The sequence below is a fragment of the Polyergus mexicanus genome, unplaced genomic scaffold, assembly GCF_030449975.1.
Source record: "Polyergus mexicanus isolate NDT 795.1 unplaced genomic scaffold, iyPolMexi1.0 SCAF_14, whole genome shotgun sequence".
NCBI lineage: Eukaryota > Metazoa > Arthropoda > Insecta > Hymenoptera > Formicidae > Polyergus > Polyergus mexicanus.
Window position 1 is genome coordinate 361,433 of NW_027223334.1, and position 72,089 is coordinate 433,521.

Genomic DNA, 72,089 nt, shown 5'->3' on the forward strand with positions numbered 1-72,089 from the left:
TGAACGCGATTGATGTAAAGGAAAACTTAACAAAGAGCACGTAATACGATTGTCGGTTACTTTTGCTATCTGGGTCTTGTCTTGTGTTATATTACGATATCTGCGTTTGTTTCAATTATTGTTTTATTCTTTATGTCTTTTCCCATTTTTCTCTTTTTTTCTTAGGGTGCATTCCGCTGGACATTGTATTTGCTTCGAAGCTCAAATAGCAGAATAGTAAGCTTTTAAATGGACATCTTTTTCATTTTAAATGCAGAAGAATAGAAAAGGAACGTGCAGTAAACGAACGTAAGATCCATAATCATCGTCGTCGTTTTCTTGTCGGTTGTCGAAAGAGTAAAAAAATATGCACGGACATATCGACATTGTCGACATTGTGCAAAAAATTTCACGTGAGTATCTAATATTAACGCCTAGAGCGTGCGATATACGGTCCCGATTCCACGGATGCGCTCGCCGCTATTGCGCCAGCGTGAAATGAAATTTGTCTCGGTGTCGATGGACTTTCGATAACTCGATAAAAATCCGGCTAGCGGAAAAGCAATCGTTTCGTCGCGCGAAATTCTCTTTTCCCGCTTTCCCCATCTTCCCCCTCTCTCTCACTCACTCTCTCTCTCTCTCTCTCTCTCTCTCTCTCTCTCTCTCTCTCTCTCTCTCCCTCTCTCTCTTTTTTAGCTCTTTCGCCTCCAATCTCCCCTCCTAATCTTGACTGCGAGAGTCAGAGGTTAGTCAGAAGATAGCTGCAAGGTGGCGAATCGAGGTGGAGAAACGAGCCGAAACGAGCGTCCGGAGAGCGAGTGAGCGGGGATATTTCCCGGGCATGATCCCCCTTTGATCCGTTTTACTACAGTCGTTCCCTCGGATTAAGCCGGAATAAGAAAGAATCCACGAGTTTCGTCTTAACACGATCTATCCACATAGTCGCTGCTACTGCACACACATAGCACGCGATAATTGAGTCCGGCAGAGATTCTGCGGGGGAAAAAAAACTTGTACGATTTCCTCTGAATTTCTGCTTTAAAAATTTGATGAAAAAGATTGGATTTAATATTATAGGTCGATGCAATTTATTCTTTATTGTCTCCTGCTTTAATCTATGTAAAAAACGAATAATATGAGAAAAGAGAGATATTATTAGAAAATATATATTCTGATTTGTCAATTATAAGCTATCTTGAAAACTGTTTAATCTTCATGCATGCAATTTGCAATAATTTTAATAAATTGACATTAACTTTTCAACAATTTTTAAAAGTGATATTATACAATATATGTATATAAATTTTTTTTTCTACCATGACTTTTTATCTATAACAATTTGCAATTGCATTGAATTTTATAGATATTCGTGCATTTTCAATAATAAACATTCAAAAAAACTCAGTTTTCGTTCGTCCAGGCGTCGCCTATTGGAAACGAAGACAATTCACGTTGATTAAAACGAACGGAATACGAACGGGGTCGCGTCTCGTAATAAATCTACCGTCGAATTCATAAAGCATCGTTACGTCGTTTCCGTTAGACGAAGAGCGAACTACTCTTTTGCGCATACGCGACTAAAACACTTTATGTTTTTTCAGGAAAGATACCTTCTTTCGGGGCAGCGAGAAAAAAAAAAGGAACCAAACGCATGTCGCTCGATTGCCGAGAGGGATTACGCGACAACGAGGCTTGAAAACGATTAATCATCGACGATGGATGCTGTATTATGTGGGACAGTATAGGTACTACATCGTCTCATCGACGGTCCCCGATGTAGCACTGCTTATACCGGATTATGATCGAGGATTTGGAGTCTCTACTAGCATATGTTGCGCATTTTTTATGCTCGAAATGTAAGTGAAAAATATATATTTAAATGAATATTTACATATATTCGTGAGTAAACGATATATATGGATATAATAACAAATATATGACCGACATTATCGCACATTTCTCTGTTTGCGCGATAACATTTTATATAATTATTTTTCTTTATACATAATTGAAAAAATGTCTATTAAATAAGACTATGTACTAGAATGGGAGTGAAATTATGTTATTTAGTTGTGATGGGATATGAGATAACACACACATATATATATATCTTTGTGCTTTTTGAAAAAACAATTATATTAAAGATCTGATTTAACTTTTTTTTCGGATATCTTATTCTTTGAAAATTTTTGCATTGTTGAATATGTTATGAGCGAAACAAAACCTAATTCTTGTAATAACACGCACATACTATACATGTTTAGGATATATAATAGATCGCAGTTTTCAAAATGACAAATTTGCCCCGCTAGAGCGATAAATTGATCACTTGGTAACTGTTTGCAGGGATCACCGCGATTGTCAGACCGTGTGTCATCCGGTATCATACGCGGTGCGACGCGACGGCGTTTATTATTTTTCGGGGGCGCGTGATTCCCCACGGCACTGAATTACACTCGTCGACAGAAAGAAAGGGTAATCCCTACCTGCTGTCATCTAGTAGGTATCTCTAAATAAGAGAGCGAATCGATGAGGGGTCGAAAATCCTCGCGTCATTAAAGCGATATGATTAGTCAGTTTAATCGAACGGGGGGATCGCTTCTGATTTTAATTTTAGAGTCGAATTTTTCGTAAATAAGATGCGGAAACAACATAAGTTATAAATAACGCGAATAAATTTTACGTATCATATTTCAGGAACATATCGAAAAAAAAAATGACAAAAGATTTATATTTAAGGGAATCACATTTTATTAGAATTTTATCTCGAAATAGACGCGACAATTTTTTAAGATTTAATATTGAAACAATTTGAATTTAAAATAGATTTAACTCCACAAATTAATCAAATAATGTGTAATTGAAAAGTAAAAGATCCGCGTGAGTGCTCGAGTATTTATTTGCGCGAACAAACGGGGGGAATCATCATCGGGGAGATTGAGTAACACAGGCTCGACTGCTAAAACGCAGATCATAAAGTTGCCGAGTGGCCGAGATCCGTGTGTGGTGCGTAATAAAGCGAAAGAGTGCGAGGGAGAGAGAGAGAGAGAGAGAGAGAGAGAGAGAGAGAGAGAGAGAAACGGAGTGGCAGTTAGAACGAGGGGCGGCGAAAAAAGGCAAGTGGATCTACGAAGGGATTACCGTGCAAATATTTATGTAGCGGATCCCCACGGGACGGCGGATCATCAAATTCCAATGACAAAACGATCCATACAGAGATCCGGCTGAATCCGTGTCCGCGGGTGGTTGACATCAAGGGACATGCGCGGCGGGGAGAGGGGTTTACACTCCGCACATATGGTCTCTCTCCACGCTAAAGAATAGCGTAAAATCCGCTACAGTTTGACGCTGCATTAACGAATCGTGTCGCATATATATTTACGATTGCACGAAAATTTGCGTATGTATTGTATTTCTTCCTTTTTTGTCTTTTTTTTCCTTCTCTTTTAAATAAGACCAAAATTTTTCCCGTAGCTATGTTTTATTTACATCATCTTATTTTTTTATTGTTTTATTTTTATAATATATAGCTGGTCGGATTATTTCTTTATTCAATTGTGATTTGCACGTAGCGTTAATACATTGGAAACTTTATTCGCGGAGATGCCGCTAAATTAATTGACAGTAATCGTTTAGTGATGCGGTAATGATGGTTAATTGATTTCTTTTTTATTCACTTTATTGAAATAAATTTTAAAAAGACTCGATAAAATTCTTTCACTTCTATATATTTTTGTATAATAATTTACGATTGTTTTTCCGAACGTAAAGCATTTGTCTGCAATGTCAAAAGTTTCGTGCAAGAGCAAAACAAAAGCAAATAGGTCTGTTTTATTCGACAAAGATAAAAAGTCGGATGTTTTCTTATAAAACTGAAATATATATGGAGGTATTCAATTCTCTGTTGGGCGTTCAAAGATTATTGTTTAGTAACTAGACATTTGGTTGCCTAAGTTAAAGTTACGAGCTGGGGGGGAGTTTATGGTTTCAATTCAAGCAAAACGTTTTACGGTGAAAATAAAAGCGGTAAAAACGTATCTTCAGAATTTGTGAACCTGGATCATAAACCATTTTACAGATAATTATAGCGATGATCCATAATAAGTTTACTGCGAAGGTCGGATTTCTCTGCGCGCAAGGGTATATAATTGGTCGAGAACGACCTATACACACACTCTCTCTCTCTCTCTCTCTCTCTCTCTATATATATATATATATATATATATATATATATATATATATATCTCCCTCCATTTAAGAACCACCCGTGATTTTTGTCGGCAAACACTAAGTACCTGAAAAAATTACGGTAGCTAACGTCTTAACAAGAGGCTGCTTTTTTTGTCAACCGTTGACCTTCAACGATGCGTTAGAAACGCATTCCGTAACCACGGCGGGCCAGCTACCGTATAATTTCATACAATTCTTGAATACACTCCCTGCAGCGTGATTTTTCGAGAATATCTACAAGTCTCAGATCCGCTTGTTCGTGTAAGATAATTTGCCTACAAATAGCTGTTACTATACAGTGCATACAGAAATAGGTGAGATAAAACGACTACATTATATTCTTTTCATAAGAGTCGTAATGATAATGCGATGGAGGCTCTTAAATATTTAAAAATAATAATATTGTTTTTTTTTCTCGTAGGCGCTATGTTAAGAAATTTAATATCTTTTTAATTAAATAATCGCATCTCGATAAAATATTATTAATTATGAAATCGTTATCGCGTAAAGTGATATATATTCAAGTATAGTAATAATACAAGTAGTAAATGATTCTAATGATATTAATGTTTTCTCCGTGTATTATACTACAATATGATTATAATCATTTCTAAAGTTTAAGAATTTGATGTCACGTGTTAAATCGCAATAGAAAATTTTCATATCTTCTATAATAATAAAAGAAATATAAATATAATAAATCCAAGATTTCATATGTTTAAAACATATATGAAGATTGTGAATTCTTCTTCTTGATATAGAATGTTATCAGAATAGCTCTCGAGTTTGCATTTGGAAAATCTGCGATAACTTCGCCTGATTATCTCTATCAAGAAATTCTTTATCTTAAAATTATCTCTATTAAAGTAATTTAATCTACTTGAGAATAGATCATCAAGTATATATCTAAAATGGCAAAGGCGTTTTAAAGCAATCTCCGCGAATCGAATGATCCATTTCGTCTATCATCTCATCCTCGCCTCTCTCCTGCCATCACCGTTCGGCTTCGACTTCGGGACGCAGGTGGCGATGCTCAAAGCCAATTATGCGAACGCGCCCCGGCGTCTCGCAAATCCCTATTCCTCGCAAAACCCTCGAGCCCGAGAATTGGCGAGAGGAGAAGTTTAACTTGTCCGCGCTATAACGGATTAACGGCTGCGATTTATTCGCGAGTAATTGTTTCCTCCCTTTAATTAACTCGCATTTATTTCACGTAATGGGAACGGTGTGCGCGCCGGTTCTCGTCGGTGAATTTTCCAGGCTCGTACCATATACGTGCGCGAAGAAAGCATTTCTGTATTAAATAAATCTTCCCCTTTTCCATCTCTCATCCATTTTTTCCACATTTTGTCAATTCGCGTACAAATATATTCAAAAATATTCATACACTCGAGCTGAAGTCTGAGAAATGTTGCAGAAAAAGACTTTTAAATATTTAAAAATGCTAATATAGTAATATAATGTTTTAATTAACGATAATTGATAAAATCGTATAGCATTGATATAGCATTGCTTTTAGTGAAGTTTTCGCTTTTCTTTGTCATTTCACAATTGACTTAATGCAATAATATAATGCAATCTTGCTGTGTACAGGACAGTTCGCGTAAGCGGAGACTCTGGGTCGCCATTTTGCCGACGATAAAATATCCTGGATGCCCGGGGATTGCCTCTTATCTTTCCTATTATCGATAGCTGGCCGAGGACCAATATGGCAACGGCAGCGGTTACCATGGCTACGTTCGATATCTCGCTTCGGGACGGGGGCCCCATCATCCGTGCTATTATCGTGCTTCGCCGTAAATAAGGAGAAGGCACTCCCTCATCTACGGAGGAACGGCTCCGGGGTTTGCGAATTCTCTCTCGTTCTCGTGATTGCGCGAGGGAGGCGAAACGATTCTTATCTCCGCGCTATGGTTATTTCAACGAACGCTGATAGAGAGAAATTATATATCAAGCGAAAACTATTTCTATTTTGTACAATTGTTTTTATACATATTTTGATAGAATCAACACGCATATATTAATATAAGGGCATAAATGTTCTAAAATAAACGATAAAACATTTAATAAAAAAAAAAGACGTAACGTAACATTGTAAAGCGCTCGATACAATTTTTTGGGGATGGATGCGAAAAAGATTTTAATACAAATGTCACAAATAAATGAATATTCTTACGGACTGCGAATGGCAAAAGTTTATAACATAGAAAAGACCAAAGAACGATAATATCGCTGACGAGAGTCGCCGTATTGGCTGCCAAGCAATTCGGTCGATCGGTAAACGATAAGCCCGCCATTGCGTTCCTTTATCTCTTTTCCTCTCTTTCTCCCTGACAATCGCGTCCAAAGCTACGTATGCCCCCTTTCTAACCGGAAAATTCATTTGAAATACAAGGGGGAAGAAATAAGTAGCTGCAGCGCCCTAACAATCGTACATATAGTTTATCGCGCGTCAAATCGATCGTCTTGGGACGACACCAAAACTTGAACCATGTATCCTTGATGTAATATTTTGACAATGCCTGAGCGCGAAGCAAATTGTGGTGATGTCTCTGAAAAGATAGATCAATTTCCGAAACAAGAAGATTATTGTATTCCGATCATGTTCAGATTCTTTCGTTAGAAATTAGGGAAAGGAACCCATGGATCTTATTTTGTTTTGTCTATTTAATCTGTTTTTCGCTATACATATATCATTTATTTTCTTTTTTCTTTCTTGGTAGTTGATTGTTAAAAAGTTTTCATTTTTATAATATTTATAATATAATATTTATTAAAACAGCTCTCGCGCGTGTATAAAAATAATTGCAGATTTATTATTATTGTATTATATACGAATATTTTAAATTATAGATTAATTAATTATTAAACGATTGATGTAACACGAAGTTTTTCGTTTACATTAATTACTCGATTCGATTGTTTTACTAATGTTTTCAATCTGAATCATATTTAGATCGTCGAAAAATTGAACGATCAAGTATCGAAAATATAATTTAACTTTAAAAGTATTTTTAAAGAAATAATTATTGTTTATAAAGAGAGAGGGAAAAAGATAAAAAGAGAGAGAATTTACGACAAAGCAATAAATTTATAATTTATAAATTTATAATTTTGATTTCTGTCATTTAGAGATTTTTGATTTTGATATATTATTATAATTAAAGAAAAATAATTTATTAAAAATTGTTTCGTGTCGGTGAAATTTGCTCTTTTCTCAGTTTTTGTGAAAGTATTTTTTGCATTATTCCTTATTATTTGTTTGGTGTCAGTTCTTTTCTGATTTCTTTCCTTTTCGGAAAAAAACGTTTAGAGGAGAAAATTAAATTTTACTCGGGTAAAACATAAATCTTCATTATCTTGTTGCGTGATCTAAAGAACTTGTGTACAATATTTCCAAAATGTTTAATGAAAGGACTCTCCATGACGTCGACACGTCAATTTCTTTCCTTCACTTTTCTTCTTTTTTTTTGCCTACTTTTACCTTTGGTTTTTCCATTATATTCGTTGCTAACTGGTTTCTTTCAGTTTGCTAATTTTTTTAGTTCACGGCCTTGACCGAAAGATGAAGGAAGGAAAGTTTTATTAACACATAAATACATCAACGGATAGACCGACATTATTAACCCTTCCATAAGCATAACGCCTTTTGTTATCTTGATGCTTATTTCCTTCTTAATTACTTTGCTACTTTCATATTTATATATTATACGTATCTGATATTTTTTGCATATTAAAATATTTTTCGATATTTCTTGATAAAACGATGCATAGAATTTTGTACGAGACAGACAATTGAATAAAATCGATAGGACGAGAATAACCTTTTGAAAGAAAATCCTCAAAAGTGAGTAGGGTCAGCGTTGTCGCGTTCAGAACGATAACTTATTTGACTCACTGAGAATTTACGAGATCCGATATTGGATAATGAATCAGGTCTCCCTTGATGGAATTAACTCACCTATAGCCCGTATAGCGCCCCGGTGTAACCTTTATTAGGCTAAAGAAAGTACGGAGAAAACGCACGCGCAAAGCTTGTCGACTTGTTTTACGTGCTCGTGTTACATCTTTATGGGATCCGTAGTCACGGCTTTATTCTACGACTTCTAGTCTTTATGCGCGGATGATTTGTCAATGTCGTATAATTAATTATCCTAATACAGGCTAATCTTTGCATTAATCGTACGAACTTTTTTCATCTCGTTTACAGATTTCTTGTATTGATTTTAAGTCTATAAGTATATTATATAGTATATATATATATATATTATATATATTATGATATATTTTTGTTAAACCTTAAAGAAAATGTATAGCTTGGAAGCAAAATTTGGACTATCAACCATAAAGTTAGAGAGGAGAATTATGTGATGAAATCTACATGACGCGTATTACGCGCTTCGTAAACAAAACGCATAATATAAACGCATAAACCTATTCTGTTTTGTTAAGATTTTCTCAACAAATTTATAACCTTACAGGAGGAACATTCGAACGATCAGGAAGCGCTTTCCATCACTTTCCTCGTCAAAGCCGACAAACATCACGCTTCTACATGTATAAGGTTTCAAGAATGCAAGGGCGCAAGGACGAATCTGGTCGTATCGCAGATAGACCATCACATCTCAGGAAAACGTTTTCACTAGCTGACGATACAAAGGTACTATAGGGAAGATATTGATGTTGGATTCGTCGAAGAATCGTTTAACAATGATACGCTATTCGATACGTAACATCAAGCGCTTTCAATAATATGTACAATTACTAGCTTGGATTCATGCCATGTTCTATATCTATATTGATTCCACAGACTATATCTCTTTAAAAAAAAAAAATACGGTTGAAAGATTAACTTTCGCGATAGTTGCGTCCGCGAGATCTAATACGAGGGCGCGAGAATGGAACCTGCAGGATCAATTTTCACGCGATCAGAGCTTTCGATTTTAATCGGTCGTTTGATCCTCAATCGAGCAATATTTCCCTCATAAATGGCAAGCGTGGCGAATCCGGCTGCCGACTCCGGTAGGGTTCGTAATAAAGCGGGGAGGGGGGAGGAGGGGGGCCAATAAATAACGCGGTGGCGGCTGTAACGGGATGGCAAAAGCAGGGACCATGGCCAATCGCCACCACTCGCTCGCTCTGTCCCGAATGGATCGAGAGCGTATCGAGAGCGGCGAATACATCGCTGATCGGCATTGTGATCCGGCCGAGCCGATTATCGCGGACGCGCCGAACAACTGTGGGAATTAATTTGAAGCGAAATCGATGTCGCTGGGAAACCGACTCGCTCCGTTCATAATCGTTTCGGAATCGCTTCGACTCGAGCAGGTAGGGGGAATATGAGTCCGATGTATATCCGTCTAAGGATCTCTTGCAATTGAGTTAAAATTTTTCGAATAGTTCCTGCATTTTTTTTTCCTTACTAGAAAGTTTGTTTCCATCGGTACCTCTTTCTCTTCTTCCGGCTGGGACGCTCAAGCTTCGCCCCCCCCCCCCCTCCCACCCCCCCAAAAAAAACACCAAGAAGTTTACAAAACAACCGTAACGAATAATCACGTTTAAGAAAGTTTCTTCCAAACCGTCTTAAACCGACAAGATCGTTATAGTGTAAAAAAGCAAAAAGGGTTAAGTGATTGCCTGTTGAGACTGTTACTATTATAGTAAAAAAAAAAATATTACCGTTAAATTTACTGATATGATATGATGAAAGATACATAAACACATACTAAATTATTAAAGAAACAACGTGTATATCTTCTTTTAGCATCAAGATTATTGCAGCTAGACACAGAGAAAAAAAAAAGAGAGAGAGAGAGAGAGATTTGGCCTCATTAAAAATATCTCTTATTATATTTCGTCACAAATATCTTTCTTAGAGAGCATTTAGAGAAATTTCATTGAAAGGCAACATCGTTTTGCTAAACAAAACAATAAATTTGAATTGCTCGATGTTTCATTAAAAAAAAAAAAAAAAAAAAATGAAAATACATAATCGCATTTACTTCGTGTATATATTGTATATACATCTTATCGTATCTGGGATATAACGACAAATTTTCAGAATCAAAGGCAATAATTTTCTTTTTAATCGCTGAGAGAGATTCTGAGCTCTTCTTGCATTAATATTTTTTCGCTAAATATTATTTCTACGATTTTATTCCCTTTCTTTTTTTGTATAGCGACAATCTAAATTCTATCATTATCGCGATAACACCACGAGCCGTGTACGTTTATTAGCGGTAAGCTGAAGCAATATTGCAACGAGATTGTTAGAAAAGTGCTCCGTCAACCGGACGAGACTCAATGGATCCATGGATAAGATAAAACGTACTTGCGAACGCGACAGATTGTGATGCACGCTTAACAGAGATCGTTCTCGGGGATCGGAATTAAATCAAATTGAAATTTCGTTCGTAAATGAAAATGCCATTTGCTCGTTATAATTCTTACATAATTGGACATTTTCTCTAGAATTCTTTGATAAATTTAATTCTTTTGTTACTTTTTCTCAATTTTCCTTTCAATAATTTCTTCCTTAAAGTGTTATGTTTTTTTAAGCATCTAATACGTAACATAATATATATAACAATTTTTCTTATATATATCGCTTGCCTCGGATGCATTAATTATTGTTTGGAAATGGTCAACCGCAAGAAGTTTCGGAAGGGTATCACTTTGGGTAACGATGATCTAGTTTTCGAGCAAATGCGAATTGTAAAATGTGTGGGGAAAAATGATCGAAGCGGAGACTGGCGTTTGTTTGTTTTTTTTTTCTTTTTTTTTTCTTTCTACCCAGTGCAATAAACGCGAACGAAAGGGTAAAGTAATCGCGCGTTTTGTCAAACACGATCCTTAAAAAGATCGAATAACAGAATCTATACTGCGCTAATAGCTACCTGCTTCTGACTATTTGTCGTTTCGAAAGGGTTTTATGACGCTCAGACTTTTTAACCATACCAAAAAAAATACAACGCTTACTTATTCTTTATTTTTCTTAGACAAATCCTAGATCCGTACCTCAGTCGCCTAAATGCTCTTTGCCGTTTTTTCGGGGATCTTTTTTTATTTCTTTCCGACTTTTGCGACGATATAACTTCTCGTTATATTTTTATTAAGGTAAACTATGCGTGACGATTTTCCTCTCTCCCCTTTTTACCACGTCACCGATGGAAATCGAGTTTATGATGTATTCGTCGTATAACGGATAGTTTCCGTTATATAAATATAAGATTTATATATAATTATAAGTTTACAAGATTACGCTCTTTTACGACTATAATATTGCATTGTTATGTTCTTATTTAAATCACAAATATAATATTTGCGTAAATCCTCTATTTTAGATAATCTACATAATTGATAAGAGCAGTAAAATAAAATTTTATAATAATTTTAAAATAATATTTTTTAATTTCTCGTATACGTTACGACATAACTAACATTTTAATTTATCTTATGTTTGCCTTGGCCTAAGGATAAGATTCGTATATAGGTAGAGAGTTTGTGTTGCGCGTTCGTGTACGTCGGAATATGGGCGAATAGCATTTGTGTGGGCAAACGATTTCATTTCATCGCGCCTTGATGGGTCGTTAAGCCGGTGACGTTCATACGGAATTATCTCGTTCCATCGAGGCACAACCGGTAAACGAGTCGAGTTTCCCGGCTGAATCACTCGTAGAGTTAATTGTTTTCACCGCACCCTATCCGTCCCTGTTTGTGTATACACTATACATATGATCATTCTCACGTAACCCCGTCGACAGGGGATTCTCTGGAGAGAAAAAGAACTCCTTTCTACTTTTAAATACTTTGTGTAATTGTGCTCAAGGCATGCGTAGTAAGACTATAAAAAAATAGTCTCAAGTTAAATATTTCATTTAACTTTCCAAAAATAGCATTGTTGTGCAAATTGCCAATAATTAATAATTTTATATTTAAATAAAAAAATTATTCGTAAGAAATTTTTTTCGATAGATCATAGAGAAATGGAGAGAAGGAGGTGATAAGAGGATAAAGGATATAATTTATTATAATACATGTAGATATTGTAATATTTATATATATAATATTTTTATTCATCTCATTGTTTTATTTCTTCCTTATTTTTTTACTCTTTTCGCACTTTCCGCAGCTTACTAAGTTATAGTTTTATATACAAATATTACTATATGCTAAACCCCTGACAATATTGGGCAAAATGTACTCGCGGCAGATAGTGAATAACAACATTTACAGCCATATAACCTTCAGAAAACATAATTAATATAATATAATTAATATAAATATAAATGTAATTAATATAAATATAAATATAATTAATATGAATATTTATATTTATTAATATTTATATTTATTAATACAAATATTTATAAATATTATAAATATTATATTATAAATATAAATATTATTAATATAAATATAAATATTATATCACGATACTTTTCGAAGATCGACATAAAGATTTGACTGTACAGGCATGCAGATTCTGGAGATACATACGCAATCGATCTGACACACACGAGCTATTTGAAGCTTACAAATTTATATGATATACAGCACTTATTATATTTTCGCGTTAGCGATCAATGTTCGATTGTGTGTCACTCTAATGCTTCCTTATTAAACTATGTATATTACACAGCTATATTATATGCTATATACAAAATATAATACATTTATACATATACAAATATACATACCTATAATTATTATTTTTTATTCATCAATTACATTTTGCTCAATAGTATTTTCTAATAAGAATTTAACTTTCGGCGTGAAAACTACAATTATTTCTTATCACCTTTTCCTCCATCCTGCCTATATTACACGTTCTTCTACTTCACTGTTACTACACTAAATCTAACGTATCATATGCCTTGACATTCATTAAGTGCATTTTAAATATGAAAGATACGTACCATGTGTATTCGTATGTGGTGCCTTGATTATTTAATAAAGAAACATAACATTAGACTTATATAATATACGGATAATATTTGACCTTCGTCATACCTCAGATAATTCTTTGTTTTTATAAAATATGACGCTTATCTCAAATATGAATTATGTCAGTCATTGAATATCGTTACTTCATTTTTCTATAACGTGTAATCATGTGTGAACGTCTGCTACTCGATGGACATTGTGGCATCACGATTTCTCTGGCGATACGATTTAACAGATATTTTTTCAATTATTTCTTTGCAATAAAACAGTATACAAAAAGTTTTTAAGTGCGATAGCTTTTCATTGTCGAGTTCATTGTACGGGCATTATTATATACAATACTAGGTAAAAAATAAAAAAAATTGTTATGAAAAGAAATAAAAAATTATATAAAATATCATATAAAATAAGAAATTATAAAATATTTATAAAAAATATAATATGTGACACTTATCTAAATATTATAATCTAGTAAGCTGTATAAGTGTACAAAAAAAAAAAAAAAGAAATAATGGGAAAAAAAACATGATACGACTATATTATTTTATTTCTTCGTATATACTTTTATCAAGGATCAAATACTTATGTTAGTCCCAATTATAAATGTATTTCCGATCGAAAATAATTGCGCGAATAGAAAAAGAATCTTCCGGAATAGCGGAAAGTAAAATGAAAGAAAATCAAAATTATCTACATACAATAGTTTTTATGTATAATTTTTTTATTGCCTCATTTTTTTCTATTAATAATTATTAAATAATATTTTATATACATGTGACTCAAAATATACATATATAGTCGTCGCAATTTTTCGTTTCCACCATTGATTTTAGTCAGTGTTCAAATCGTGTCGCCAGTGTCAAAAATTATCGCCGAAATCTCTCCGAGAGAGAAACAATTTTAAGATAAATAATAATAGAGTAAAAACAGAATAAACGTGTGTTGATTTGAACGTTTAAATAATATTAACTAATAAGCTTAACTTAAATTTCTCTGTATACATCCATGTATACTCCATGTGTAATGAATCCTTCGATTCCAAAGGAACTCATTTAATAATTGTTAAGGCATTGAATTTACGACATCTATTAATCTATCCCAAAGAAATAGCCTTGATCTACGCGACTGGCAGTAAAGTTAGCACAAAGTAGGATTCGCGGTACTCAATAGCGAACACACAAATGCTAACAGGGAAGGCATTTCTTTTACGCAAGTTAAGATATTTGTTTACCGCTCAATGGGCGGTATTTATAGAAAGGAATCTATACGTAACAAACAAAGATCAAGGCTATTCTCTCATAAAAACACATAATACCATACAAGAAGTATCTCTATGGCAGAGGATAGTCGGAAAAATGTTAAGTATAAAGCCCCGCTCTTGCGTGTAATATATCACAAATGAAACAATTACTTCTTATACGGTTGGAATAGCTCGGTTTTATTAGTAGGCGCCGATGCCGCCGCCGCCGCCGCCGTCGTCGTCGTTGTCGGTGTCGGTGTCGACGTCGACAACGGCGAAGTCGTTGGCAAACTGTATAGATTTTCAGAAATAAACGATATCGATGTGATAGGTACATTCATACCGTTCGGTGGCAGTTTGACCGACTGTTCCGCTCCGATGATCCTATCCCGCTGTGCCTGCACCGAGATCGCATTCGTCACGTGGTGCCGCGAATGATGCGAGTGATGCGGATGAGGATGCATAACGTGCTGTGGCTGAGGCGGCTGATTACCGCACGATTCGCATTCGCTGGACGTATCCGAGTTCACCGGGCTCAATTCCGCTCGCAGCAACGATGGACCGTACGTGATGGTGGTAGGGGAAGGATTGCTGACAGGGGGAAAGGCGTTACCGCCAACGGTCGGCACGCCCAGACCGAAGTGCAAGGGCAGATGAGACGGATGAGGTTGCAGCATATGCGAGTGCGTAGGATAAGGGGCGGCCGCAGCAGCGCGCGGATGTGGTCGATGCAGCGCGCTTATCGAGGAATACGGCGAGTACCGCGTGGCGTAATACGTCGCAGCCGCGGATGCGTACGGCGTCGCCGATGGGGCCAGATGCGCCGTCGCCGGTATGCTCGGTATCGCGCTGTGATAGGGTGATATCGGTGAAAGGGCGCCGGAAGCCGCCGCGATCAATGTCGCGAACGTCGGATCCGAGCACACGGTCAACGGCCACGTAAACGCCATTCGTTGTCTCTTATCTTTCATACGTCGATTCTGAAACCACACCTGTAACGAACAAAATCAGATTATCAAATTATTTATTGTCATTCGTCTGTGCTGAGGAGCGAGCGAGAAAGATTGTATTATTGTATACATACATAAACATATATTTATTCAGTAGCTACGTGTATTATAATCGCATTATTTCTCGCGCTATTTATACGTTTCGCTATCGATTGAAACGATATATGAAACGAGAATCGGCAAAGCGATGTATAATAATATAATATATAATATTCTTGAATATATTACAATTGCAATTTGCGCGAGTATTTTTAATTTTTTGACGTATATTATCGTATATCGTTTATTTATGTCAAGACATGATAAAATCGCGCGGATCGACAATCGCTAAATGTAATTATGATCGCGAGATTATTCTCCTTATCGCGATCGCATTTCGCGAGATGCTAGATATACATATTATATTATACGACGACGCGTGAAGCCGGTATTAAAGTTCGTGCTTTTATTTCCCCCTCCCTTTGAGTCTCGCCGCGTGAAATGTAAACACAAACGACCGCGCATAAACAATAGCGTGCAAAAAAGCGAACGCCAAACACTGTGTTTATGTCACTATCGCGATGAATATTGTAACAAATTTTATAAAATCGAAATATTCTTTGTATAAGCGTTCTTTTTCATTCTCAAATTCGTTGTTAATATACGATACGTAATGTATTACATGCATATATCACACGGCTTATCGTTATTAAAATTATCCTTCCAATATAAATTATAATCTTAATATTGGGTGATTGCATAAGTTCGTGCTCGATTTAAATAATATAAACTTCAATAGATTATATTTTAGAGATAACACTTTTATTAATCAATTATATAGTCTCCATTCTTTTCTACAATGGTTTTCCAACGATCTATAAGCTTGTCGATTCCATTTTTGAAGAAAGAACTTGGTTTTTCTTGAAAAAAGTTTCTAAGGTGCTTTTCGACAGCTCCCTCGGAATTGAGATTCTTGCCATTTAAACTATTCTGCAAAGACCGGAACAGATAAAAATCTGAAGGCGCAATATCTGGAGAATGTGGCGGGTGCTGCAGAATTTCCCATTGCAACTCCTGCAGTTTTCCTGCAGCTTATTCCTTTCAGTCAGGAGATGCGGCACCCACGTATCAAGCTTGGAAATGTATCCAAGCTTTTTTAAATGACGAAAAGCGGTAGAATTATCGATGTTCAGCCTCTCAGCAATATCCTCAGTTGTAATCCTTGGGTTTCTTTCCACTAAGGCATGCACAATGTCATCATCGATGCCAGAAGGCTGTCCAGAGCGGGGTTGATCCTCCATGTTGAAATCACCATTTCGAAATCTGCCAAATCACTTTTTGACTGTTCGGGGAGCAGGAGCGCGGTCCAAATAAACGCTTTGAATATTTTTTTGTGCAATCCCAACACTCACGCCTTTCCGAAATTCATATAGCATTACATGCCGCAAATGCACCTTTCGTTCTCCATTTTTAATGATTTCTCTTATGCACAAATGGACTTATCTGAACAATGTCTGACGCTAAATTGACATAAGACGACGTCATCTATTCGGTGTAAGCAACAATTACCACACGAAAACAATAGAACTCCGCCATGCAGTAACTTAATGCCATCTATGAAAATCGGGCACGAACTTATGCAATCATCCAATATATATCTGCGATATCATAGACATAGACGTATATAATTTATCGCTATTTTATTCTCGCGAATTTCCAAACACCGTGTATTCTAAATAAATATTCGGATACATAATTTACGAATGAAGAATTCTCGGAGGCGGCGAACGATTATATCGATAATTCGTGCGGCACGTTTACCGTCGTTTAACACCTCGACCGACATTCGCTCCTCCATCGCCCGTGCGTTTTACGGCCACCGCGCCCGGCCGGACGACAAGTTATAGCGCGAGACGAGAAATTAAGAGAACCATTAATGTCCGAGGTGGGTCCGCGAGGCAGTCGCTAATTGAGCCGTTTAACACTTTTGCTCGACCGGATCGACTGGTCTCCCCCCTTTCCCCTCGCCCCTCGCCCCCCCCCCCCTGATACCGAGATCAGTGCCGTAACTAAAACAGCGACGGTCTCCTCCGACGCGTTAAACACGGCCCTTTCGTATACAGTGCATGTATGCGTTGCGTAAAAGCCCTATTTTAGTCTACTGCGTCGAGAGATCTTTCAGGGAATAACTTTAAGAACCACGACGGTGCTGAATCGCGCTTTCCAGGCTATAATCGCCGATCAAACATGGCCGCAGCTGGCCGCGGCAAGAAATAACCGGCAGCACTCTTGGCTTGCGAACAAAAACGCCACACTAATTGCTTCTATTAAGTGCTCGGTGTTAGGAGTCTCTATCTCTTAGTGGATGCAACAGCCGTGAGAAATTAAAAATCAGAATATACGGAATATATGTATATATTGTATAATGTATGTATAAATATATATGGATAAATTTATTCTCTATTTTTTTTATAAATAAATAAATTATATATATATATATATATATATATATATATATATCTTGTATATTTATAAAGAAAATAAATAATATTATGTCTGAAAAAGATAGAGAGATATCTATTATAGTATATTGGATTTATTGATCGTTAATTGTTTCAAGGATTTTCTTTAATGATCTCTCGCGAGGTTTCGATCAAACACGAAAGCGTTAATGAAAAATGTTATTGCGTCGACTATAGATGAGGTCATTGTCTGTTGAATTTTGTACGTAAACATTTACTCATCTCCAATCAGAGAACTCCTGGTATCGATCCTAATATTCGATCTAATATTATCTCGTATAATATAAAGAAATATTACTCAACCTTTAATCAGTTTACTATAATCTGAATTTTTCAATACCTAAGCAGAGTACATCAATGAAAATATGAAATAAATAATGATATACAATGAAATAATTTCGCGATCATAATCGCGAAAAAAAGATTCGTGTAGCTTGTAAATTTAAAAAAAAAAAAAAAAAAAAATTTCCCGAGAATATGTGTGTTCGAGAGAACTTTTCAGTAGAATATTTGCATTTTTAAAAAAATTTTCTCACCTTGATTGTGGATTCTGGTAAACTGAGCTGCGTGGCAAGCTCGCATCTCCTCGGACGACTCACGTAATTTTCTCTGTTAAATTCCTTTTCCAAACGAGATAATTGTTCCCTCGTAAAGGCGGTTCTGTATCTCCGGACTGTATCCACAGAGGAATTTTGCGTTTGTTGCTGTTGTGTTTGTTGTTGTTGTTGATGATGTTGATGATTAGATTGCAGGTGATGCTGTTGTTGATCTTTATGCAAAGTCGGCGAGTCTATATAAAATGCATATATAAACACGTTATAATTTTTTTATCTCGATACTGAATCTCGGTATTGAAGGAAATGGTTAATTAATTTGCTAGATTTAATAGATTAGATTCAATTAGAGCCAATGCAATTATGGCATAATGTACATATAAAAATTCCTACTGCAATTATTATTTTAACGATGATCATAAGAATGATCAGATTATTCGTGTCTCATTAATGACGATGCAGAAAATATTTTATGATTAAAGTATCAAATAATCAAAATGTAAATATACTCCACGATATTAATTTCTATTCTGATACGTAATTTCATACATTTTATATATAATAGAATTCTTTTTTTCAAGCCGATGAATTTCATTCTCTTGTAAATATATTCAGATTAAGTATATCTGTATTTAATGCAGAACAAAACACTTAAATTATCTAGCGTCAAAGAAATCTGGTTTTTCCCTCGTGTCTCATTTTGTTTATGTATAAGCGGAAATTCAGAGAGTCATCCGACAGTTGCGAAAAATTTTGGCTGAAGGAAGAATGAAACACCATTGTTCCTATTTCGGAAACATGGGTTTCCGAAACAATCGTGCATTTTTCTACAAACGAAATATCGTCGCAGAGACATTTAACAGCGGGTGATCACATTTAGAGTTACGTGAACTAGAGATCGCAGATCACAAAAGAGGTGGTACGTGGTCTATTCTGCTACTGTGGCAGTTTCCCTTTCGGCATGAGATCGACGACGACCTTTTCGCGCGGTTCTTTTCACTCTGCGGTTTACAAACGGTACAAACAAATCGTCATTTCGAGATAAATGATGATGCGATAATTAAAATGATATAATTTTGCCATCGAGGTTTTTGATGCCGCAAATATAAAGGAAAATTATTTTTGTTCGCGATACATGAAATCAGTTTGCTTTATAATGCTTAAAATATTGATAGAATTTACATTTTCATTCGGGTATAATTTACAAAAGGCTAGAGGAATTACAACTAGGTATACAATATGTTATTTCAATTGATCTCCGACAAAAGATCGTCATGAAATAATTATCGTCATAAAATATTGTACTTTCAGTCGTAAATAAACTTTTATTGTTGACTATTTATATAGAATTATTTTTCAAATTTAAGCTCTATTCAAAGACAATTAACATTTTTAGAAGAAAATCCAAAGAAAGTAAAAGTTAAGATATTAAGCGCATTTCGCTAAATTTTACGCTAAAAGTTTTATAATTAAATTTAATCTTACTGTACACGAGGGACGCGTTAACGATTAAATTTTCGATTTCGTTTATCTATAGTAATAATTAAAAGAATTTTGATGACGATTTTTAATTTTCAAGCGCGTTACTAATTTCAATAGAAACGAAGCCTTAATTTAATAAATTGTTCCTCGACTATGTCGCATGATTATCGCGCATCTTAATTACACATATAAACAGCCTAAACACACATATTTCCGCTCAACAATTTTCGTTTAAATAATAGACGCGTTACGATAACGAAACATCGACTCCGGCGCACGCGTTTAAAGTTCAATGCTTCGGAAATATGAACCGGGTAACGATGTAATGAAATTTACCATTCTCTGATGATGTCGATACTTTTGACGGCGGGCTGTATCCATACGGCGGCAAATCGACCACTATCGTATCGTCTTCGCCCGCATCTTCCTTTGGCTCATGTACGAATTCTTCGTTATTATAAGTGGAGTGCATTGTGTCCGTCACTTTATAACAGAGGGAGATGCACATTTTTATCACTTTATTAGCGTTACAAATTTTAGATTATATCTTGAATTCTCGAGATATTTATTTAATCAAAGCATGAACGTTTAATGTGAAAATTAATTAGCTACTTATCCCGACGATGCATGCCGTCGATATATTAGTTATATAGTCGATTTTTATTTTTTTTTTCTACTGTCGCGATGCATTACTTGACATAAATCTGATCATACTCGGAAAAGTAATAGAATACACACTCGCAAACTGGGTCTTTGTCGTTGTCCTCTGTCTAGCAAAATAAACTTTTGGAGTGGAGATGACAAATTGATACAGCACATTTGTATATAAACGATTGTACAACATTTGTGAAAACGAACAAAATTACACGGACAAACTTAGGAAGATATGTTATATGTATATTTAAAAAAAGTAGCGTAGTAAAAGGTAGCCGAGAAATAACGTCGACGGTGAAGATTGACACACGTGGGGTGCGGCACGTGAATGCCGGTATATGAAACGTGAATAGTATTTTATGCGTCGTATATTTTTAAACTGATATTCCGCGATAGATCAAGCTGCTCTCGAAGCTCGTATAAATACACAAATCGGTTTCTACACTGTATATTTTATACATGTACGGTTTGGAAAATATTATACGCGTGTGCTATATCTTTTCGTGTACGCGAGAATGTATGCGATACTACTTCGTTTTATCTCTACGCTAATTTGTCACTTTACGCTCTTCCTAAGAAATATTCTATATAACTGAGAAAGATGTGTGTACCTGATAAAAATATATCACCAATCACTCGTTCGTTTACATAATATAATATCTCTCTTTCTTTCTTTCTTCTAGATTTTCGTACAACACTCTCTAGTCACACAGTCACGCAAATGGCTTAAACTTGACTAACAGATCGCTAAAGCGTGTCCGGAAGATATATATAGATCCACTTCCCCTACCCAGGCTCCAGGTTCTCCGATTGGCGAGAGCTTTGGTCGTTGCGCTTACATCCCGTTGAACGAGGGGTGGAGCCTATCTGACACTGGTCTGGTGTGTGCACTATAGAAGACTAACAGTGCGGTCGGAAGCAGACAGGATCGGATTTAGATATTTCCGCCACCCTAGAACACGGAACATTTTTTACCCCTCTATTACACAGTACATTTTTAAAAATATTTTTATCAATGGCATTACATTAACATCTCTAACTTGACTCTGACTTTGTATAATATATTGTATGTAGAAGTGAGGATACTGATTAATATTCGCTTTTCTGCTTATATTAAACTGTCGATTAAAATGTAAGCAATGTAATTAGTACATTTACTTCTACATATGTCAAGGTAAAATTCATGGGAAGCGTGCTAATATAAATAACTATCTAATTTTTATTTTATTATTTTATTATTTAATTGTATTTTGTTTCTCTACTGCTGTTAATTTTACAATATTATTAATTGTATTATAATGAATTTAATTCTTTAATTAACTTTATTGCAAAATCGCAAATTTCACATTATTAAATTTGTTAAATCCCTACGTCACGTAACACAGCAGAGTTTTATTATATATGTATTTTAAAGAATGGCTTGTTTATTTTATTAATCTACGTGTATACTTAACATATGGCAATTATAAGATGTGAAGCTTCTTATTGTCGTTTTCCGTACTAATGGCATATTTAGGATGGGATTTAGCTGCGGGATCCTCAGTTAACGTCTAAAGGTAGACCTAGTAGAATCTCTCTATCCCCTAAACAATGTGAACTCCGTGAATACGTGTCATAAATCTTCGAAATTCTACCTTTAAACTGGTCGTAGGATGACAAAATGATTATATGACCATGTGCAAATTTGAAACTTTAGTCACCCTTTTCTATCTTATTTTCTTTTATTGTTTAATAAAAACATCTTTTAAAATTTTATCCTCGGCGTAAAACGGTTTAAGTAAATCCAGAGAAAAACTAATGTTAAATTACAAACATTCGAAAAAGATTGTTGATGCTGAATCGGATAGTAACATAAACAGCATCTGACAATGTCCATTTTTGTAGAAAATCAATTAAGAATTGAATTACCACTGTAGATCCTTTGAAGCAACTAAACAGAGATAGAGAGAGAGAGAGATATTGTAAAAATAAAAAATCCAAAAATCTCTTTCAAGGTCATAGAAATATTGCAGCAATGTATCATTATAAAAATTACAATGGAACAATCTATTATATATATTAAATTAATCGACTTTGTATGTGAGATTTTACATGCGAGATAATTATGATCATTGATACACATGACAAAAGTGATATTATATAATATTCATTAAATTGATAGAGATTAAATAGATTTAACTAACCGTATATGTACGTTCTGATCCAACTAAAATCTCACATTATATACGAACATTTAATTAAAAAAATTATATAATTATATGTCATTTACGCTTTTTTAAAACAAAAAGATTCGACTTTTTCATTTATTATTACGCGAAAAAAATGTTTCTTGACATGGAAGTTAACATAAATAAGTTGTAGTATGAATTTCCTCTCGCATGCGTTAATAATAAATTATTCTCCGAGGCAAATAGAATTTATACGCTAAAAAATTAAGAACAAAAATAGCTCGTAAAGAAATTACAAGGAAAAATGGATCAAAGCTACTAGGGTATGTCTAGTTATACCAATTTACTTCGTCATTGCCTACCATTATCTTCTTTGTCGAAAACGGGATACCTCGTAAAAAAACTATTCTGTTTGTAAATGTATCTATGGCTAGCGTAGTATATATACTGTACGATCTTTATGGTTTTTATTTGTATATAAAGTACCGCTTTTTTTTAGAAAATATTTTTCGAATCCCGTTTTTTTTTTTTTTTGTACCGTAAAGTACAACCGTTGGCCATTAGGGAAAATAGAACATGTTCTTAAAACGGGAACTAAGAACATTTTTTTTTTTTCCTTTTATATCGAGGAGGACCTTCCACGAGAATTATTAGGTAACTAACGGTATCTTTAAGATGGAACTGTATTGCATTTATATGTCGCACACGTCGCAAGCTTGATACAACGATGACTCACATATTGTCCAAAATGTTGCGAGGAAAATTTTTAAAAATAGTTAATAGATTATATATTACTAATTTTAATTTTCTATTACATATGTTTACATACGGAGGAGTTTTCTTTATAAATTTTTTAATAAAATTTATTTAAAAAATTTCGTTCAAACTCTTTTCAAATTCATTCGATCAGTGCGGTATTGATATATATTAATGTTGATAGATTTGATCAATTTTTTTTCGTTTCCAGAACTCGTATTCAAGATATTTCGCGCTTACTTTGATTCTTTAGCTACGTCAGTGTACACGGTTATGCGCGTAGGGGAGGTGGAAACGGGGAGGGACGAGAGATAATTGGCGCGAACAGCTCTGCCAGATGTGGTCGCGATCATGCCGCTGATTAAACGGTTTGATTAAGCGACTAATTTACTCACATGCGCGATGTAACATTACTTTATGCGAAATCTATACTGCTCTCTTCTACCCTGTCCCGATCTGTCATACGGACGCACAGCTCGCAAATCACATGGGCGGTATAACATGACGGGATATCAAACAGTAGCCACAAGTATTCTTCGGAATGCGAAGAGATGATTTGACGAAACAAGCTTCGATATTATCTAATAACGATTAGCCTGTCAATCCATTGTAATCCGACAAAAAAAAAAAAAAAGAGAAATTCTAATTTTTCTTTTTTTCGCTCGGACATTCGACAATTGACGGGTAATTTACATTAATCTAATTTGCATAGAAGAGCTCACAATCTCAAGATCTTTAAATTTTGCATGTAATTATTTTATTTCGAACGAAGCATTTGAGCCAAAAATTTCAGAATCTCATTTTAAAAACAACATTTGAAAACTGCATTAGAAATCGCATATTTATTTCTTTTTATTTATATTTTTTTAAAGTTTTGTTAAAATGTTAAAAATACGGTCTATTATTATCTATTATCGAAACAAATATATATTGCTATTGTCGAAAAGGTCATTGTTCAAAGTTCAAAGGTTAATCCTGTTACTCGAAAAAGACGTAAAAATGTTTTTTCTTCTTCTACTATTATGTTTTTGCTCCTTCTTTCTTTTTTTTCTAAAGCTGAATTGAAAATGACAAATGTTCATCTAATCCGATGAGCCAATGAAATTTTGACAAACTAACATCTGTCGTGTTCTATTGGTGCTATTGATATTATTATGATTAATAATGATTTATTATAATAATCACATTTTATTAAAGTGGTAAAAATGACGCGTCCCAATTTTATCTTGTTTTCTATGTTTAACGCATGCTCTTTTAAAGAATGTAGAATTAAAATCAAATTTTTGGCCTTTTGTTTTTGGCCATTTCCATGAGCAATAATAAAAAAATTTTACATCAAGATCTACGCGAAATACAAAAGAAATTTTATCTTATAAAGACCGAGAATCTTCAATCATAATTAATCATTAGAATATAATCATATATGTATATGATATGTAATTGATACGTTATTAAGTCATAAACGTTAACAGAGTCTTGGATGAGGCAGCATTTGATGCGATCGTCGTTCCAATTGGGAATCATTCGTAATCAAATTACTCTTACGAGCTCGCGAATTTACGATTCTGGGGACGAGAACGAATATAGCCATAGCACAGGATATTTCGTGCGATTAATTTAATACACGCGACATGGCGCACAATTAAGCCAATTATTGGCGAATATCTGGAAATTAGCGTATCGCGCGCGTGTAGTGGAAAACGGTTTATATCCTTTATATCGAGCCAACGAAATGTGGTTTTAATAGACATGTCGATGGCTCTGCCTACAATGGGAGGGGGGACAGTGTAAATAGTACGAACCGCCATCACCAATTATATATAGGGCCTTTTAACGATAAATTCTCGAATTAAAGGCATTATTGGCATTTACAGTAGCAGGACCGTATTAGCGTGATTATTTAACATCCTAAAGTCGATTGTCGCATTTTCAGGCTAAATTATATTAAAAATTTTCATCGCAGTCTCGAATAATATTAAAATAATATATACAAAATTTTTTCACGTTTAATTCGAAGCCTAAAGTCATGTAGGTTATCAAAGGGCCGATAAAAAAAAAAGCTGGTAAATATGGTCGTCATGTGGATATACTTGAAGAGAGTCTCGTTGAGAGGGGGACGCCTCGACGATTTTCTTATCTTCGTGTCATATACGACTCGCAGCTACTCGAGCTTGTTGCTCGCGTTCAACGATTTCACGGATCCGCGCGAGTATCATCTCGACACCGAAGAAAGGGGGCGGGTGTAAAATATATGTGTCGTAAAGATGTATCGCGTCGCCATTGTCGTGGTGTGGACATTTTTTTAGGGCCATATTAGCGTGCGTGCCACCGTGCGCGCATACGCATCAGCTCGTCGCTCATCGCGCTGATGTTAAGCGGCGAGATGAAAGGCTGCCGGTCTCTAGCGTCATCTTCCCGTCCCGGGAGATATGGGTTCGAGTCAGCTCGAATACTCGCGAATATTAATTTCGGTCTAGTGTCGCTTCGCCTGAAATGGGATAAATAAAGATTTACGATATAAATATTAATTTAAATTAAAACAAATTATGCAGTTACTTGGAATATATTTGCAAAAGCATAAAATATTATTGAAAATAGATAAGATTTTCTTCTCCGTATAATGATTTTATGATTTTATTTACACATTTTAAGTAATTTAAATTAAACCGTTCAAAGAAAATTTTCAACCCTCGCCTTCGATATCATAACGAAAACAATTTTTTCAAGCAGATATTGTTGCTGGTTACGAATCTATGATGCCATACGATTGCTTGCTTGTTACTACATGAAATTGCAAAGGATTTTATCCCATCTCTCTATTCCTACGCTACAGCTCATAGTCCATAACACGTGCATGGGGATTGCCATTTATATGTTTGAAATAAAATCACGCTATAATTGAGAGAATCAAACATCATCATTTTCCCCGATGAACGTCAGAGATATATCATAGGTTTTGTTCCATGTATCATAATAATTTAATCACCCTGGCTTTGGTCACAAGTACATGCATCTGGCTACCAACAATGGCAAGCACTCTCCCTGCACTGCACGAATGGTGTTTCTTCGGACAAGATGCTCACTCGCTCCTGTAAAACGAAGGAAGAGACTGTGATCGGTGCTTTTTTGCGTGCTATCGATAGAAAAGATAGATCAAAATTGCAGAACAAACAATTTCATATAAACATATTATTATTATTATCGTTATTAATTAAAATATTGAAAAATAAATGTCATTAGTAAAGGCGATATACAGGGTGTCCCATTTTAAAGGACCCATTCAAATATCTCAGAAACATTGCGTTAAATCGAAAAATGTTTCAAACAAAAGTTGTGTGGCTTCAAGGGGGCGATAAGATAGTGACAATGATTTGATCTTGGAAAATTATTTGAAAGTCATGTGAAGGTCACCTTTAAAATCTTAAACGAAAACCCCCATTTTTTATTTAGTATTCTTGTAGCTTATCTCGAGAGCTTTCCAAAACACTATAATAAAGTATTTTTTCATTAAGTACTTTTTGAGTTATTTTATATTTTATATATAATCTGACATATTTTGATATAAAAAATAAAATATTTCGTAAAATATTCAGTTCTCGATAATTTTACCGTAATACTTCTATGTACAGAATAATAAGACAAATTAATTAGTGCCAAAAAAAAACAAATAATTGTTTAAAAAAATACATTGTAAATAATTTTCTTAAAAACAATTTTTTTTAATACTAATTGATTTGTCTCATTATTCTGTACATAGAAGAATTACGGTAAGATTATCGAAAACTAAATATTTTACGAGATATTTAATTTTTTATATTAAAATATGTCAGATTAAAATATGAAATAACTCAAAAAGTACTTAATAAAAAAATACTTTATTATAGCGTTTTGGAAAGCTCTCGATGTCAGCTACAAGAATACTAAATAAAAAATGGGGGTTCCCCCATTTAAGATTTTAAAGTTGACCTTCACATGACCTTCAAATGATTTTCCAAGATCAAAACATTGTCACCATCTTATGGCCCCCTTGAAGCCACGCAACTTTTGTTTGAAACATTTTTCGATTTAACGCAGTGTTTCTGAGATATTTGAGTGGGTCCTTTAAAATGGGACACCCTGTATATTTGCAATTTTTAATCGCGTTAGATGCGTTGTGCAGAGTTTATTTCGTCAAGAGCGTATTAATTTTTTTTTTTTTTTTTTCGGAAGAGAATCTTAAAACTCTTATCGTTAGACAGACACAAGAGTAATCCGTTATTCCGTTTACGGGCATTCGAGACCTGAAAGAATCGATCGTAAGAAATGCAAAATTGTAAATTCCCTAAGCTGAGTCCTTTGCGCTCCCGCGCTCCTAATTGTAATATAATTTCCACGTTAATGGCGTACCTGCTCATAGCCGCCATCATAACCCGCCGGGTGTTCGCGAGGCAAAGGAGGAAAATGGAGAAGGATGGATCGGGGGCATGTATCCTCCGAGCGTAATACGGCGCCGAGTTTATAACCGAATTAGCGAAATCGCGGCTGCTCCGCGCTTATTCCACTTCCACAGGCGGGGGAATAACGATGCTAAACCGGCGGAACGAGGGGAGGGAGCGGGAAGGGGCGAGAGATTCGGGACGTTTTGATTAAATTAGGGGATGATCGCGCAAAATTAGAGACATTAAATTCCATTCCTCCGTTCGGTCCCGAGCGCGCGCGATTTTCCACGCCGGTGTTCTCGGAGATGAGATTCGAGACTGTTCGTGCAAAAGAAAATAAGAGATCTCTGAAATCTGATAATGACATTTCAAGTATCGAGATCGAGTTTCACGAAAATGGAAAAAGAATTTATAATCCTTGATATTACATGGACATCAAATGTCTAAAATTCGAATATTTAAATATAATGAAAATTTCTCTCTCTCTCTCTCTCTCTAATCATAAAGTATTAAATTTAATTCGAATTTAAAATATATATAATTAAAATATAATAAATCCGCCTCACCATCGTCTATCTTAAATTTAATTTTTCGAAAACGATGAATGGTTTTTATTAACGATGTTTGTGCGCGCTTTAATCGTGTCGTAAGTGAAATATCGTGTAAGTAAAACTCGGAGAGAGAGAGAGAGAGAGAGAGAGAGAGAGAGAGAGAGAGAGAGAGAGAAAGGAGCAACGTCTGCATCAGCTCGTCGCGATAAGCGTTGCGGGGAGAAATTTTTTTTACGGAAGCGTTCAAAACGCGACGAGACACGGTCGTTGGTTTTTTTTTTTTTTTCACAAGAGGCTAAAAAAAAGGTAAAAGAACAGGAAGCAGGAAGCGTCAGGATCCTGCCGGTTGAAGTGCTCCTCGATCGGCGAACGATTTTTTTAGACAAACTTTTCAAGTGCCACACCTAATTTCGTTCTAATTCCGGCACTTTTGTCACTCGTTTTAATTGCCGCTTAAGTTCGGGAAATCCAAAGTGTCGGTTTTTTTTTTCTTCCAATGAGCGTAAAAAAAAAACCTGCCGGAAGAGATATAGAAGAGGGTGGATGCATTAGCGATTACTAGTAGCGCTAAATGATCGATTTAGTTTATAATTATCTAGTAATTTACAAGACTTTATGATGATTATTTAGAAGAAAAAAATATTGTATATATTTTGTAACTCACGAAAAATTTTATTATTCATTAGAGTTTTGATTAATTTGCATCTTTTTCGAAAAAATAAGATAAAATAATTTGTAAAAACTAGATAACACGACGACAACAAATATAGACGGTTAATTAGATGAGTTGCGAGGATGAATATTTGAATTTGTTATATTCTTCCGCACAGACTTCTGGGAATACAGGGTAAGAGATCGTTAAGGCGTTAAGAGAAGATCGAGAAGCTCTGGCGGCGAAATTACATTTTTTAATTATGGCCGGAGTAAGTTCATAATTGGTGCTCACTACGCGGGGGATGAAACTTATTAGTCGGCAAGGCTTTACCGCTATGGGGAATGTAACATGGCCGCCTTATGGAAGGATATCGTAGAGATCTTTCGCCAGGGACGCAGCTCTTGATTACAAATATCGTGAATATCTTATCAATCTTATCGTTTATACAAATCGATTTTACAAATTATTCTCTTTCTCTCGTACGCAATTTTTTTTTTTTTATTTATGTTATCCGTCTTAAATTTATATGTATTTCTAATCTAATTATTCTTTTTTATAATTCATACTTGAAATCAAACCATCCTTAATTAATTTATCTATATATATTTAATTATCTTCAATTTATCGTTGCTTATTAAAATATTTTCAGAAAAAAAGAAATATCGTAAATATTTATTATACATAATTCTGGAATAAAAATATTTATATATAGAAAATAAATATTCTTCTCTTTCGCCCTCTTTCTACGTGATAAAGTTATTTATACAGATTATGTAAAGTAATCATATAGAGTTTTTCTATCTGTGTGTCACAATTCTACAATAACATTATTTCAAATCGAAGAGAAATCATTATTGAAGATTTTTATCGTTTCCGTTGCTCGGCAGAAAAGATTGTTTTACTTGCCATGCTCTAAACGCCGAGATTATTTGTACGGATCCAGAATGATTGATAAACCGGAGAAATTCGCGGGACTAGAGGGAGAATAGGAGCGTCCCTGACGCTAATCTCGAGTTAGATGGCAACATTTTCTTGTAGACACCGAATGTACGGATGAACTCGTACAGCGCTTCGCTGTTACGATGTTCTAAGTGAAGGTATATGCCTTTATATATAGGTGATTATATACATGTGCGCGTGTGCGCTCTACAGCAACGTCCAAGAAAAACCGAAGCTTCATGAGGAGTACCAAGTTTCAACTAAAATTATATTCACGTATTTATATTAATTATTAATTAAAAGAATCGACTTAAAAAAATGTAGTAGATAGTCATTTATATAAATCATTAATTTTGCTGCAGAAAATAATTCGGTAAAGTTTCCTTTCCGTGATTCTTCTGTGAATATATATAATGCATATACATATTTACGTGTGTGTGTGTGTATATATATATATATATATATATATATATATATATATATATATACTTTTGTAGTGGCGCGCGTGAATATGTATATACTCCTTACGCTCGTATGAGTCTCCTATCCAGCGACTGTACGGGGATATCGTTGGGGAAAGATTGGGAATTGGAGAGGGTGGACTTTGGGGTAAGGTGGCAATAAAGCGTTGGGCACCGCGCTGTTACGATCTCTGATCTGCGCGAATGCGCATATGTAGTGCGATCTCACCCACGCGAAACGCAATATGTATGTTGAATTGATCGTTGAACTCGCGCGAGCGTAGATACGCCCGATAATACGTCCTTATCGCGTAATGACGATAGGTAAAGGGGGGGGGGGGAGGGAAGGGAGGGAATTGCAATCTGCAAAGACGATTTTCTAGAAAGAGCTTTTTGCCGAACAGTTACAATAATTTTCCATCTTTTAAAGAACATTTTTGAAGACGATAAATAAAATAATTTATTAATAAAAAATAATGGATGGATGTTGAATTATTATAAAAATAGTCTAATCGCACAGTAGAGCGGAATAAAGCTTAATTAATAAGAACGAGTGGATTAATTTTGAATCGAATTATTGCACGGCGTTTCAAAAATCGTCGCAACAGCAGCGTTGGAAAAGTAAGGCGTGTGCTACATATTGTATATTACGTGTATATACGTCGAAACATCCAGCGGCCATGATGGCTCTGGTCTCTCTCGCTTATCAGCGCGGAGGGAGAGGAGAGATATCCGGTCGATACTCTTCGGAGTGAAGGAAGGAAATCCGTATAAGCGTGCGCTCTCTTCCCCCGGGCAACACAACGCGAATGGATAAAGAGGGGGTTGATTCACCACTCCTTGTTCGGTGCTCGCAGACGATTGGCCCTGGCAGCGCGGAGGGTCGTGGGCGGTGCGATGCATCGAAGAATGAAAGAGGATAAGAGAGGGTCGTCGGCAAAAGACTACGGACCTAAGGATATACCTGGACACGGTAGCATATATACTATTAAAATAAAGAAGAGAGGATGGCGAGATTAAGAGCAAGCGAGGACTATAAGCGGACAAATCAGATCCTTTCGCTTCGACTCGATATTATTTGGCTCACTGTACTATATACACTATATATTTGCGCCTTTCCTTACGCTAATAGATTTAGATAGATTGTTTGCGTCGTTCAACGTCATAGCACATCGTCAGACACAAAGATATAATCGCAATTATATCCTGTTTTGTAATAAGCTATTCTATACTGTTATACGAATTTAATTAAATTATATATATACGTATAATATACATACGCTACAACAGGCTATATCGGATAAATACAAGGAGTTGAAGAACTGGCAATTTTATCTTGTAATGCCCTTGGTTTTCCTTCCTCTTCTCTCTTTTTCTACGAATCGTGAAACACCATCATCAAGCATTCGTATATTGTTTTCCTTATTGCCAGAGAAACTCCTCCAATCGTCTCTTTCTCGAAGACATCAGCCCTGGAATTATCCAATTAAATTAAAATCTGTATTTGCGTCTTGAATTATAATCTTATTTTATAAATATTGTATTTTAAACAAAATAATTCAGCAAATGCGATGTTTTTTTTATCATTTATATTAAGTATCATCAATTGCTTGATAGCCAACTGTGCAGTCGTTATGCGAAATCATTTCTCCAATTTTTCCGTAGATACAATTAGAGAAAAGAATCTTTTCTCGTTAAACTTATAATTAAATTGAATTTTGTCTTTATAAAAAAAAAAAAAAAAATAGAAAGCGGGAAAATTATTTCGTCAGATTCTCCGTAAAGAATGAAACTCAGAAACTAAGAAAATAGAATTGACCGATTCGAAAGTTAATTTTCAGAGAATACACCATGGTGCGATGTAATAACCGAATTTATTGTCCTGCTGAACCATCTTTAGGAAACTCATCGATACGTACAGAAAAACCCAATGGGAGACAAAAGCAGAGAAAACGAAAGGTAAACGATCTTTTTTTTTTTTTCAAACTCCGGAAGACTTCTCCGAAAGCCATAAACTATCACTTCGGTCAAAATTGCTAAAATCTAGTTTATAGTTTATAGATCAGGTTATTCCCATAAAACATCAGTATATCATTTCGTGTTTTTTTTTTAATTGCCGCTTTTTATATCACCACATATGGCGCAAAATTCGCTCGAATCTTAAAAGAAGTAATCACTTGCTCCCTTCGTATTGATATCATCAACAATCTCATCTTAACACGGAAATTAAAATTTCATTCGCGAATAAAATTCAATAAATTATTATAAATTATTATTATTAGTAGCTATATATAATATATTGCAATACAATAAAAGTTCCATATTTGCGCATGTTTTATATTTTATATTCGCGGTTTGACAATTGCAATCATTTCTCAGATCTGCAAAATTAAAATTGTAGAGATATTTTTAAATATTTAATATAGAAAAAAAAATCGACATAAAAATTGAAAGATCTTAAAAGATTTATTAGCTATAAATATACTATATAAAACTGATCACTGCAAATCTCTCGTCATTACGATGTTAACATCAAGCAAAACTAACTGTAAATTGTTTATTTATGCGAATAATTTTCCGACTGGCATGTCAACGAAATTGACGAACCGATACGGTGGGGGGTCCGACTATCGACTTCGTATAGTGAAAGAGAACGATTCGCCACATCGTAGCAGCCTCCGTTCAGCGGCACGTGCTGACATATGGGTTTTTGGGGCTTTGCAATGTCTACGGAAGTCTTTGTGCGGGGGTGGTAAATGGGATGTCATCGTGTTAAATGGTCCTGATGCCCGGGGAAGCAATGCCGATCCATTGAAAACGCTTCTCGCTGGACCAATTCTTGCGACTAATTCCCGCCGTTTATACGTTTAATTGCCTTTGCCAACCACCTGGACCACCACCGGGACACGCGAGATGTTAGGAACGGATTTGAGTCCGTTTAACGGGCGCGTTTAACATCTCGAGCATGTGCCGTCGCGAGTGCGGGTCTCACCTCGTATCTCGGGGTTATTGATTTACGAGAACGTCTCTTTCCGTGCCGGTAGATATATACACGCCAACGCATTTAGACACGGTAATTCGGTTAGCCACCGAATGGACCACCCAGTAATTTATGTGAATCAAAGCGTTATTCTAACGCTTTAACCAGCATCACACTAAGTAAGTATCGGTTAACTATTGCGTGGGCCTCTGTTTAATTATAAGTAATCCGTGTGTTCGTACTTGGAAATTGTTTTTTGCTCAACCTTTTAATCGAAGCTGAAGTCGCAAAACCAATTGCATTTAAATGTTTAAATTTAATTTGCTGAAATATAGCTAATTACTTTGAATCGACTACTTAAAATGAATAAAAGAAAATTGCTAGTGATTTATTTAAACGTTTTTCATTCTATTTTAATCTATCTGGTTTGTTGAAAAGTATATTCTGCAACTCCATCAAATTATTATTTTAAAGATAATACACGAGAGAGAAGTAAAAAAAAAAAAAAAAAAAAAACGCGTGCACAAAGCTCCGAAATTAATCCCCGTTGCTAGTAGGAAGAAAAAAGGTGTCTCTCGTCAAAGTGTCGTCGTTATCAACGTACTATCCGTCCCTCACTTGACGGGTCGTAAATCGTGTATCGACAGTCTGCACAAAAGCGTGGAAAAAGGCGATAGCGAAATAAAGAAATTAATGAAGCGCCCAAAATTAATGGAACTCGAAATTTTCAACTGTTACAAAAAGAAATTTTAAACTCTCTCTCTCTCTCTCTCTCTAGAAATCTATAAGAAAAAATAAAAATTAAGATTAGAACCATTTGAAAAAGAAACAATCGAGACATATTAAAGGAAAAAAGTAACAATACATACAACATATCCATTGATTTTCTCCAATGATCCGGGTGTTTTTTCTCCAAATGATTTCATTTTTAATTTTCCTTTCTTTTGTGTGATTTTTATCTGAAATTAAAAAAAAAAAAGAATTCTTTTTCTTATAAAATATATGAATGAATATATGTAACATTGCACGAAAATATATATGCATTTTCTTATATAATCTCGATTTCTAAAATAATTTTAAAATGAGATCGTTTTTAATTATATATAACACATAATTATCTCTAAAAAAATCTTCTATTTTCCGTAAAGGATCTCTATAGTTATATAAGAAATAGTATAACAATCTGATGCGAAAGATTAGTTAGAGCAATAAAGATTATTGCTTATTCTGCGAAAAATATATTCCGTCAGAATATTATACGATGTATGGAAAAAAAATGACGATAGACTAATAACATAATTGTCTATTACAGACAGATATATATAAGAAAAGTATAATATACAATATAAATATCTTGAACCAACCATCGATGGTGATATAATTTTAATTAGGTAATTGGGAATATGTCCATTAATAACGGTAAAATCACAAGCGCAGAATAAGTAAGCAATTAGCGAAATGAGAAAGAGATGGAGAAAAAGAGAGGAGAAAAATGGCTGACGTCGGCGGGCGACGGATTGCGCCGCGATTTTCAGGAAAATGAATGCTATAAATAAAGCCGGCCGGCCAATAATTCCGTCGCGATCGAGCAACGAAGAGTTTTTCATCGGATCGCGAGAGAAAGAGAGCGGCAGAGGAGCGACGACGGAGGTGAAAGAGAACAGAAGAGTAACAGGAGGATGAGAATGAGGAGGGGGGATGGGACGAGGAAACGAGGAAACCCTCCCCGGCGAAGGAGAGGGAGGACGTGTGGCGCGCGTTCGGGCAGTTTGTAATCAAATTTAAAATTCCCAGCGCGGAGGAAGCTGATGAAAGAGTAACCAACGGACGCGATCGAAACGGGTCGTCCATGGGTCTCGTCACGTGACGTCGAATAAACGGAGGACGGTATCCCGCGCCGATGCTCTTCCGCGAAGTCGCGCGCGCGTCGCTAACCCTCTATCCACCCTCTTCCTATGTCGTCCCCTCATCTCCTCTCCCTCGCCGCTCGCTCCTTCCTCGTCGGCCACTCTCGAACGCTGAATTTCCCTGGGGGGGCGGTGGGCGCCGAGATGGTGGAGGCCGTATAAAAAGTTCGTGCGGGCGTCGTGGACGAGGGGCTCAGCAGCATCGCCCAGACTTCATTAGAGATACACGCGCGAGGATTGAAACAGATATAATTTCAATAAACTCGCATATCTCGATAATGTAATCCTGCGAAAATAAGCCTCGTAAATTTTTATTCCCAATATGTAATATACGATTTCCCGTATGTCTATAGTCTATGTCTATAGCATCGGGGGAGATCAACTTGAAAAAAATTATAAATATCCACAATGTTATACGCAATATATATTATGTATATTTAAGCATATATATAATTAGAAGATAATAATATTTTAAACTCACGTATACATATACAGAGAGATGGTATATTCTGCAAATATTTCAAATCTTTCAAGCCGATATAAAATTAACCTCTCAATGCTATAGCTGTATAGCTTGTATTTAAAAAAACATAAAGCGTCATCTAACGAGAAAAAATTATATCAAAAGTACGATTTTGGCCTTTACCAATTTATGATAAGAAAATCTGCATTTCACTATGGATAAAGTAGATTTTGTTATTGGCTTGATTTCGTTATTTCGTTTCTCTGCACATCCAAAGTTAGATTAGAACAGGTTTCGGTACTTGGTTATGGAACAGGAGCACTGTATTCAGGAAAAAGAATAATTAGACAAACAAGATAATCACACAATATAAGCTAAATTAAATTTCTTTTAGATATTTCCATTAAATTGTTTTATTTTGTACGATAATAATAATAACTTTTATGATGTATGTGTACATGCAGATATCTATGCGAGAATTGTATATAAAAAAAAGAAAATACTTATTTTAATAATGACCACTTAAGCTGTTCCTTCGCCGATTGCAATACCTGAAACAAAAGAAGACATTATGTCATGTATAAATCAAAATTATACCTTTCAACTTGAAAAATAAAAATGGTATAAATTAAAATATATATTACCTGTGCTACTGTTTGTTCCCCAAGTGGAATGTCATCCGTTCGCAATGCTACCCTTTGCACTACACTTGACGCGTCCGCATCCAGAATTATACTGAAAAGATAATTCTCGATTTTATCATATCACTTCAAAATTTGTTAAGCGAACAATATTCTATTTACCCGCCATCACAAATCTCATCCATCGCTAGCATTACTATGTCCAAACTGTCCAATACTGCTCTCTTTTCAACATTCTTGCGAAGAATTTGACTGACAGAGTCGTACAGGCAATTGAGGACACTCATAAGAATCAACTAAAACAAGCCCGATACGTTAGGTATATTATTGTGATAGTCTTAAGATATTTAACAATTATACAAACCTCATTTTCATGCGAACTGCCCATGACATAGAAAAACAAATCTACGTTACTTCTGTAGACACATGTTAAACCATCCAGCATGATAATCTCGGCATTCGCCCTGTGTGTTTTACTAAACAGATTCTTCTCAAAGGTTTTTTGCTCTTTTGATGTTGGAAATACATTCTTGTCGTAATACTTTGCCAGAATTCTGTTGCCATCATTGTCGAGAATAGCCATTCCTTTGACCGTGTACAATGTAGGTTCCTAGATCAATTTTCAACATCTCTTTAACTTGTAATAAATAATAAGATGCATATATTCACATGTAACACATATGTTTAGTGCGATATGTAAAACCATAAGATTTCGAATATTAATGTGTTGTCTCAAATTATTAACGGCCTTATTTTACATTAAAAATAAATCAAAAAATTAAACAAAATAGAATAAAAATTTAAAAGAAAAGATATACTATACAATTTGCTAGAAATCTCATTGTATACATTTGTTTTTTTCTTTTTGTTAAAAGTGCTTCCAAATCTATAAAGTTATCCAGCACATATATATCTAGACTTTTAGTTAAATATTTCTTTTTTTTGTAATAAAATGTGTCATTAGGTTATGTTGCAGAAAGTTCAAATATTTATTGCGCTAGAGAGAAACGTAAATACTAATATATTAATATTTTTATCATAAATATATGCTACAAGGTTTTATAACTATAAAATCAGTGAAGATTTATTTTTTTTAAAAACCTACCAATAATTGACCATCCATGTTTACATTAAATTCTTGTCGAACCGGAACACTGAATTCGACTAATTTTGACGTGTCCAGCTCCAGCAGTGCTGAAAAATGCCTAACTACAAACTTCCCTAGAACAATATTCTCATATAGTGTGAAAAATTCGCGCATGTGCAAAAATCTTTTATTTACATATTCCTTTGAAATAATAAATTTTCTACATACATTGTTAAATTTCATTACATATATGGAATTTTATACGAAATAAATAAAAAGGAAATTACCTACATATATACATATGATAAAGCTGTACTATTTTATTCAATTGTAGCAAAAAGCACCGGGCTTATCTTTCTCGAATTTCATATTACTTTAAGCACTAATCTCTTTTTAAGAACTTTGTAAACTTGCGGAAGAATTCTGGTCCATTCCAATAACCCCTGCAAAGTATTGATAGCGTAAATCAATGTAAAATTGTGCGTGTATATATTTGCAATATTATTGTTTATTTAAATTATATTTATATAAATATGTATATAAATTAATCTCACCTCAACATCAAGTGCCAGTATATAAATGGAAAGATATATTTCTTCAGCAAAAACATAAAATAGAATTCTTTGCCTTGATTCACTGGAAAAGTCTCCATAGGTTGCAAATTATAGTCAAACTCTGCCAGAATGCATTTGCCGTAACCAGTAACCAAGGGACATGATGCATAACCATCGTAAACCATCGTCATTGGTTTACCAGCTAAATCATCCATGATATTCTGATATAATACCTTTCCTTGTGCAGCTGTTAACAAATATTGTATATTTAAACTATTATATATAATCTTTATATATATTAGATTTATATGATATTATTTTACCTATCGCAGCCATTGTCTTAGAATTCGGAGTGTTTGTACAATCGCCTATACCAAATATATTTGGGTATCTCGTGTGTCGAAGTGTTTTTGGATCAACACAAAGAAATCCAGCTTCATTAGTCAATATTGGATGTTTTTTCAAAACTGCAGGAGGTCCCATTGGAGGCGTTACATGGAGAAAAGAGTACTAGTACAATAATGAAAAATATTCAATTTTATCATAATATATAGTCAAACATAAATTTCACTTTTACTTTGAGTAAAAAACATACATCTTGCACTGATGTTTCTCCTGGTGAGTTTAGTTTTTCAAACGTGGCTTGTTTTTTATTCGAGTCTATCTTCACCAGATTTGTTTGAAGATTAATACTAATGTCTCTCTCCTTACAAACATTCCAGAGGGAATCGGCATATTTTTTTACTCCAAATATAACCGGCAATGCCGTATTATACACAACGTCAATATTGTTACGCAAATTGTGCTTTAAGTATAATGATTATTAGTTAATATAATAAATAAAAATTCTTCTCGTAAATTAGCAAATTATAATAATTTCAGAGATATACCTTGCGAAAATAGTCCTCGGCAATGTAAGCGATTTTTTGTGGAGCGCCAGGGCATTTGACTGGTGTGTTTGGAAACGTAAATATTGCAGTTCCTGATTCAATCTTTTTAATTTTCCCAAAAACTTGGGATACAGTATCGGGCCCATAAATAGAGCCAACTTGCGCATTGGGATCATATAAGCTCTCCATTAAACCTGGAATCTATCAAAAATATTTTTATCATTGTATGAATCCAATTCAGTATCAAACACAATGTGTAGTACTACTATTTTACTATATCATATACTTTATCCCAATATAATTGCAAGCCTAATGCAACAATCATAATGTCATATTGTATAGTAGCTCCGTCATGTGTCAATACTTCATTAACATCTGGTTGAAATCCGACAATGGAAGCTTTTAGCCATTTTGCTTTCTTTGGCAGAACATTTTTCATATACCTCCTCGATGACTTAAAAGAACTAATGCCACCACCGATTAAAGTAAACAAGGGTTGATAATAATGAACCTGAAAAGATAATTTATTAATGAAATGCACATATTTTATATATAAATGTACAATGTAAATTTAAATTTTTTTTAACATCACTGGGTTCCAGCACAATGACTTGGCTTGGTCCATCAATTTTTCTTGATAGTTTTGCAGCCATTGAGCAGCCGGCAGTACCACCACCAACCACCAAGATTCTGCAACTAACGTGATAAATTTAAGATATCTTAAACATAAATGGCACAGCTTTTTCTTATATAAAAAAACTTACGTATGATGGATTTGCCTGTATTTATTTCTAGACGATATTCTTCGAGATAGTGATGTGAAATTCCGAGGTAATAGTGGACAGAGCATGATGTATCGTAAAGATTAAATGTGGCTCTGTGTACAATGAGTAAAAATATAATTTACAAGCACTTACGTAATATTCATTTACAAAATAATTTTGAATTCTTTCGTGAAATAACGTTTTCAATAATTTTAATACACCGGCAATTATCAAACACTATTCAAATCCAATCAAGCGAACGGCAAAATAAAATAGTATAAACTCCAGAATATATATGGGACGTGATAGGAATCATTGTAAATTATAAGTCGATATCCTATCAATGCGTATGAAACATCTGTATCTTATTTACATTTTACATATGATTAGATATTCGTATTTTTTTTTTTTTTTATTCCAGGTTAATCCCTCCGTCCTTCATGTCCAGTCGAAAGCTCGCGTGACAAACTTTCACTTTCGTGATATCATGAGTTTTCGAACTTGAAAAAAAAACGATCGAAGTTTCCTCGTTCAGCGGCTACATTCCAATATCCGCAATATCCGCGATTGTAATTTGTAATGTCTGACACATCCTTAAGGTACAATCTCATGTGCAGCAAAGAGGTCACGTGATCGAAATGGACGAATGAGTGACGACGGTCTGGCCGCTGATTCGTCCATTTCGATCACGTGACCTCTTTGCAGCACATGAAATTGTACCTTTAGAACATATATAAATGGAAGGGGAATACCTTTTGTTTCCCGATAGAAAAACGTGTCGGAAGGAAGTGAGAAAGAAAATCATATAATTACCTCTCTCTTGTGAGTAACTGCTCAAAAGTGCGCATGCACGGCTTACCGGTTTTGGGCCGAATGAAAAATAAGGTTACATTAGTCGCAATGTGTGTACTATACACAAAAGTATATATACTACAGACACGATGCTTGTGTGTGTAGTTACTCACAAGAGAGAGGCAACTACGATTTTCTTTCCCACTTCCCTCCGACACTTTTCAACCTGCAATTCCCTTTCCATTTATATATGTTCTAAGGACATATTACGAAAAAATATGCATAACCTTGGAGTAATGCGGCATTTACAATAGAGATTTTAAGCCCTAGGCCTTAAGAAATTGACCAATCACAATCAGGTATGAGAAGAATACTCGACTGTGATTGGTCAATTTCTTAAGGCTTAAAATCTCTATTGTAGACGCCGCATAAGAGGTGGTAAGAGCAACAAATGTCTCTCGTAGAGAGAGACATCTGTATGCTAAAACATGAAGTACTCGAAGAAGTCTCTACCACTGAAACATCAAGAGAAAAAATATATAAAAGATGAATATTATATTACATTTTGAATGCGTTAATTTTGCGTTAATTCTATTTAGATACGCACACATATAGACAGAAAAATCTCGAAATATCAAATTGATTATAAAACAAAATTAATTTCAATGATTACAAGCGAAATCAATCATATGATATAATATACAATATGATACGATATAATATGATATTAATACATTTTAATGTATTAAAAAAATGAATTTTTTTTCTTTGAAAGAAATTTTATACATGAAACCTATAAATCAGTTACTATAATGTACGCATGTGCATCCTGCATCCTCGCAAGATTTAAAATTGTGCGATCAATTCCATATAAATAAAATATATAAATGGCATAATTTAAGATGAATATGTATGTATGTATGTATGTATGTACAGAAGTGGACACAGGTGTTGAAAAAAGCCTTCGATAATATGCTTTAATGATCCTTTGCTTCTCTCTTTATTGAGGATAACTTTTTTGAACGCCGCCTTAAACTAGGCAAACTCGGCTCGGTTCAGCCGGGTTCTCGATCGCGCCAAAAATTCAAATTTGAATCATGTCCGCAGTTTGGGGACGCGAATCGTAACTCGGAGGTAAAAGGTAAAAATAAATCGAAATGGCGGCGGTTCTATTATGATTCTCAGGTAAATCTGAGAGAAAATAATATCACGCTTGTGTATTATTAGCGTTAACATTGTACAATAATAATAATGTCTCGCGTGAATAAAAAGTTTGTTTCGCCGCGATCGAGGACACTCACGGCAAATCGCAAAACGCACACGGTTTACGAGCGATAATAATGAGTTACATTCCTTCCTTTTGCTTTGCATATGGGTTGTTATTTTTTTTTTCTCCCTCTAAGTCCTTATAACTATTATGTACAGTATTGTGGACAAGATTCCTATCAACTTTCACTAGTAGCCCATTCCTCCTAAGGTCGCAATTAGCCGTCCGTTTCATTAACGCATTCGTAATTTAATATTCGGACAATGTCCTCGTTACTTTATGGTTTTAAATACGAGCCATTGGATGAACCAGTTTTAAGTATTTATATCAAAAATAATTAATATTAATATATTAATATTAATTAAATACATAAAAAAATATTTATTTTTTTCAATTTTAAAATCGAATTACAATTAATAGAATCTGTTACTATCGAAAAATATTTTGTCAAAAATTTGCTATAATTATGTGAACAAATTTTTATTATATTTTTTATACATAATGCAAGAAAAAACGAGAAAATAAAAAAGATTATATATATATATATAATTATAATATTATATAATCCTTATCATGAGTTGCATATAACGCTTCATACAATAGCTCGTATTAATCCCATAGTTGTGATAATTACATATACTAGCAAAATTAATTAACTATAAATGTCTAAGCAACCGAGAGGATAACGAAAAATATTATTAACGAAAGAAAATTGCTAAAAAAAATATAGTCTAGTTCTATCGTACTCTCTTTTCTCTTCTTCTCTTGATAACTTTCGCCAAAATATATTGTATCGGCGCGATAAAATAGACTTATCGTTCGCTATATTCTCTACCATAATAAGAATTAAAAATATTCCCGCCATATTATGCGAAACGCAGCATTGCTATTTTATCGCGCCAGTTATTCGATCGTCGTTTGACGATCTGTTCATCGTACGACGAAGGACATTGTCGCAATAATGCATCTTTGCATTACCTCGTTCTCAGATCATATATTGTCGATAGATACGATTCGTCGTACGCATTTCGCGTATGTCGATTAAGGAACACAAATATTCGCATATTAAAAAAGAACAAAAAAAGAGGAGGAATAAGACATGCAGTTACGCGTGTGAATCATTCACGATAGAGCGAAAAGGAAACATCCTAATGAAAATTCATCCAACATTTATCGACAATAATCAATATAACATTGGATTCTTTTCGGCTTTCAATACATAAACCTCTCGATAATAGAAAAATGCTTCTTATATATACATATAAAAAACGCAATAGTTTAACATATCTCTTTCTCTTATCTTGTTGCTGGATACAATGCGCACGTAATATAATTTTACACTTAACTTTTTATATAATTGACATTTAAGTCAGGCTTAATTTAAGTCGATCGTTATTTTAAAAAAAATATGGTTGAACGATCATCGACCGAACGAATGCGTTTTAATATACTATAATACCGCTTAACAAAGTATAATCGGTACGTATCATCGATCGACACAAATCATTGCGCACATATACATTGATTTTGCAGGTAATTGCGCATAACTATAGATCTTTGAAGAGCATTCGATTCGTGTGTGCACGCGAGTGTGTGTACGTGCATATATACGCGTCTCTTGTACGCATTCAACTATGCGTGATACCGTGCATCGAAGTAATTTACTCTCATTTGGTTTCTTTTGGCATACAAAATAATTTTATTTACAGTCTGTTGATAATATCAATATTACTCTATCATTCTTTATATATACTAACTTACTTTATAACTTACATAATAGTGTATTATATTTATTTACTACATTATGCAGGTAGAGAACTATTTACAGGATAATAAAACAAATATAAATATCATTTAGCAGATATTTCACTGCGTTTGTGAATGTGTATGCGTATGCGTTTGTTTCCTCTTATTTAAATCGATCGTTTCGTTGTAGAGATATTTGATGGATTTATCTCGCGGAACAATCACTAACAAGATATAGCATCGATAAAATTAACTTTGATGAAGTAAGTTGTCAAAACTGGAGGATTTAAGAATGTTAAATTATTATATGAAAAAATATGAATATATGTGTGACATCTCTCTATGACATCCCCATGCTGACGATGTAAAAAGAAATGAAAGAGAACATATCAATTAAAACACAGCCGGAAATAAGGCATTATTAAATGCATAATGTACTTGGAGTCAGGAAAAACGACTCTTAAATCTTAATTAACATAATAAGATTACTACTTCACTTAGAAAAGAGACTTACAATAGCTTGCGCATTTATATGTAAGGATATAATTCTAATATAATCCAAGTATGTAATTTTCCATCTATCTATCCCCCATCTATCTATCGAGCGAATTGAAACGCATCGCGGGGAGTTTTTGCTATTATATAATAATCTACTTAAAATTTTCATTGGACATAGCTATAAATTAAACTTCCAAAATTAATTGCCAAATTTTCCTCTGCAACGAATCAGTTTGGCGATCAATTTACGGGCCAAGAATATTCGGCGATGAATATTCACGTTCCTTCGAGTGAGGAACGTAATAAGTATGAAATATCTAGGATGACGAAATAGTGCGAGGAAAGAATCTAAGAATACAATTTTCGATTTTCTTTTTTTCTTTTCTTTCTTTCTTTTTTTTTGTTATCAAGATTCTATCTTCACAAAGTCTCGTCAGGCTTATAAAATCTCTTCTCTTCTCTAATCTTTCTTTTTCTATTCTGTCTAAAACAATCTATAACCATACTGTCATATTCCTTACAAAGCAATATATATATATATATATATATATATATATATATATATTAACTGCTTTCTATTGACTCTTAACACTTCGCTATTTTTGCACGAGTTGATTACAAAAGATATTTCTTTAATATTCTTTGGTTTAACAAGTAGAGTTAGCTGCAGCTTTTCTTTGTGAAAAATTAATAGCTGCAAATAATATCATAATTATCAATCATTTGAAATTTGAAGAGAGGGAAAGGGATAGAAAAACTAACATAAAATAAAAATAACTTTGACATAATTCAGATATAATAATGAATAAATATGGTCTCGCGCAAAAAAAAAATAGCAAAGTGTTCAACATCAATATTTACAATCCCAATAAATCCGTCAATGTATTATCACGCATATCATCGCTAACAGCTGATTTTCATTTATGACACGCGCAGTGGAACACCATTCTCAGTCTTGCAAATCAACAAGGATCATCCCCCTTTAAGAATCGACACTCAATTGTAACATATATGCTGTACGAATGGAAGACGAGTGAGTGAAAACATTATTTATCTATAATCATGGACGAATTAATATCTAGCTCATTAGAATTGTATAATTTTTTTCTTTTTTATTCAGATTTTTTACTACACAATGTTTCATTTTTTTTTGTTTTTTTTTTAAATTTCAGCTGTTGTGAAATATTTCTAGTTATTGTGCGATAACTGTACAAGTTTTTCTTTCGAAAAAGAAAGTGAAACAATATAGAAACAAAAAGAAAAGATAGGAAAGAACGAGAGAATGAAGAGATAATCCTTATTGAAGCAAACGATCGATTGCATAGCGGCAAATCAGACGATATCTCGCAGATATTCATCAAATATTTCCAAGATGTATCGATAGATATTTCTTCCTTGACGAAATCCGTCCGTTCAATAAGCTTTCGCTATTTGGAATTCACTCACTCTTTCCTCTTCAAATTGGACAGATCACTCGGGACACTTCCTTATTATTTAGTCCAACAGCATACTACGTCGTATGGAACTGCTGAGATTGCGATAGCTTGTTGGCGCTTTTGTGATGGCTGGATGTGTGTCTTTCCTGAAAACGACAAATAAAGATGTGACGTCTGCTGTGAAATAATGCAAAGATGAATCCGCTAATACTCCATAAACAGCTAATATATTATGTAAACAAATATGTCTCATATATTTTTAATAATCGAGTCTATTATTTTGAAAACAATAGAATTATATATTAAATACTATATAAACTTTAATTAAACGTGAATCTATAAACTAATCCGACATATATATTCGTTTTTAATAAAATCTCCAAAATAAACGACTCAATTCACACATTTTAATATATCTATGACTAAATGTAATACAAATTTTATTTTTCTTCTCTTTTGTACGTAATTTATTATCGTTTTTCGCAAGAACCCAATTTGTGAAGAGGATTGAGAGTAATGGATAATTTATCAAAAATCGATTGTTTAAGATTAATTCTAGCGTGTAAAATCTTTTGAAGACAAAGCATATGTAATGACATTTAATAATTAATAAGTCGATTAAAATTAGTAAAGCGAATAAAAAGAGAATAATGGGAATATTATATTAGGATTTTTGCGATGATCTTTTGATTTTCCTTTTATACTGTGAATACGATTATATGAATCGATGATGAAGCGTATCTTAATGAAGCTACACAAAGGAGAAGCTTTTACATTTGCGAATTCTATGCATAAGAATATATTCGAATTATAAAAATGCATAGCCTACGAGCGCATGCTCACGTTCATGCCATCATCCATGTGCGCATGCACACATATATGCACATATATATGCATGCACATACATTCACACAGGCGCACACCCGTGCGCGTATATATATATATATATATATATATATATATATATATATATAGACATACACGTGCACACATCGCAAAACAATTAATAATACTATTACAACAACAAGCAGCAATATAAACCAGCAATAACAATAATTGCACTCGTAACAATAGTAACAACAATAGTCCTAAATGTACCCTTCACCTAAGCAACGAGAACAAATGACATGACAGCAACGTAATTAATTTTTTCATTTTGTTGATTTGGCCGAATTTGTGTTTTGTGCGTAATAATAATATGACAATCATCGCAATATGGTACTCGTATATAATATATTAAGCCGTGATGTGTTAGTACATATAAAAGAAATACGGCGATACGGTATGCGATATTGCATATATTTATATGATATGTGTGGTATTAAGAAAAAGACAAAATAATCACTAAGGTACGTTTCGTTTGAACAGAATTTTTATTTGCGTTGCTTTTATATTTCTTTTTTTTTTTTCTTCTTCTTTGTCAACCACGTGACGCGTACGATCCCTGCTGTATAATCTTCTCTTCTTGCATGTAGAGCGGTTCCTGATAAAAATAACGTTCTATATCTTCGCGCGTATATATATATATATATATATATATATATATATATATATATATATATATACACATACACTCGTCTTTTGTACAGAGTACTACACGAACGCAAAATTAATGATAAATATTCATTATTAGATTAAAAATTGAAACAATTTTTAAGTTTTTGTAACTATATGTTAACAAACATTTTCATAATATCTGCATTTTTTTTCGAAACAGGTAGCGTACATGACAAATGGTGAATATACATCGTATACAGAATTTACGCAATAAACGTGTTCGCGTATATATATATGTCTCTTTTTTTCTTTTTTTTTGGCGAGAATTACTTGTACCTTAATATTTATATCCCTCAATTCACTCGTATCATTCGCTGCTCATGCGCTTGAGCTCGTACGTGTATACACAATATTTTAGTGTGACTTGTTTAAATCGATGTAGCATACGTTGGCTGGACAGCAGTTTAGAAACATTGCGGTTACACACTGATTTATTCGACCAATCCATTAATTCAAACCTAGATAGTTTTTTTTTTATTTTTATGACAAAATACATATATATGTTATCGAAAAAGTGGCGTAGTAATCGAGAGCAAAGAAAAATATTTCAATGATTAATAAACAAATATAAATTTTTTTAATTCAAAATATTTTTGTGAAAAACGCATAAAAAAACTTCACACATCTTTTATATATATATATTATGTATTATATCTCTCTCGCATATGCTTGTCTCTCTCTCTCTCTCTTTCTCATTGTTATATATCAAATTTGACATCAATCACGGATCATTTATTAAATTTCAAATTATTGTTTTATTAAAAAAGTTCTTGTCATTATTTAGGTAATTTGCAACATCGAATACTTCGAGACAATTAGTTTTAGATAATATTCTTATTAAGATAAGATCAAATAAGTTGCAATTTTAATCAACGATAACATTCATTAATTCGATACAAAAATTAAGGCCATCATAAAATTTTCGCCACGAAATCAGCTCTAAATTGGTCCAAAAATTCGTCACGTTAACGAAGAAAGATGATAATCGGACGCCATGTAAATATATATATATTCTTTTTCTCTTAAATTTCTTACGATCACAGAATATATAAGAACTAGAAATTTACCTTAGCAATTATTTTGTCTTTCCACTATTATCGTGATTGCACAATATGACTACGCAGTTTCGCGTTAACTCTTCAACTCGCGCGTTTTATTCACTGTGCACGATTCCATAATGATACTGGCAATATATTAGATTTACATTTAATAGAAATTAAAAAAAAAAAACATTTAAATCGCTTGGTATTAATTAATTTGCAACTTTAAATCACAGAGAAGAAACGTGTTTGATAACATCATTTCTCTCATGTAGCATTTCTTAAAATTCCTTAGTGCAACACTAAAATATCACATTCTGAAAACAACGTTTTTACTTTTATAAAATATTGAATATGTATATATAAATACTAATAGAGATTATCTAAAATAAAGTTGAAATATCCGACTGCACGTACACGATGAGAAAAGTCGCGATTAAAAGTACATGTGCCTAAAAAAATTATTTCGTCCCATGTAAACTTCAATATGATAGTTATGGAAAGCTAATTGATATCAGAAAAATATCATATGTTAAATATATAGCAACATTTTACGAGGAATTTACACCATAAAGCCATAAATAATATTTACGGCATTAGATAAAACTAAATCAAAGTCATTAAAGTGGAATGAATTAGAGATAGACAAAAAATATCAGCAGTCATCTAGAAACTAATTATAAAAAGACACCAGATATATGAAAAACTTTATAAAAAATTGAATAAAGAGATTTAGATTGTGTGTGCGTGGGATAGATCAAATTAAAATGTGAATAGTGATCCTTGTAAAAATTCACAGAATTCAATAGATTACATACATACACATATGAATATATACATATTCATACACGTAATACAATATACACATATATGTATTACAAATGTTAAAAATAGTAAAAAAGTGATTTTAGCGCATTTTCAAAGCATATTCAAATTTACACGGGAAGAAAAAGCTACATAGTTACACACAGGATATCATTAAAGATTATCACATCTATATCGTTAATCATAATTCCTCTGCAATCTTTTCGCAAATCAATTAATATTGGCGTACGTTAAAATAGCGACAGTAATCGTGACAATAGTTATAACAATTAACAACAATGATACATTTTCACGATTCCGATATAATATCGCTTTCTGCGCGCGCATGTTATATATATTATATTATATTATATACAATCCTTAAAAAATATTCATATATATATATATATATATATATATGCAATATATAGGAAATATACTCCAAGCGTAATATATATCGCGATCGCATAATTTAATCCAACAAGTTCCTGAGTCAATATTTGTTCTATAAAAATTCCACATTATCTCGTTAAGAAAAATATACATAACATTTAATCGAAAAATTATAAATAATCTCCGATTCAATAACAAAAGTTCGTGTTTCTTCTCACAATTGATTCTTCATAAATATTATCGTTTATTCTCTTGGCCAGCAAAAGCGTTGCTCAAATTTCTGTCGCTACTCGCTAAATTACCTTCACGAATATAGTTTTTCGAAAATGATACCATTGACGCCCTATCGAATATTATAGTCGCTTTCTTCGCTACTATACGCTTTCCTACTATATATTTTCGTCTATCAGTCTGGCAGTGTCTTTTTTCTCAAACTTTCACAATACAGTTTTCTTCTTTATCGCAACTATGGCTGTAAACTTATACTGTGTGACTTTTTTATAAAAATGTTCATATATATATATGAACCGATAGTTAATTGTGTTAATTAATAGTTAATTATTATGTGATGTATCGTGATGAGGATAAAGCGCATGTAAAAATGTGTGTAGAGACATCTGAAAAAAGTAAGAATTTTCAAAAAATTTCTTGTTTCTTGTAAAATTAATGTCTTTTTACAAAATAAAAAACCGAGCACTATTATAATTGCAAGAATATAAATTATGTTTAGAAAGACAAATATCAAATATATGATTTTAAGATCACTTTAAAATAATCATCAACGAGCTAATTGGGAAATTTTTTGAAAATTTTAGAAATTATATAATATAAGTTTCAAAGATGTAACAAAGCTATTGAAATAATAGATATGAATCATAGATTAGAATCATAGATAAAATCATAGTACATATTTCCAAGGTATACATATATATTTAAATTTATACAAAAATATTATATATTTATATGCAGAGGATTTCATATTAACAGGAATTATCACCCTTGTTCTTAATCATAAATCCTCTTTCAAATTTTGAGAATTATATTTATATACAACTTTTATTTTTATAATTTAATTATTCTTATTATCTTTTAAATCATTATGTATATAAAAAGAAAAGTAATAACAAGCAAGTCTATTTCTATAGCATACTCTTATAATATGTAGATCATGCTGGCTTACAGGGATCTTAGATAGATATAACATTGAGTGAATTCAATTTTAAAGGGAGAAAATCAAAAGATATGAATACAAAATACTGTAAACCACATCAAATGATTACAGCACTAATAACTTTTATTATTATTATTATTATATATATATAATAATAAAAGTTATTAAATTTATTAATTTAATTAAATTAAATTTATAAATATATATATATATAAATTTAATTTCAATTATATAATATTTATATATGAAATTGATTATATGTAACCAAAGATTGGACATTTTCTACACGATATCAACTACAATATTTGTGTACGTTTTTTTATAGTTTTTTAAGCACACAAATTGCATATTTAAGTTGACATTATTACGATTCCAACAAGTTTCGAATCGATAGAAATTTCACTACAACAGAATTAAAATATTGAAATGAAATACCAACTAAAGTTTTCTACAATGGGGATATTATGCTACATGTACAAAAGGAAGCGAGAGAGAGGGGGGGGGGGGGGGAGGGAGAAAAAGAGAGAGGAAGAGAGAGAAAGAGAAACAATAAAGCAATTATGTAATAAAAAGTAAATAATGTACAATAGTGTCACATGCTACTATTTCTCTACCAAACTATTTCACAAACTCTAAGAAAGAGAGGAAAAAATTAATAGCGCTTTCGCCCGGCTTTGGATAACTCTGAAAACTATTAACAATATAACAGTCTCACGTAGATCTCGCATAACGGTCTCCAACGTCTCACATTCAAGTATAAAAAAAAATATATATATATATGTGTGTGTGTGTGTGTGTGTGTGTGTGTGTTTGTGTTTATATATACATTTTTTTAAACTATATATTTTTATTATATATTTTTTTCAGTGTCCAATAAAAATTTATACAAAAAGATAATTGCTTCCGGAGCAATTCACTTATTGTTGGTCGAAAATGCTGCAGGAAAGAAAAAAGAAAGTATCGTTCAGCGGATGCGGGGGACTTTTTCTTCCTCTTCGCCAGATATATAAATATCTGTATTAATCTCAAAAAAGAAACAACAAATCATTCGTAAAAAAATAGAAGGCACACGGACAAAATGACAATGAAAAATATGATTGTTTTAATAGAAATACGTTTCTATCTACCGAATATAATTTATACAAAGTATATACATGCAAAGAAAACTGTACAGGAAAAATATATAAAGAAAATAAAGAAAAAGAAAAATATTTATATTAATATAAGATGTATGTATGTCAAATTGTCGACCTGTCTTCCACTCTATGAACGTTTTTTTTTTCTTCTTTGTGAGCCTCATCTAAATCACGAAAGATCGTGTTGTCAATGAATTTTACTATATCTGATATTCAAATTCAGATTCTTTTTTATGTTTTTATTTACATCCGCCTGTCAGTATCATCATATGAAAATATATTTTTACTAATTATGAAAAACCAGGGTATAGATCATGTAACTTTTCCCTAAGGTGAAAACATAAAAAGTTAAAAATTTTATTATTGAAATTAATAATAAAATTCTTTATTTTTCACGTTTCCGCTCTAGGAGAAAGTTACATGTTCAGAACGGAGCAAAGAATGAAATATTATTAACATTCTAGCTCCTCCCAATTTCCTCTATTATATGTACATATATTGTCCGTCCTACCGAACGATACGAAATAGAGATGTCTTACTCCGGTATAGAGGGAGGAGGTGGTGGAGGTGGCGGGGGTGGCGGTCCGCTCGGCAAAGGTGGTGGAGATGGAGGCGGTTCAAGCGGTGGTGGAGGCAACAACTGCGTATCATTCTGCCGAGCGGCCGATTGATTCTGGTGCATTATATTTTGTTGATTCTGATAGAGATGATTCGGGAGTAAAGACGGCGGCGGCATCGACGTATTAATTGTGCCGCCGTCCGGTGTCATTATCAGGGCGTTCCCCGCCGGGTACATTGGATACTGAGATTGCTGAAACTGTTGTTGATAGTACTGCTGATACGCGGGATCATACATATACCCAGCGGGTGCGCCAAAATGCATCGACGACGGATAGTTAGCGTAAAAATACGGTTCTGCGGCTTGGTCGAGGTAGCCAGCAGCCCCTCTCGCGTCGTATCCGCCAACATCACCGCGAACCGCGGCCGGGGGATGATGGGATTGATGGGAATGATAAGGAACCTGATGATGTTGATGATCGCGGCCACCACGGCCGTTATCATAATTGTCACGCTGGTAGTGACCACCGGCGCTACCACGCTGACCGGCAGCCGCGTGATGTGGTGGTGGTGGCGGAGGACCGCGACCGTCGTAATGCTGACGGCCGCCTCTACCACGTACCTTATTATTGCTGCCGGAGTTATAATGTCTGCCGTTCTGCCGTTCTCCAGGTCGGTGGCTCTGGCCGTAACCCGTCGCGGGTATCATCACCGTCTGCTTCTTTGTTGTAGGTAGCGAGGAATTGCTACCGAGGATCACCGAACTGTTGCCGGTCATCTCGACGAAACGCTTCCGAGTCGTTGGTTCATTCGTGGATAATTCGGAAGAAAATTGGGCAGAGACGCTCGAACCGTTCGTCGACGACGATGACGGCGGTGGCGCGGAACTCCTGGAAATACCGTCAGTACGTATTTTGATCTTTAGCGAACCCTGTACCACTGGCAGCTGCGCAGGCGAATTAGGCACATTGTCAGTGCCCTTAAGTCGTTCCTTCGGAATCTTGATCTTTAAGCCTGTGCCCTGCGGCGATATGTTCTTATTCTCCGACGAGCTGGAACCTGCGCTAAGCATAGTGGACGATGTTTCCGTGCTTAGGTTCAACTTGTCCTTGGGGATCGTGATCTTAATTGGCGCCGCTGCCGGTGTTTCCTCGCTCCTCTCCTTTTTCTCACGGTGCCTCTCCTTGTCCTTGTCCTTGTGTTTATGCTTATGTTTCTCTTTACTCTTCTCTTTATCTTTGTGCTTGTGCTTTTCTTTCTTCTTCTTCTTTTCACTCTTGTGATGTTCAGATCGCTTCTCTTCAGTCGAGGGAATTACCATCTGAACTGATCCGGAAATTGTTGGCATTGCCGGTTCTGCCATATTATTATCGCTATTTGGCAGCATCATCGGCACACTATCGGAAAGAACACTGATATCGACCGTTGAGGCTATTGACGTGAAATTATCACTCATGGTCGGTATAGACAAGCAAGGAGTTGTCACTGGCAGCTGATGATCCATCAACGAATGATGAATAGATTGTTGCTGATGTTGCTGTAGTTGTTCCTGATGCATTTGCTGAGAGGGTACTTCACTAACCTGTTGCAGGCTCTGCAACAGCGACGGCATCGGTGCCAATGGTTCTTGAAGTAATGCACTTATACTCTGCGCGGATTTGATCGGCGACGAATATTCGAGTTTCGGCTGCAAGTGAGAATGCAGCGACAATTCCGAAGGCCTGTGCCCCGGTTGATCCTTCTCTATGTAAAACTCCAAGAGTTCCCTTTTCACACGTTGTTCCGGAAATTCGTGCTTTATCACATTAAGATCCATACCGTTTGTTAGCGTGTGCACATTTAGTGACGAAGCTTTTTGCTGCGCAATCGCATTGAAACGCGGCGGATCCGAGTCAAACGGTTTTATGAGTTCCGGCGGCTTCAAATCATTAATGACAGACGATGCGCTGCTGCTTCTGTTATTAGACGTTGACGGATTGTCGCGTATTGGTTGTATCAAGTCGGGTACGCGACCGAGCATCTTCATCGCCTCCAGACTGGATGTATCTTCCATTTTTTTCTCTGTTTTTTTCACAGACTGTTCACTCTCACCAATACTCGACGTACGAGCTCTCTTATGCACGAATGTCATCCCATCGTTGGAGGATGACCGTTTCATCGCTGATGTGTCTTGCGAAGTCGGGGAATTTGCAAATGGCGACACGCGTTCCTTCACCTTCGTGGCTGCGGAGAGTGGCTTTTGCTTTGATTTAGGCCTCGCACCACCTTGAATATGCGATTCTCTGGGGGTGGTTGGCGTCTCTGGACTAAAGAGTGATTTGTGCTTGCCAGGCGGTGTGTGCAAGTGCGAGCTCTGCTGCATGTCGACGGAATTTCTCTCAATGGGATCCTCGTGCACAATTGTTCGCGGTCGCTTCTCCGATTTTGGATCATCCATGTTATTCAAATTCAGGCAAGATTGGGAATTGCCATTTTTGATGGTATCCTTGAGAATCTGGGATACACCCTGTGCAGTATGCTGATTGTACATTTGCGCCTTAGTAGGCGCAGACTTTTGCGTCATCTGTGACGGCAAAGCGCTCGGCGATATATCCTGAGAAAGAGCATTCTGACCGATCATCGCCACGTGCTTCGTATCGCTCGTTAATGAACTATTTTGCGACTTGTCCTGCTGCTGATTGTATTTAGAATGATGCGCCTGCTGTTTTTGCTGCGCATTCATCAAATACGGCATGTCCTGCTTCGGCGGCGGCAACGGTTTCTCGATCAACTTTCGTACTTCCTCGCATCTTTGTTCCAACGTTTCTGTCTTTCGTCGTTGATTCTCGATTCTATTTATATCTTGATACTTGGCAGATTTGAGCCGTGGATCCTCTCCTCGATACAACCTCTTATCATGCGCTTGATGTTTGCTGTCGAGTGCGTTCAGTCTATGTCCACTATGATTGTTGTTACTTATTTTCTCTTGTAAACTACCATATCCCGAAGAATCTTGCGTGACGCTGCTGGCGTCCGATCGATGAGATACAGATTCGGACAAAGAACTGTCCAAGTTGGCGTGAGCATGTGACGAATGCACGATACTGGTGTTTGTGCCTGTTGCACCAGTATTATGCTCTCTCGACAATCGTTGCCTATTGGAATCGCGATTAGGTTCTCTAGGATGACCACTGGCGGAATGTCTCTGTGGCACTGGTTGAGCAACCTTCATGTCTGGTCGATGATGATGATTGTGATGAAGACTCGTGCTCTTTTGCACCGGCATTTGATGCTTGCTCGGCACGCTTACATTCGACATGGACTTGTGATGATGCGAATGATGAGGAGGCTTGTTAGGATCGGCAATGTGGCATCCAATTGCTACGGCTGCCGCCGCCTTTTCCCGCTCCAAACGCTCACGTTCCTTCTTCTCACGGTATTCTCGATAATCCATCATCGCCGCTCTCGACGTCGATATTCCTACGGTCCCGGTTTTTTTCTCATCCTGTTTCTCATGTTGCGTATGATGAGAGCGACTCGAATGACCGACTGCGACGACAGCACCATCCGTCGTATGATGAGAAGAACGACTTGAATGAGGGACGACGCCGTCCGCCGCGTGATGCGAGCGACTCGAATGAACACTGGCAGCAACAGAGGCGGTAGTGGTGGAAGTGGAGGTTATGCTGTCTGTTGTATGATGGGATCGATTCGAATGAACAGTAGCGGAAGCAGTGGCATTACTATCCACCGAGTGATGAGAACGCATTAAATGAGCGACGGCAGCAGCAGCAGTGTCAGGCACTGCCGGAGATTGTACTCTACGTGGTTCGGTATCCTATCGGAAAGGAAAAACCGAGTTAGAATCTGCTCATAGAATATCAGACTGTAAAAATATTTAATTCATAATATCGCGCAAGATTGAAAAGAGAGAGAGAGAGAGAGAGAGAGAGAGAGAGAGAGAGAGAGAGAGAGAGAGAGAGAGAGAATAAAAAGCATAACGAGATTGTAGAATCTTGTGTGTTACTTACAAATGGGGAATTTGGTAAACTTGGATGATGAATGCTTGGACTCTGACTTGCAGAAATACTCATAATTTTCCTTTTCAATCTTGATGGACACTTGTCGAATATGTGTAAAAACTCGTCTGTCAGTTCTTGAAGTAAGTCTGCAGTTACAGTCTTGTCTACGTACCAGAACCATTGTCTTCCTTCAGTACTTTGAGGTATCTGTATATAAAAAAGAAAAAGTATCTGTTAGGAAATCATATAAGTCAACGTAAAGCGAGAAAAATTAAAACAGACATAGATTGATAAATTAACAAAGATAAGTATAATGAATATGACATCGATTGTTACAATATTCATTTGTATTATTTTCAGATTATTCCGCATAAATCTGCGTACATATTTATGAAATATATAGCTCTCTTACCTCCCAATTAGACCATTTACATGCAAGATGTATACAAAAGCAGGCGACAACTGTGGGCTTATATTGCAGACACATTGTCGTCAAATGTAAACTGAAAAGAAATACTCGTATAAAAAATAATGCATAACTTATAATTATAAGATTATTATTATTTAATAGCTATACAGATTTGCGAATCAAAACATAAATGCTCGCTTGCGACACAATGATAAGCCTGTATACAGTTTTAGTAATATTAGGAAGTAATATGCATTACCTGTTAGATGCCATAAAGTATGATGTTTGAGCTAATTCTTTGCTTGCTAAAATAAAAAGATTACATAATTCAATGTAATTGAAACAAAAGTAAAATGCTGGGATGGCACAAGAATTTAATTTGTACCTTTCACTAATTGACAGCATCTGACAACATGGGTGTGAGGATGATCAATAGCAACATCAAACCCTAACGTCTGTAGAAGAGCATTTTCATTGAACACCAAATCTTGAGCTTGTTCAAGAAATTGCTATAAGTAAAATGCATTATTATAAGATAATATTAAGAATAGATAAAATGTGATTTAATTATATCATTGAAACTTACCTCGGATCTACTGTCAGGTGGTGGTTGGTCTCTGTGGAGACACATGTATGCCATTTTGATGACGTGTTCTAATTTCCTTGGCTGTTCTTCTACTTTCGCTGCTAAAAAAAGTGACGCCACAGCAATAGCATTTCTGTGGAACTGAGTTAGCGAATGGAATACGTAGAACCTGTGCATGTAGACTATAGCTGTGTTGATACATAATTGTGATCTTTGTTTTGTGAATTAAGGAAAACATTTCATTTTCATAGAATTTATAGAAATTGAAAATTGCTAGAATATTCATGGAAATACTATAAAATTGTATAATTTGTTTAGCACAGAACAATTAGAAATTATACAATTATTAGCTTTATATTTTTGATTAGCGCGGTACAAGTGCGTTAAATAATATTACAACAATATTTATTATATCCTTATATGATAAGCGCATTCTTCAAAATTTATATAAATTTTAATTATTAGTACTCTCAGAATATTATACAGTTGTTAAAAAATAATCATAATTATACACTATCCTTTGCAGAATATCGCATTAAAAAAAAAATCAATAAATAAAAAAGATCTGCATACTGTTTTTATTGGAATACGACTGAATATAATTGCAAAGTATATTATTACATCTATCAGAATATACACGACAAATTTGTTTTCAATTTGTATCAATATACTAAATAAAACAGTTTGCAACATCTTTTATTTATGCAAATATATATATATGTATATACAATTATATTGTACATAGTAACAAAATATTTTCATAGAAACGTTTTAAAAAAACTTTACATAACTAGATATTGTAAACGATCACTTTTTTACGCATATCTATATATAAAACCTAATAAAAATATGTAGCAATATTTTCAATCCATAGTACTATCTCTGCAGGATAATTCATAATGTATACAGATACAATTAATAAATAAAAAGATGATCCAATCACAATATTCTCCAAATTCAAAAAACAATATAAAGAAATTCTTTAGAGGAAACTTCTTTTTAAATTTGGAAAAGAATAAAAACAATAACAAAAAAATATAGGATTATATTTTTCTATTGCTACGTTCTCATAAAAACACGATACGATTATTCAAATGGTAAGATTAAAAAATAGAAGATACAATAGTTTAGAGGTATAAAAAGAATTTATTTAGTTTTATTTTCAGATTACATTCACACATGTCAATTTCATGAAATGTGTCAACAATTTTGTTTATACTTTTTCCTAATAATAATAATAATAATTTAGTGTACGATAGAATTTGATAACAGTTCTGTGAAGTTTACTGAAATATTAATATACACCATTAACATATAATCCGTATATATCATATATATATATATATATATATATATATATGTATAGAAAAGAAATTCAAAGTGTAAAGAAACAAAAACATTAATATCTTTTAACAATCTTTTTAGCTAAATATATTGAAAAGGAACAACTGCTTTTTGCACGATGTAGGTGAATAAATATAGCTGACGATTGCATTCTGAAAAGTTCTAAAATCCATTATAAGGATCCGAGATAAAAATCAATAAGTTTTTCCACATATTTCCAAATCTATTCCAACATTGCGTAATGATCCGCAATGATGGTACTGTGTTAAAACTTGAGTAATATTTGACGTTTCTTACGTTTCTACACACGCCTAGAAAATAAAAATTCAAATCTTATTATTGCGACGACATGAAATACTTGGGTCATCATGAAAATATCAATAGGATGAAATTTAGTAGTTTACATTACTATGAAATTTGATTCAGTAAGAATAATACTTGGATCTTTCTTTACTTTCTTAACAATCAGTATTCTCCATTATTTTTTGCTTACCATTCAAACAATACATACACACACACACACACACACACACACACGCGTATTTCGTGTAGCGTGACACGAGTCTCGTGTCTTCGATCGACAGTTTCCTCGTGCGAAATAAATTTTCCTCTTTTTTGTCGTTGTAGAAATTTGCAAGTATGATCGTTTACGATACCTGTAATGCACGAAATTCCAATATGGTGAATCCACTGTTCCCGTCCATTCCATCGTGTCGAGAGACCGCTCGACACGTGTTTAGGATTAACACGGGAACGCGACGTGCAGTTATCTTTTATTACGATAATGTCAGAATTAAATCAACGACGAGAAACATTATCTACGATACGAGACGAGATGAGAGATGTTGCAAGAAGCGTGGAAGAACGCGAGGAGATAAGTTTGTGCGTATAAAATAAAAAAAGGATACACCACGAGTCTTTGTCCCATATCCTGGATGAAATTGGCCGCCTGTTGTCGATAGCTCAGTTCCTTGTCCCCGTCGATGCCGAATCTTCTGCTCGGCGTGTTTGCAAGCTGCTCTCTCGTAAAGTACCATCGTTCGTCAGCCGCCATTTATATGTACACACAATTCACTCGGGATCGAGTGAAAACGATGCACACACGATTCACGCGATCGTGTGAATATGGACTAGCGGGGGAGGGGGAGTTTCGAAGACGAGCACTCGATATAAGCGCAACTAGAGTCACGTCCCGCCGTCTAATGTCACTCGCACGTGTCTAATCGCTCCCTCGAACCATCCAAAATGGCGCCGTAGTGGTATACGATATCGTAAACACCGCGGAGAACCTAGTTGTTGCTCGCGAGAGAGAGAAATAAATCTTTGCAACGAAAAGAATTTTCTTCTCACGAATTGTGTTTTTTTTTTTTTAAGTTTCACACCACGTGATACGTATAAACGACTAGTTCGACCGACGAGAAGTTAGAAATTTCTGACAACTTGTCGCGCCATTGCCTTGCAATCGTATCACCTTGCTCGTTTCTGCGGCGAAAGCACGCGGCATTAATTACGTCAGGAGGACCCCGTCGTTAAACGAACGTAACGTAAAGCATGAATTCCCTCTGCGATTATCGATTCGCGTGATCGTGAAATGCGGAATGATCGAGAACGCGCTCCCATAACCTCAGCCGCACTTGATCGAGACGGCGCGTCGTCATCGGGTTCTCCTCCCTGCAATCCCCCGACGTGACGACGTAACGCTGACGATCGAAGTTGTATCGGTCGCATTACACGTTGCGTAACTCGTGGACGAACCGCATCGTCGAGACCACGTTCACGTCGTCATCGTCTTCCTCCTGCACCTCCTCCTCCTCCTCCTCCTCTTCCTCTTCTTTCTCTTCTTTTAGGGAATGTTCGTCCCCGCGAGTCCTCTTCCGACTCGGGTTTCGTCGCCACTCGAAGGTAGCGCCGATCGCGCTCCAGCGTACGCGCTTCCCGACGTGCACCCAGACTATTGGACAAATTTCACGAACACCGTGAAAACGTATCTAGATAAACTCGCAAGATACGAACCAATCGAACGTATAATTCGATTCGTCGTGTTGTGGCGCGTTCAGGAAACGACCGTCGAGCATCGTCTTGTCAACACTCGACGTTGATTTGTTGGTTTCTAGAAGTAAGAACCAATCGCGTTCGATTGATACTCAACGGTTGGGTCTCCTGAAAGCACCCATCGCTACCTTCATCTAGGACTAGTCGCGCGATTGGTTGATCTTTCACACGTCACGCGACTGCCTATGGCTGCGATCCGAAAGACGCTACAGATGCTTCGAAACGTCTCTAGCGTCTTCTCGATCTCAGCCTATGCACTTTATCCGGTTAAATCCCTTATGGACGACATTTTCAGATCGGATTTACACATCGCGTTTAAATATTCATGCATCGTGACTGATGATATCGAAAATAATTTGTCATTTTCTATCAAATTATTCATTACACAATCGCCGATTATAGCCTCGAAAGCAACAATTATATATCGTGCGAATAATCCAGAGATACGATATACTTGTCGGACTCGAAAATATCTAAAAACCGAAAAAGACCCAGATAGCAAAAGTAGCTTTGTGACGTCATAATGACGTCAAAATGGCTACATTTTTGCTACTTGAAAAAAGCTGCGTTTATCTGCACCAAACACGCGTGGATAAAGATAGTAAAAATAGCTATTTTCACATGAAATTAAGTCAAAAGGACTTACCTACCACTTTTGCTATCTGGGGCAATAAATGAAACGATTTAAATATATAATATTAAATAAATGATTAAAATAATTAATTAATATAGTTATCGCTTTTAAAAGTAATGTATTAGGAAGATCAAATTAATAATAAGGAAAGTTATAGTTTCTATACACATATATTTTCTTTAAATATTGTAATAAATCGAAGATTTATTAGGTTTGTACTTTTTATAGTTGAACTAGTGATGTGCATTAAAAACGAAATTGATATATATATATATATATATACTTATGTTTAAAAATTTGAGAGAAGGAAAGAAAAGACAGAAAAAGCACAAAATCAATTTTACAAAGATTTCATAAAAAATTGTACACGCTTGATTTATTTGTTACGTTACACGTTCAATTCGTTCCAAGCGCATATGCAACATTGCCGCAATGTTGCTACAATGTTGCAATATTTCTGCAATGTTCCGTGCTGTATGGGATGTACTTTATTCTTGCTTTTTGCGTATAAAAAAATACAATATATATAATTATCTTTAAGACTCACCCTTCGAAAATCCCTTGAAAAATCAGATTTTTTGTCGGCAATGCAAAAAAAATTGGAATGTTCAGGCAAAATCGTACACTATAACTTCGTCTTACACGCACGCTGCTTCATCCAAGATTACAGAGAGCAAGATTTTGTATTTTTTCTCCCCCTCTTGTCTCTAGGGCTAAGTTCCCTTTGTGCCGTAAACGTTGAAAGTTTAACTGACCAATTAAAATAAAGCACTCTTCGTTCCGATTGGCTGATCAAAGGCTTCTAGTACTTACAGCGTCGAAAAGAACGCAGCCTAGAGGGCCTTGCAGGCAGTGATGCCAGTTTCGGGACGACGCCACAGTCGCAGCGTGTGGTGGGGATAGCGCGCACAAGCATAAACCGTGTACATGTGAAATGCGCAGAGCGTTCTGCGCATTTTACATGTACACGATTGACGCTTGGTGCGCTATCCCCTCTACACGTATGGCTGTGGCGGCGTCTCGAAACTGGCACCACTGCTTGCAGGAGAATATTGTAGGGCTGTATATAGCGTCTTTTTCGCGCCTTTGTATTACTAAAGGCGAAAACTTTTGGATGGAAGATGAAATATATGTGCCGGAGTCGACAGATTATTAGAATGATTAAAATAAGTATATTTTAATAACGCACTTCGCATACATATCACTGCATATATAAAGTAGACAAAAATTAAATCGTATAAATAAATGTAATAATTATAATATTTTAGTGTTAATAAAGGTAAATTTTAATTTACATTCACAAATTATTTTAAAAATAAATTAGTTTCTTAATGATCAAATTATCAATTTCGATATATTATTTAAAATCTTTAAAGAAATCACAAAAATTTTGTTTATATATTACTGTACAAGTAAAATATATATAATTAAATTCAATAAACGATTTGCATATGATTCAAATAATAAAGTAATACGAAAAATATATTTCAGTTAAATTGTTATTGCAACAAATTTATTGCTATAAAACTGCTAATACTAAATATCAAAAACTGCGCATGCGCGAATAGACAATGACGGCCAGATCATTTGATTCTATCTCTTTCTAATCGTCTGATGTTTCCACTTACACGATTACCTATGGCTCCCGTCCTCTATTATATCTTCTCTCTGTTCTCTCCCCTCTTTCTCTCTCTCTCTCTCTCTTCCCCCTTTTCGTCATCCTCATCTTCTTCCTCTTTCTTTTGTATAGTGTTATACAGTGTGAAGGTTAGGTTAGGTGGCGTCGACGATTCGACGATATATATCGTTGCCGTCAAATATTCTTGAGTGCTCTGTTCAAAGGTTACTTTATCCGGAGCATAATAAATTCTATTTGTATTTAATTATTGAGAATTAGTCAAGTGTCGGGAAAACGGCTGTCATTATCTCTATGCATTTCGCTGGAGATAATAGCGAGGAATAACGACCGTTCACGTATTTTTTCCAAGTTTGAAAATTTTTGTCAAAAAAGAAACAGATTTTCCTTCGACGTCTCGGTAAGATGGCGGACATACGTACTTGTCTTTAATTTTCGCTATACTATTATCACGAATATATTCGTATTTATCGACGCGTAAGAGAGAGAGAGAGAGAGAGAGAGAGAGAGAGAGAGAGAGAGAGACGACAGTGTAATATATAATAATTTAGAATCTATACCTTTCAATTTAATAGTTTACAGAGCAAGAAGGAATAATTGCACAAAGTACTTTTCTCAAGAATACGAATATAATGTTTATATGAGGCATTAAAATAATTTTTTTTTAAACTTACCACCGATCGAATAAACACACGCGTAATTGTAATATAATTCATAATATATCGTTAATTCATTTATTATTAAAATAATTTATCGAAGCATATTTCTTATGGATATGTCAACATATTGCATGAATCGTATAAAAAAAATCTAGCAATGTTATGTAGGTTTGCAAATACTATCTTTCCATGTGTTTTTGCTTTTATCTCCAAGACAATTGGCTCCAATCAAAATTGTTTATTATAGTTAGCAGAGATAAGGAGTTTATATAATAATAATTAACAAGAGAAATTAAATGTTTATATTTGATAAGATTAAAGTTTTATATTTTATAAGGTATTTAATTATAATTATAATTTACTCCTTCTCCCTTCTTATTAATATGTATAACTTCCAAGTTTTTTTAATTGAAAAGAATGTATCTATGAATCTTGGTTTGACATCTTTTTATACATTTTATTTTTATCTCTATATCTTTATTTTATTATAGTAACAAGGTATGTTTCGGATACCAAAGTCTACAATGCCTATATCTACTGCAACAACAATTACAAAGCGTCCGAAACAGATCCAAAATTGTCTCTATGCATCCTACGAATGCACACAACCATGCCTAGAAGGATACTCGTATTGCGCTAAGCATATTCTCGAAGATTCCAGTGCACCTTATAAACAGTGCGCTTTTGTATACAATAACAGTGGAAGGAAATGTCAAAATTCAGCCCCAAAATTGGATAGGAGGGATGTCTCGTAAGTATACTTTTGTATCTAATAAAATATAAATTATAAATTTTATTTTTTAGAAAGATTAACAGCCGTATTGTATCAAATTTATCAACAGATACTGTGGTGAACATTCTAGAAAAGCGCAAATTGCGCGAATTAAATCTATGTCGCGACGTTCTTTGCCGCAAACACCCGAGATGCTACTGCTTAATTTAAGCCATTATGCCAAACCCATCGATTCTAGTGCCGAAGATACAGAAGATGAAGGAAGAAAAATTAGAGCTTTGGATCCTTTCAGTGAGCATTACATGATTTTAAATTATCTTCACTACATATTTTTATACCTTGATTCTTTTAAATATTCTATCGAGACTTATTTTTACTCGTTTATTCTCAAAAAAGTACTTTACACTTTTTTTACTTTTATATTATATTTACATAACCAATTTACACTTACACTTTACAAAACACTTTTGGAGTTTGTGTGACAAATTTTCTCTACAAAATATAAAATTTTTTTACATTGTTTTTTTTTCTATACTGCTAAAAGTTTGCAAACTATATTGCATAAACTATATTGCAAACTTATATGAAAACATCAACAAGTTATTGTTTTCAGCCGAAGTTGATGCTTACAGAGTAAATGCAAGTGGGAGTGACATCTTAGATTATGCCAGTTCGTCAGAGAGTGACGTCGAACCTACAGTCGTTAATGATACTCTGAGAGGGGTTTATCTTGATGACAGCGACAATGAAAGTTTACACAGTCCACAGGAGGATCCTCTAAAGTAAGTATATGTCATAACTCTATTGCATGTGTTAATTGTTTTGAAAATTACAATATCATATTAGAATATCTGCTAGCATGCTTCAGCTTGTGCAATTTCTAAAAAGATCGTTTGTTATTTTTATTATTTTATACCCATAATGTCAGAACCTATTTTTAAATTATATCGATTATACATTTGATTTTTAGGCATTTAATTGTTAAAAATATTATAATATAATAAATGTCTTTATTTTTTGTCTTGTCTAGTCTTTGTTTTAACAGCAGATTATAATAAAAATCCCTAAATCACTGTTATTTTATAAAAAAATTATAATCCTTGTGCGATTTTCAATTAAAAGTTTCTCAAAATTAAAAAATAATAAAAATACTTAAAATTTTTTTTAAGTTTGTAAAATCTTATAAATTATAAAGATTGTTATTATATATATATATATATATATATATATATATATATATATATATATATATTATAACAGAATACTTTTGTGATTAAGAGATTGATTGTTTTTTATTTGGATCCCCCTAACAAAAAATTGTGTTATTATTATAATTCTACTAAATTTTTCATATACTTATGTTTTTCCTTAAAATCAAAAGGACTCGTGTTTGTTTTCGTGTTGTTTATAAATTCGTTGTAGTTATGCTTTGCGCAAAGATAAGATACTTCTTACTCTCCCAATTGTTAGTATCAATTTTTTAAGGCACGCTGGTATTTTTACTGCGGAAGAAGTAGTCTATATCGCAAGGGAGAAATTGATTAGGCTCCAGTCCCTTTACATCGATCAATTTAGAAGACTGCAGTATATATTGAAGGAGAAAAGACGAAAATATCTGCTTGCTTTGAAGAAAGAAAAGGAAACATTTTGTAAGTAGGGTTCAAGTGATATCAGAATTTTGTCACACTATCGATAAATGAATAAAATTATATTTAAAAAATGTACAGGTAGTATACACAATCAGACCAAAGAGACTGCGAAAGAGAAGAAACTTTACGAAAAGTTAAAAGCTTTAAATCGTTATCACAAACGAAGTGGCGCTGAAGCAATACTTTATAGGAAATCATTAGAACGTCGCGCACAGGTAATATTTATGATTATGAATATCATTATTAATATCTGTATCAATTGCACAAAAAAAAAAAATAATAATAATATGCTTCAGGTAACTGAGCCAACTCAAAAACCGCCAAACATGTCCAAGTGCGTGTTTACTGAAGGTGGCGTGAAATGCGGTGAAAGAACTCTTCCATCGGCTAAACATTGTCGCAAACATATTCTAAAGGTACATATGTATACATATATATTTATATTACGTTTTAGAAAGGATCATATAATTAATTTATATAATTTTAATGTATCATTTTTTATTCCATTGTTAATCACAATAGGACCAACATCAAGTTTTGTTCAAAGCATGCGGAGCGGTACGGGCGGATATAGAGTGTCACGAACCTGTGCCCGTTATTTTCGATTCTAACTGTGTTTTTCATATGAACTTGCCGCCGTCGTGTAAACTTGGGCCTATGAAGGTACATTGTGAATATCTCTATAACTATTTGAAACAAATTATTCCCGAGTATATTCTATATATAATTTATTTTTATAGTTTGAAGAGGAGAAGCTTACAACGCGGGAAATGTCAATAATTGACAATCAATCGATGGAAATCGATGTAGTGGGCGAGGCGCAAGAAATCGATCCTGACGACGATATGGCAGGATTGATGAGAGAAATGAACGACTCCGCTCATATAAAACCATCGTTTGCAAACGAAAGCTTAAACAGCGAGACTAGTACGGACACCGCATTCAGTTTATCGGCGCAGATGAGTGATCGGGACGATTTCGTTACCGTATGACAAAATATTTTTCTGTGATTTTTAAATTGCAATGTCTGTTAATTTATCGTTGTTCGGTTGATAAAAAATATCAGGGATAATTTGCTAAAATGCTTTTCCCTGTTTACTATACTCGTAGTATCGAAATTTTTTCGCTCGAATACAGAGTGATTCCAACAATAGCATAATTTATTTTCATATGTAACCGTTTATATCGAATGCTATCAATTGTTAATATTTGTACATAATATGAGAAAATTAGAAAGAGGTCATACATATGGATAATATAGTTAAAAATTTTAACATGTATTTAATTATTTTAATAGATAGAAATATTATTAAAGTGTCAATAATATTAATTTAAATTTATAATGTATTGGCATACATGATTAAGAAACTCAAGATTTATGAAAATAATTCATATTCTATTGTACAATAGAAATTTCATGAATAATTTCTTTTATATATAAGAATGTACAAGAAAATATATCTTTAATAATCTAATTTAGGGAAACGAAAACAAATTAGTCTTTTAATTTTATTATTATTTAAATAAAACAATCAACTTTCTATTTTCTATAGATGAGTTCTCCTCTCTTAATCATTTTCATCATATGAGATATGCCCCACATTCTAGAGCTCTTAATACTAAGAGATACTTAAGATATTAATCTGTTACTTGACTATTTCAGGTACTATACAGATAAAAAAGATACATTTGTGAAGACTAGTGTTAACATAATCACACATTTAAGCTTTCTTTTAATTTAATAAAATGCAATTTGTGTTATCAATAACATCTTAGCAATGTAATTTAACTGTGGCAGTTGTATAAACAAAATTGGCAAAAAGAATACTTTACATTTTTACATTTTCTATAAAAATAACCACAATAACTTATTATTGGATATGTAATATTAATACTATAGATATACACAAATAATATATAAAAGAAACTTAAAATGTATATGGATGGAATTTTGACAAAATAGCGATAATTTTTAAAAAGTCAATATATCATAGCAACATACAATTTTTTTTACAATAATACATTTTAAATGTTTTCCAATATGCATGATCTTAATGATTATAAAATCAAAGTGATGACATATGAAAAAAATTGAATTTTTTACTATTTTAATACGCAATTGTATAAAATTATTATTAATATATAATTATCGTTATTATCATTCATTATTATTATCGTTATTATTAATATTTGGTGAAAATAACACTCGTGTGTTGCAAATTTGTAAATTACATAAATGTAAGTTTAAAATATTGTCATGTATGAGATATCTTTCTTAAGCAATATTGACTCATCAGGCAACTCTATTCAGACTATACAGCGCACTTTTCTCTCTTTTTTTTTTTCCTTAAAAATATATAACGAGACAAAAAATTCTTTTTATCATATATAATTTACTTAAACTGGGATAGTATTTAGATTCTCATGATAATATAGATGTATATATGTATAAGGATATATATTAATATATGTGGTATGTATATATACACACATATTAATATATAATACATTACTTATTGTTAGTAAGTATGTTATGCAAAATTATCACAAATTTGTTGCAAACTAACAATATAGTCATGTATCATGTACCATTATCTATATCGGACAGTTGATAATGAGAAATATTGGATTAAATGTCATTGTCGCATATGTATAAATTTGTAGTAGTCTACACAAAATTTGTAAACTTTCATCTGTGAAACATAATACTGTAGACATTATATCAATATTGTACATCTAACAGTACATATATGTGAATTAATGAAAATTTAAATTAAAATGAGTACTAATTTTGCATAAAGGAAATTTGCTATTTGCTTTTAGAATCATCTAGTATATCTACGTTTTTTGGCAATTATTTACATAGTTACTAGACAATTCCAAAATTTTATCTGAATACAATGTAAAATAATTTCTGCACATTGCATTTTATAATTTCTATCTAAATTTCGCAAAATTTTTATGTTGAAAATATTTTTAGTATAATCGCTAAGAAATTAATAATTATTGCAATCTGCAATTTGTTTGACAATTCGATGATTAGTATTTTAATGATAAAAAACATGGACATTTGTTTCTTTCATTGACAATTCTAAATCGGATATTGATCTATCTAAATTGTGATGTAATTTGCAACCTTCCCATTACGTTCTTTTTGCAAACACATTAATGATGAAGAAATAATTATTTTGTAGAAAAGCTACTTTTGTTGCAAACATTAAAGAGCAAACGCTAAAGAGCGGCTAGGCATTGAGATTAGATGAAAGAAAAATATAGTAACTCGAACGTAATAGGAAGAAGAAATGTATTTTGTAATATCGATACAACATGATTACAAGAGAAATTACTCGTAAATCTAGTTATCGAAAATATGTTTAAGATCGTGCTCGTAGGCGGCGATAAGTAACATAATCCCAAGGCCTGTCGATAACCCTAAACCTTGCCAAATGCACTGCCATCGCGAACTACTTTCCGCGGAATGACTCGATGATAGTTCTGGTATCTAAGGAGAAAAAAATATAAATTATATAGGAGCGTTTTCTTAACGAAATTTCTCGAGTTATTTGCAGGATTAATATGAAATTGCATAGACCAACCATATCTACTAATGCTATGTATATAAATATCCCAGCGGCAGCTGCGAATATCCAGCTGGTCGCGGCGGGAGTACTTCCTAACAATACTCCAAATATCATACCGAATAGACAGAGCACCGAAGATAATACATTGTAAAAAACAGCCTGTTTAGTGCTCATACCCGCTCTTAACAACACTGCAAAATCGCCTGTACAGGAACATTTGTATTATTACATTATTACATGTACATTTTTTATGTATATATAATCATAATTTGCAGAGACATTACCAAGTTCGTGAGGCAACTCATGACAGAGAACGGCGATAGCCGTAGAGAATCCGCCCGCAATGTTTGCCGAGAATGCCGCACCGATAGCCATACCATCTGTGAAATTGTGCAAACCATCCCCCATAACGACCATCCAAGCTACGCTGGACATGGATTCAGGAGCCGAATGTACGTGACCTGGAGAATTTTTAACAGGCATGTATGCATTGAATTACTTGCGCGATTCTTTTATTTTACGTTGAATAATTATGTTTGTATAAAAGCACATACCATGAGAATGACTGTGGCCGTGATGTTTGGTCTCGTGTTCCCGTAAGATAACGGTATAGCTTTCCGATTCGTTTAACGACGCGTTGGCACCATCGGCGTTTTTCTTTGCGTTATTGACAATCGAATCATCCAATCTCCAATCATCCTTTGATTTTTTCTCCATGTCGTTGGTAATTTTCGTTGAGTTACAATTTGATGTCAACGGTTTCTCTTCCTCGATAATAGGCGGTCTCTCGTGATGATTAATTTGGCAATTGTGATGATTATCTACATACATTTCTATATTGAGATTACTTTTATTTTTTATCGCACCATTAGGATAGATATATTGACGCAATTTTGTATTCTGATCGAGATGCAATGGTCAGTGCCGCGAGGTAATACTGTATTATTTTTTTATATATAAAAAGTTGCCTATTACCTTGAGTTTCACTAGCAATCTCGCCATAACAATACGGATACGATGAATACTTATGTTTACATAGCTTTTCACCGACAACATTACTGTTTGGCCCATCACTCTCTCTCATTACTCGTACACGCGTAGGTAACTATAATTTTATTGCATTAATTTACAATATATAATGCGTGAAATGTAATAAAGCTTTTCCTTAATTTACCTTGTTTCGACGTTGTCGACGTTTCCGCCATTCAGCTAATATGATTAATGCTTTCTCGGTGAAGAAAAAGATCACGAGACCCATCATAGCGACTAATCCTTTCCACATGTTTAAAGTATGTTGATCCACGTGATTAATTAATAAAGTGCTGCTTTCTTCGTGATGATGATAATGATCATTGTGGTCATGATGTTCATCGTGTTCATGATGATGAGGAGGCATCATCGCCTAAATATGCAAAAGAAAGAGATTATTGCATTATTAAAATATTTCTCTATATTTCAAATGTACATATGATATCTTGACAATAAAAAAAAAGACTTGCATGTGGTAATAGATGAATAAGGGCATCACCGGTTAAAGTACCTACGGCCAATGCAACTAGAAACTGTAGCACATGATGATAGTAATTCTTTTTCATAATTGGAATTACTGCTACACCGAGCAACCCACTAAGACTAATTATGAAAATACTAACTGTTGAATATACCCAGACTGGAATAAGTAAAAGTGACAATCGCATTTATTTAATGGTAAAATTATATAAGAGAAGATTAATCATTGCAGTTGAACGTTTATATCCATATACATATATACTTTCGGTTATATATACCTTTTACAGTATTGCGCGCTGAATCCTCTGTATAAAACTTATCGACAGACACGACGGGTTTATAATTTTCGGGTACCCTTATACAACCATTTCTCTCTGAACTGGATTCGGCTGCTAATTGATATACAAGAACCGGGCATACGCGTTCGAAGAGCCAATCGGGCATTATTGTGGTATTATTAGTGGAAGTATAGTGCATATCCTGTGCGATGATACTCAGCAACTCTTGGCTGTTTAAGCACTGAAATAGTAAAGGTATTAATCGTTACAAATGTGAGTATTTTAAATAGAAACACTCAAAATTAAATAATTTATAATAATTATAGCTAAGCACAAATATTAAAAGTAATTTCAATAAACAGCTTGTACATATCTCACCCTTTCCTTGTTATTCTTACTGTCTGCGTCATGTAGGCCGTTATTTGGATAACTCTTACTGTGACCTATCACATATAAAATTGATTTTCTCGATAAATATTTATTCAATTTCTTAATGTACATTATATAATTAAGTTTTGCGCATACTTGTTTCAGTGCCACCACTTTCCAACTCCAATGCATCGGTCAATAATCTCAGTAGACCCAGCTTTCGGATAAGTTTCTCGAAACCTTTCATAGTTATACTCGTTCCATCACCATAGGCCTCGAAAATCTTCTTCATGAAGTACATCTCGTCTACAGCTACATCTCTTTTTAATCTAGATCTAGGATTGGTATGTAAATCTGCACTAGATTTATCTTTTACATTTGATAATAATCCCGGTTGAGCGAGTCGCTTTGAAAGCTCCGT

General features: G+C 34.2%; 6 protein-coding genes across 27 annotated transcripts in view; 1 reads left to right on the plus strand and 5 right to left on the minus strand.

The window, feature by feature from the left end:
* Nucleotides 1-13,889: 13,889 nt before the first annotated feature.
* On the minus strand, nt 13,890-36,163 carry LOC138939233 (segmentation protein even-skipped). 9 transcript variants are annotated; one of them, XM_070306875.1, is made up of 11 exons: nt 36,078-36,163; nt 35,354-35,717; nt 34,394-34,483; nt 33,152-34,306; nt 31,825-32,016; nt 26,507-26,609; nt 25,611-26,008; nt 21,387-21,548; nt 20,279-20,425; nt 18,443-18,696; nt 13,890-15,387 (listed from the first exon to the last, which is right to left on the minus strand). In XM_070306875.1, exons 9-11 carry the CDS (start codon nt 20,412-20,414, stop codon nt 14,563-14,565), a joined length of 1,215 nt encoding a protein of 404 aa, XP_070162976.1. In that variant the 5' UTR covers nt 20,415-20,425; nt 21,387-21,548; nt 25,611-26,008; nt 26,507-26,609; nt 31,825-32,016; nt 33,152-34,306; nt 34,394-34,483; nt 35,354-35,717; nt 36,078-36,163; the 3' UTR covers nt 13,890-14,562. The 9 variants fall into 9 exon arrangements, with proteins under 9 accessions (XP_070162976.1, XP_070162977.1, XP_070162975.1 ...); XM_070306876.1 differs by having other exon boundaries at nt 33,092-34,306; XM_070306874.1 differs by adding an exon at nt 31,196-31,508 and having other exon boundaries at nt 31,825-34,306.
* A 128-nt stretch (nt 36,164-36,291) lies between these two features.
* Zetacop (COPI coat complex subunit zeta) lies at nt 36,292-38,003 on the minus strand. The gene is made up of 6 exons (XM_070306880.1): nt 37,914-38,003; nt 37,641-37,756; nt 36,900-37,145; nt 36,698-36,831; nt 36,539-36,629; nt 36,292-36,445 (listed from the first exon to the last, which is right to left on the minus strand). Exons 1-6 carry the CDS (start codon nt 37,921-37,923, stop codon nt 36,398-36,400), a joined length of 645 nt encoding a protein of 214 aa, XP_070162981.1. The 5' UTR covers nt 37,924-38,003; the 3' UTR covers nt 36,292-36,397.
* Sqor (Sulfide quinone oxidoreductase) lies at nt 37,928-40,402 on the minus strand. Of its 3 annotated transcripts, none has more exons than XM_070306870.1 (9): nt 40,204-40,402; nt 39,831-39,943; nt 39,654-39,756; nt 39,353-39,577; nt 39,067-39,267; nt 38,772-38,981; nt 38,500-38,686; nt 38,177-38,423; nt 37,928-38,065 (listed from the first exon to the last, which is right to left on the minus strand). In XM_070306870.1, the coding sequence occupies exons 2-9, from the start codon at nt 39,914-39,916 to the stop codon at nt 38,005-38,007; spliced, it is 1,320 nt and encodes a 439-aa protein (XP_070162971.1). In that variant the 5' UTR covers nt 39,917-39,943; nt 40,204-40,402; the 3' UTR covers nt 37,928-38,004. The 3 variants fall into 3 exon arrangements, with proteins under 3 accessions (XP_070162971.1, XP_070162969.1, XP_070162970.1); XM_070306868.1 differs by having other exon boundaries at nt 39,654-39,762; nt 40,204-40,401; XM_070306869.1 differs by having other exon boundaries at nt 39,654-39,762; nt 40,030-40,401.
* Nucleotides 40,403-44,680: 4,278 nt separating this feature from the next.
* On the minus strand, nt 44,681-60,519 carry LOC138939633 (cyclin-T). 3 transcript variants are annotated; one of them, XM_070307611.1, is made up of 8 exons: nt 59,477-60,519; nt 57,225-57,435; nt 57,024-57,147; nt 56,898-56,943; nt 56,642-56,732; nt 56,239-56,436; nt 52,851-56,045; nt 44,681-45,715 (listed from the first exon to the last, which is right to left on the minus strand). In XM_070307611.1, exons 1-8 carry the CDS (start codon nt 59,620-59,622, stop codon nt 45,644-45,646), a joined length of 4,083 nt encoding a protein of 1,360 aa, XP_070163712.1. In that variant the 5' UTR covers nt 59,623-60,519; the 3' UTR covers nt 44,681-45,643. The 3 variants fall into 3 exon arrangements, with proteins under 3 accessions (XP_070163712.1, XP_070163713.1, XP_070163711.1); XM_070307612.1 differs by lacking the exon at nt 44,681-45,715 and adding an exon at nt 49,388-49,980; XM_070307610.1 differs by lacking the exon at nt 44,681-45,715 and having other exon boundaries at nt 51,614-56,045.
* Nucleotides 60,520-62,904: 2,385 nt separating this feature from the next.
* Nucleotides 62,905-72,089, plus strand: part of Dgt1 (dim gamma-tubulin 1) — a 10,035-nt gene continuing 850 nt past the window's right edge. The window contains exons 1-11 of one of the 4 annotated variants that reach the window (XM_070306740.1): nt 62,905-63,290; nt 64,041-64,300; nt 64,392-64,573; nt 64,896-65,064; nt 65,753-65,931; nt 66,010-66,146; nt 66,228-66,347; nt 66,454-66,594; nt 66,672-66,917; nt 69,788-69,991; nt 71,834-72,012. In XM_070306740.1, the coding sequence (XP_070162841.1) occupies nt 64,050-64,300; nt 64,392-64,573; nt 64,896-65,064; nt 65,753-65,931; nt 66,010-66,146; nt 66,228-66,347; nt 66,454-66,594; nt 66,672-66,917; nt 69,788-69,835 (1,473 nt within the window). In that variant the 5' untranslated portion in view covers nt 62,905-63,290; nt 64,041-64,049 and the 3' untranslated portion in view covers nt 69,836-69,991; nt 71,834-72,012. Of the gene's footprint in view, nt 63,291-64,040; nt 64,301-64,391; nt 64,574-64,895; nt 65,065-65,752; nt 65,932-66,009; nt 66,147-66,227; nt 66,348-66,453; nt 66,595-66,671; nt 67,035-69,787; nt 69,992-71,833; nt 72,013-72,089 lie in introns of those variants that run through there. The other 3 variants (XM_070306741.1, XM_070306742.1, XM_070306743.1) reach the window with 3 other exon arrangements.
* Nucleotides 67,875-72,089, minus strand: part of LOC138939156 (zinc transporter foi) — a 7,853-nt gene continuing 3,638 nt past the window's right edge. For 3 of the 7 annotated variants that reach the window (XM_070306739.1, XM_070306738.1, XM_070306733.1), the window contains 10 exons: nt 71,825-72,089; nt 71,678-71,742; nt 71,300-71,540; nt 71,012-71,181; nt 70,687-70,914; nt 70,488-70,617; nt 70,067-70,345; nt 69,797-69,973; nt 69,528-69,715; nt 67,875-69,433 (listed from right to left, as the gene is read on the minus strand). The exon at nt 71,825-72,089 is cut by the window's right edge and continues 102 nt beyond it. In XM_070306739.1, coding sequence (XP_070162840.1) covers nt 69,287-69,433; nt 69,528-69,715; nt 69,797-69,973; nt 70,067-70,345; nt 70,488-70,617; nt 70,687-70,914; nt 71,012-71,181; nt 71,300-71,540; nt 71,678-71,742; nt 71,825-72,089 — 1,890 coding nt within the window. In that variant the 3' untranslated portion in view covers nt 67,875-69,286. The remainder of the gene's footprint in view (nt 69,434-69,527; nt 69,716-69,796; nt 69,974-70,066; nt 70,346-70,487; nt 70,618-70,686; nt 70,915-71,011; nt 71,182-71,299; nt 71,541-71,677; nt 71,743-71,824) is intronic. The other 4 variants (XM_070306736.1, XM_070306737.1, XM_070306735.1 and 1 more) reach the window with 2 other exon arrangements.

What these genes read in the sequence shown, in the direction of transcription:
- LOC138939233 (XM_070306877.1), bottom strand. Translation starts at nt 20,414, where the DNA reads ATGCACTCCACTTATAATAACGAAGAATTCGTACATGAGCCAAAGGAA. An exon ending in ATCGACATCATCAGAGAATG is followed by an intron (nt 18,697 to 20,278) that starts GTAAATTTCATT and finishes CATTTTATATAG; the next exon opens with ACTCGCCGACTTTGCATAAA. An exon ending in TACCAGAATCCACAATCAAG is followed by an intron (nt 15,388 to 18,442) that starts GTGAGAAAATTT and finishes TGTTCGTTACAG; the next exon opens with GTGTGGTTTCAGAATCGACG.
- Zetacop (XM_070306880.1), bottom strand. An exon ending in ACATGGATGGTCAATTATTG is followed by an intron (nt 37,146 to 37,640) that starts GTAGGTTTTTAA and finishes AAATTGATCTAG; the next exon opens with GAACCTACATTGTACACGGT. An exon ending in GATGAGATTTGTGATGGCGG is followed by an intron (nt 36,630 to 36,697) that starts GTAAATAGAATA and finishes TTATCTTTTCAG; the next exon opens with TATAATTCTGGATGCGGACG.
- Sqor (XM_070306868.1), bottom strand. Translation starts at nt 39,916, where the DNA reads ATGCTCTGTCCACTATTACCTCGGAATTTCACATCACTATCTCGAAGA. An exon ending in TTGTGCTGGAACCCAGTGAT is followed by an intron (nt 39,578 to 39,653) that starts GTTAAAAAAAAT and finishes TTATCTTTTCAG; the next exon opens with GTTCATTATTATCAACCCTT. An exon ending in GAGAAACATCAGTGCAAGAT is followed by an intron (nt 38,687 to 38,771) that starts GTATGTTTTTTA and finishes TTATTGTACTAG; the next exon opens with TACTCTTTTCTCCATGTAAC.
- LOC138939633 (XM_070307610.1), bottom strand. Translation starts at nt 59,622, where the DNA reads ATGGCGGCTGACGAACGATGGTACTTTACGAGAGAGCAGCTTGCAAAC. An exon ending in ATGGGACAAAGACTCGTGGT is followed by an intron (nt 57,436 to 59,476) that starts GTATCCTTTTTT and finishes CACAAAACAAAG; the next exon opens with ATCACAATTATGTATCAACA. An exon ending in GTTTACCAAATTCCCCATTT is followed by an intron (nt 56,046 to 56,238) that starts GTAAGTAACACA and finishes CCTTTCCGATAG; the next exon opens with GATACCGAACCACGTAGAGT.